At 35.4% G+C, this 72089-nt stretch overlaps 1 protein-coding gene across 2 annotated transcripts; it reads right to left on the bottom strand.

The window, feature by feature from the left end:
- Positions 1-18162: 18162 nt before the first annotated feature.
- On the bottom strand, positions 18163-67288 carry LOC150102374 (zinc carboxypeptidase-like). Of its 2 annotated transcripts, none has more exons than XM_090398977.1 (7): positions 67047-67288; positions 46662-47365; positions 28807-28908; positions 20505-20677; positions 20318-20413; positions 20046-20141; positions 18163-19013 (listed from the first exon to the last, which is right to left on the bottom strand). In XM_090398977.1, the coding sequence occupies exons 2-7, from the start codon at positions 47287-47289 to the stop codon at positions 18849-18851; spliced, it is 1260 nt and encodes a 419-aa protein (XP_090255103.1). In that variant the 5' UTR covers positions 47290-47365; positions 67047-67288; the 3' UTR covers positions 18163-18848. The 2 variants fall into 2 exon arrangements, with proteins under 2 accessions (XP_090255103.1, XP_090255102.1); XM_090398976.1 differs by having other exon boundaries at positions 67116-67288.
- Positions 67289-72089: the final 4801 nt, after the last annotated feature.

Raw genomic sequence — 72089 nt, 5'->3', positions numbered from 1 at the left:
TTCTATACTGAAATTCTGTATATGTTCTTTGTAATGGTATCCCCCCCCAAGTAATCATGTGTTCATATTACATGTCCCATGGACATATGCAACTCCAAAGCAGTAATAATATATGGCTGAACGGAATTGCTATCCTACTTTTTTTCTTCAAATATTCCTTTCTAATGCCTTTTCACAGAAGCCATTATCATTCAAGTGAGAGTGATATTGACCATCTGCAAAAGAAAAAAATTATGCACTATAAGTCATGCATTTTTGTAACTTTTTTGTTTTTTACTGGAGTAAAGGATTAGTAAAGGTTAGCAAGATCACTAACCCCATTATAACATTCTCACAAAAAGTCTTAACCACAGCATTAACACAGTGCTAAAGGAACAAAAGGTTGATCTATAACCGAACTTCTGGCATAGAACTATACTTCTCAAGTGGTACTATTTTGTCTTTCTACCTTAGGAAACGTTTTTCACTGCAAAGCTTTCATTAAAGAACCAAGTCAAGGACATAGCTAACTCCTTTGCACATTCTTTAAAAATAAATGACAATTAAATCATCCATTTCCACAATTTCATTAACATCTAACCTAATCCATGTGATCCACCTCTGATTCTTTCATTTCTAATTCCCTTATTATTTGCCTCACTTCTATTTGTTGCTGCACAACATTTACACCAGTATGATATACACTGATAAAGTGCTAATTGAATAACTTCACTACATCCTTTGTAGTGCAGAAGAATTTCCTTGAATTACCTTTGGCCAATCTCCTCTCATACTGCACTTTTCTTTCTTTACCATGTCTACCACTTTCTAGCCTGCACTTTATATTCCTCATGCATCTGATCACTATCAACTACCTTGTACTTCCTTTATAGCATTGTTTCCTATGCCGCTTGCCTGATTTCACCATTCATCCTTTTCACTCCTAATCTATTCACTTTACTCTTAGTATACACTTGTGCAATGCTTGAATCAGATGCTATCTAATTAATTCCCCTGTTCTGTCAACCCCTTTTCTGCACAGCTCGTCAATCCATTATATTGAATACTAGTTAACTACAGGGCTTTTCATAACCACTCATGTTATAATTCCACATGTATTCTTCCTTGAAAGTAACCATTTCCTATTTTGCTACCTCCCAAACTGGCTGCTGTGTTGATATCTCTTTAACAACCATATACTGTGAGGATATTACCAAATACAATAACCTAAAACCTTATGCTGCTTCCACTAATTCTTATGCCTATTCCTTCCTTTCACATTAAGCATAATTTTTTTGACTCTGTGTTACCTGGAAAACATGTTTTAAGTACTCTGTTAATTATCACACCCCTAATGACTGAATCCCACAATTTGCAGTGAGTTTGAGACTGGTGTAAAGTCAAGGCTAAGAGGATAAGATATATCACAGGGTGTTGCTACAGACATAGTGGTTCAGCTGCTGGGGACAATGAAATGCAACACCAAATTATCCTGATGAGTACTAAGCAAGTAATTATTATGGGAGATTATCCAAACATTGATTGGGTAGAAGAGAAATTTCATGATAAAAATGAATTTATTGAGCTGATGCTAGAAAACTTTCTTAAGTGGCATGCGAAATAAGAAACTCACAAAGAGTGTTAGATTCGACTGTAGTATCAGAAAGGGATCTCAGTTAAGAACCTAAATGTTTTGCAACTAGTGACCATGCTGTGCTGTCCTGGAAAGTAGCTAACTATACGAACAAGTTATATGCTGAAATATAAAGCTGGAAATTGATTACAAACTCAGGAGAATACTATCTTTAGTCAATGTATCAGCAAAGGAGAAGGATATTAGCAATGCATGGGAAGCTTGAAAAGGTGCTTAAATGAGGTAGTCTATGAATGTGTCCCTAGAGCTTGAAGAACCAATAGGATGGGAGTGAAATGGATGTGCAACCTTAATTATTAAGCAAGAGATCCATAAAAAGAAAATGTGAAAGGAATATCATGAGAAAAGTTATGAAATATATAAAGTGCAGGCCAGAAAAGTTTCATGCTCTGAGTATTGTACAGAAAGTTAAATTGGCTATGTAGGCTAAAAGCAACCGAAAAGAATTTTATTGCTATGCTACAAATAAAAGAAAAAAATGAAAATGGAAGAATAACTTTAGCAAATGCAGATGGTACTCTTGTGTCAGAAGCCGATAATGTTCGAATAATGAGTGCTCACCTCATTAAGTTCTAACAATCAGGAGTATGTTACTTGGTGCACAATGCTACCACTATACTGAATGAAGATATAGAGATGCAAAAAGATGAGATTCAATAACTGTTGCTTATCCTATACATCAATTCAGCAATATGGCCATATGAGATATGAGCATGTGGTAAAGGAATGTTCAGCCGAAATGGCTCAGCCCTTGACATGTTTGTATAACTTGAGTCTCAGCTCATGAAAGATCCAACAGGAATGGAAAGAATGTATAAGAGTTCCATTGTACAAGGACGATGCAAAAACAAATGTCTAACTACTGATCTATCAGTATTTCTGGAGTGGTGGTGAAGATTTTAAAGAAGTTGGTAAGAACTCACATACAGAAATCAGTTGATAGACCAGTTATACTTTGCAAAGAACAGTGGGTTTACTAAAGGGAGGTAATCTTTTAGCAATTTACTCATATTTTATAATGTATTGGATTTATCCAACTCAGCAATCTATTCCATTTTGGGACTGGATACACTATGTTACTATTTAACTTTGCTAAGGCTTTTGATAGGATACCACATGAAAGTTTGCTGGATAAACTTGAGTGCATGAGATAGGAATATAAACTATTGACTTGGATAAGTAGGTGGCTGATGGACAGGTATCAGAAAGTAGTATAAGCTGGGTGTGAATCTATCAGATTTAAAGTGACCACTGGTGTTCTCAAGGAATCGGTCTTTGGACCAACATTGTTTAATTGTTTGCTGGTGACACAAAGATAGGCAGGACAATCAGGGATGTATGTCTATACAGCAATTAATCATGCTGCACTACCCTGGATATGAATAATGGGAACAGTGGGCAAATGATAATGGCTTTCAATTCAATTTACTAAGCATAAAGTTATGCACTTTGGCATGATGAGATTTCCAAAGACATAATGGTGGGATTATGCTACAAGAAATTTATGAGACCAGGGATTTTGGACTTAATGGTAGATAGGAAAGTAAAGTTCAAAGTTCACATTGCAAAAATTACAAATACAACTCAGGGGATAATTGCGATGTTGAAATGAACATTGACATCTAAGGATAAGGAAGTCAATACAAGGTCTTGATATGACTGCACCTGGACTACTGTGAGCAGATTTTGTCTTCAAGGTTTGGAAGGGATAAAGAAGCTGTGGAAAGGGTGTAAAGAAGAGTAACAAAGATGATATTGGGAATATGTAATGTAGATTACGAGAACAGATTGAGAGTATGTGGACTGCAAACACTGGTAAACAGAAGAAAGAGGAACAATATGATAGAGGTCTATAAACTTCTTGTTATAGGTTATCAGCTAATGAAAATTTTTATAATGTGGAAAGTGGGATGAGGACAAGGAAGGCACTGTGTAAGTTAAATTGTGTGCAGTTATGAAAGGGGTGAGAGCTAGCTTTTTCACTCAGAGCAGTTGACCTACTTAAGTCAAGAAGGTGCGAGTGATCTAAGGCCTCCCTCAATGAGTCCTTAACTCCCTTGAGATCTCCGATGATGATAGATGTCAAGGGATGATCATGTTTTCTAAACATGATCATCCCTTGACACCTGCTTCATGCTACTAACTTCCTCTTTCTCATTCACATCAGTCAAACTTTAGGAAGAACATCATTTCACTATTCACTTTCATTAACTCTCACTAAACTCCCAGCCTTTTTGTTACTAGCACTATCATCCATATTCTGACTGCTCTTGACAAAAAATATTCTTCATTTTTGAACAATCTAGCCTATCATTACACTTCTCATACACTAATACTTTTCTTCTTTTCATTCAGCTAACAGTCCAATAAATCTTCTACAGCTTTTTAAACATACATATAACATTTTATTGTGGGATTCTGCAAAATATCAAGTAAAACTTGATCTTTGAGCTGAAACTTTCTGCAGCTGACATGCACTCCTTTATGGATATAATTTTACAAATGTCTCACCACCAAAGCAAAATCAAATGGAAACAAAATTAAAATAACAAAGATCACAGAAGAACATGTATACCCAAATTTTAAATGCTATTTTCTCAACACAGTTCAAACACACCACTGCATTTATTCATGACACTAAGCCGGTTACTTAGAGATATGAAAAAAGTAAAGTATTCATAATGATTTCAACATGTGAAATTTCAAGAATGAAACAACTGATAACACATTGGATAGTAAATTTATGGAGCAACTTTATGAGTTTTCTAAAGTAACATACATAAAATCTACTAGAGGATAAGATATTGGATTTCATAATATTAGAGAAATTAGTGATGGACTTGTTATTTATTTCAATCTCCTTTTGTGAATGATCATTTGACCTTAAAGGAAATTAAGACTAAAGGAGTAAGGAAGTGATAATTAAAAAAACATCAAGCATGGAATTTCGAACATGCTAACTTTGAGGGTATAATAAGAGAATGAAGAAGTATTAAACAGAAGATATTTTTTGATGGAAGAGAGATACTAATGTAAGATGGATATTATTGAAGCATAATTTAATGTTTAAGTTTATCCCTAGCATTAAAATTCAAAATAAACCTAGTCAGCTGGATGAAATCAGGTTCTAAATAAATGTGTTATAAGGAAAAAAACTATGGAATTGTTACTCTAGAACAGTTTTGAAAAATCTGTGGTTCAAGAAGAATTAAATAAGTATCTTACAGATGTGAGCAATGGCCAGTTAGAAAATATGCTTAAAATTTACAAAATGTACACAAGATCTAACTAATAATATAATATAATACAGGAGAAGGAAATTTGATATATTAAATCACTTGGCACTGATAATGTTGCAAAGTGATTTAATAACTGATAATGAGATCTTTCTTGGTAGTAAAACAGATGTATGCCCGAGTTAATTTTTTCTTCTCCAAAGTTTTATTTTTAATGTACATTCCACCAATGCAAGTTCATAAATATTTGTGCATTTAGTACCATGGTGGATTGAGGGTTTATATAGTCTGGGAAACCCTGTAGAGCCCACCAAACTTGGAACTTCATGCTGCTTTGGGCTCAAATAAGTAGGCTGCTGGTGGTGGTTGTCTCATGCTAAGTGATGAAAATCTATAACTGAGTTAGCCTGCTTCTGATCATCAATGAAATGTTGAAATTGGGACTAGTACCTTCTGAATGGAAGTTAGAGTTATTTCAATTCATAACGTAGTTTAAAGTTATTTTATTCATAAAATAACTTAGTGTTATGAATAAAATAATAGAAAAATTAATTAGGAATCATACAAAGGATATTCTTGATAGGGATCACCTACTGAGTAAGATATAATAGCATGGATTTGTTAAGATAAGTTAGATTACTGAGTAATTTGCTTACATTTTATAATGAAGTCACAAAGAGAAATATAGCAAGTTAATGGCTGTTGTTCAATATACACTGCTTATGCCCTTATGACAGCATAGTGTAACTAACAGCCATGGTGCTCAACTTAAGATATAGGACCCCCTGCAATGACTGCAACATCCTATGGGGCATACTTTCCACAAGCATACTATAGTGATCAATGGGAATTTTGGACCATTCTTCCTACAGGCATGTAATGAGGTCCTGGACTGTTGTGCAGTGAAAGTCCCTTGACCACACCCAATGCTCCAGTTCATCCCACAGATGTTCAATAGATCAGGGCTCTGTGTAGGACAGTTAAGTGGTGATGTTCATGTCACACAAACCACACAGCTGCAGCAGCCTTATGACACAGTGCATTGTCTTGCTAAAAGAGAATGGTCAGTTCCATAGAAATGCCAAAATAGGAAGCATTGCATTGTTCAGAGTGTTAGGATACTTTTTGGAATTTGATGCTTGTTGCACCACAAACAGAGGTATGAGACCAATCCAGGACCATACCATGAACTACCACCTTGAATTTCATGATTGGGATTACACACACTCTGATAAGAGATGTTCACGAGGCACCCACCACATCAATCTGTTCGGTAGAGGGCACAGCATGATTCATTGTTCCATAACAGTTTTCCAAGCTTCCACATCCCACTGTACATGTTGTTTGCACCACTGAAGATACACTGCATGTTGGTTCAGGCAACGTTGAGCTTGCATATTGAGGTCCTACCATGGAAATTCATGTTATGAGCATTGGTTCCGAATGTTTATGTGCAGATTCCTGTTCCAGTGAATGCCCAGACCACATTCAACATGTTGCCCAACAAATGGTGGTTTTACATATTATCCGTAGCACCCTATGATCACATTTGGCAAGTGTGGAGTCACTATGGTGTGGATGTCCACTATGGGTAGGGCGTGAAATTGACTCCCTGTGCTTCCATCTCATTCCACCTGGGATGGTCCAATTTGTCAACAATTTGCTGACCACATAGGCCTGCAACATGGCAACCTATCACACTGTGCCACTTTCAAACTCCATCAGTTCCCTTCTCACAGTCATTTCATCCGGACACAGTTACACTGACTTGGGAGTATCATATTCCTCCAATTTATACTGGCTACAAACATGTGACTTGTTACAGGATACAATGCACCTTGCCCATGGGGGGGGGGGGGGGTCCACTGACTTCTTTCAAAGCAGTGTACTACTCATGAACGATTTAGGTTCAAATTATTATTATTGTACAGCAACCTCTGTGCAGTCCTAAGACTCATCATGGGAGACCAAAACTATCAGCATAATATCTATCATACTTCTCCTTGAAACTATTAACAGACAAAGAACTCACAACTGACTCAGGCAACCTATTCCATTATTCACCACTCACAAAGCAAAAAAAATCTCATCTCCATGCCCTTACTAACTACACTCTTACCCAACTTCCAGGAATGATCCCTTGTTCTGCACCCTCTAACCAAGTGCTGAAACATTTTTGGCGCATCAATCCTATAAAATCCTTTAAGTAACTTAAATGCTTCTATCATATCCGCACTTTTTCACCTATCAACCAATTTTTGAAATCCACAAATTCTTAATCTATCCTCATAGGAAGCATTCCACAAGACCACTCACCATCTTGGTTACTCACCTGTGGTTCCTCTCCACCACTTCATCCCCAACTGATCAGAACTGAGCACAGCGATTCTGATGTGGTCATGTCAAGGCTTTATAAGGAGTTATAAGTTATAAGGGAGTTTATAAGGGAGAGATAAGGGAGTTATCACTGCTTGTTAGTGTGTGCTCTTCAATAACCAAGTGATACTGTATACTAGCCTGGCTACTTTAGCAATATGCCTTCTAAACTTCATCTCTCTCTCTCTACATATATATTGTTATCCCCAAATCTCTGGCTTCAATTTCCTACACTACAGTGCCCTCAATGTGGTACATAGCTTGTAGTCTTTGTGTCCCAAAATGCATAACTTTACCTTTTTTCCATATTAAATTGACATCCATTATGTTCTACCATATAGCCTATTTAAATCATCCTACAAGCTCTCTCTACATTACTTGATTAATTATTATCTTCTCCAACTTTACATCAAACAACCGAATATCTCCCTTCAAATTATTTCACATATTATTATGTATAAATTACAGTGGTCCAAGCACAGAGCCCTGTGGACACAACTAGTCACTTGCCTTCTGCTGTATTCTATTCCTCCATATATTAATTTTTGATATCGCTCCAGTAGCTGCTCTTTTATCCATATCACCAGTTTCATATTGATCTCCATTTGTTGTAGTTTGCATAACAGTTTTCCATGTGGTATCCTCTCAGATGCCTTTACAAAATCCAGCAGTAATATTGTGTAGCCATTTCTTTTATCCATCTCAGCTATCTCTCTATTATAAAAAGTTAATTACTAAGGCATGACCAACCTTTCATAAAGTCATGCTGCTCCTTAGAGTATCATTCTTATCCACCCATTCAGAAATTCTCTTTTTGACTAACTTTCCCAGTATCTTTACTGCCATTCTTGAGATGCTGATTGGTCTAATTTGCTACAACAGACTTAGATCTTTCTTTATGCAAAGGAATTATTTTGCCCTCCTTTCACTCTTGGGAATTGGCCACAACTGAGACTTAAATTAAACAGGCTAGTCAAGGGCAATGCCAATTCCCCTCCACATTTTCTTAAAATGTGAGCCAATATCTCATCCAATTCCCCAGTTGTATTCGCATTCAGACTCTGCAATATCCTAAGTCCTCCAATTCATTAACCTGTATTTGCACATCTTTGTCACCTCTGCCATAACATCTTTGCTTGGATAATATACCCTTGCAAAATGGTCACTCGGTAGCTCAATTTTATCTGTCTCTATTACCTCTCTCTACCATCTGTACTCATTAAAGTTATTTTTCCATAGTCATTCTTCCTCCTACTTGCCAGATAATGAAAAAACTCTTTTTGCCTTTTCTATCACCCCCTTTTGCCTGCTGGGCTAATTTCTTCTCATAATCTGATTTTGCCTTTCATACTGTTCACCTTTCTCCTTATATATCATCCTCAACATTTTCTTTTTTTGCAGCTCATGCTTAATGACACTACTCATCCATTAACTCCTATCCGATTTACCTTCCTGACCTTAGGTATACAGTGTGATATTGCTTTCTCCAGATACTCCTTGACTATCCCTCATACACTATGAACATCCTTCCTTTACAGATCTTTATTCCATGGCACTGTTTCAAGGTGCCTCTTAAGTGTATCATAATCCTTATAGTTCCACATATACCCTTTCTTAACTAGAGTAAACAAAGGGTATATTTCCAGTTATTCCTGTAGTTAAACCTGTCCATAACTAAGGTGGCTACATTGCCACTCTTCTGATCCATTTATCCCTGGTGCTTCTAGCATTAGTGTATAGAAACTGAAGCATCCCTTTAGGCCCTAACCACCTTTACACCTTGAATTGACTACTCCATTCAATATTGTTGCCTGAGAGACCAAATTCCACATTTTTTGTTAATTCACACACTCATTTGCTTCATGGATGCCTTCACGCACTCACACACCTGTTTCTGCCCTAATTTCTTTAGTTTTCTTGATTCCACCCATCACCTTCCTTTTTCTTGACACTGCACCTGCATACACAACTCGTAAGCTCCTATCACATAGCCATCCCTGTAAGTGAGATACCAGCTGACTATCCATTTCGATCCTACTTAAATTCAATGGTTGTTTATCACATGGCTCTATTAGATGCTTTAGCGAAGTCCAGATAAATCACTATATAAGCATCTCCTCTTCTAATACACTAGTCACTATTATAACATATAACCAAGTAAATAAATGCCGCTCTCTCTCTCTCCAAAAGATTTCTGTTCTTATCACTGTAGGTTTGTATTCTGTCTCTGAATAGCCTCTAACATCTTCACTACTACTACTACTACATCTGATATACACAGTGGCCTATAGTTTGACACTGCTGCCTTGGATTCTCCCTTATGCGCTGACACCATTTTCCCCTCCTTTCCTCTCGTTCTGAGACTGTTCCTGTTGCCAGATAGGAACAGATGTCTTTAAGTGGGAGATGTATTTCATCACCCAGTGTGAAATCATCACTGGAGGTGACCTTACAGTGGGGAATGAAATGGATGCCCAAAATGGTTTGAAAAAATATTCTATATTCTAGAGCAGGGTTTCTCAAATTTTTTCTAAGATGGACCACTTCACAAATCCTGAAATTTTCATGGAATACCTTGGTTATTTTGTAATTTATTAATTAATTGGTAACTTAGCTGATTTATTATTATTAATTAATAATTAATTAAATGTCAATTAAAGTTTGATTTAATTCATGTTTTAATTAAGTTAATTTATTTAATTAAAGCATCAATAAACCATCATTAAATTAATTTGTGCTGATTTTCATTGACATATCCTATTCTGATCACCAAATATATTTATATTATTATTATAAGTACTTATGAGTGAATGCAGTCTTTTTCACGGGTGTGCTGGTAGTTTTCCCCTCCTTTTGCACATCATGGAGATCTTTGTAGGCTTGAAGTGGATGACTCACTATCTGTTCCATCACAAACACCTTCAATAAGATTTTTCTTAATACCAAAATTAAACAAAGTGCCTTGTCTCTTATTCATATTAGAATTTAAATCTGTATTCCTATTACTTTTAAAAAATAGCACAGCACTCCGGTTTCAGAACAAGCACTTACACACTGCAATACGAACTTGCGAAGAAAGTATTCAGTATTATTCAGTATCATGGTTCAGTGCCATGGCATGTAAAACTGCAAGGGCTGGATGCTGATAGTACATGGAAGGCTGTTAAGAAGTGTTTGCAGGAGGCAATGGCTGACTGTATACCTAGAGTCCGAATAATAAATCAAGTAGGGATTAAATGGTAAGAAAAAAGCAAAAGCAGATTATGAAAGAACATTAGCCATGCAGGCTAAAGAGAATCCCAAACAGTTTTTTGATATGTTACAAGTAAAAGAAAAAATGTATACGGCAGATTGATTTTAAAGAATGCCGATGGTAGGGAGGTAACCGAATCAGTTGATATAGTAGAATTACTGAGTGAGCACTTTGCAAGAGCATATCATCCAAGTGGTGACATTGCAGAAATGGAAGAACCAACAGCTTATACGGGAATTGTGGCGAATGAAGTGTAGGTGAATAGTCTATTACAAACCCTCAATGTCAATTCATCTGTGGGATTGGATGGTATACCAGCTTGTGTCGTACAAGAAGTGTCTAAAGAATTGTCAGTGCCCTTGACCATTTTGTTTAATTTGAGTCTCGGGTCTGGGTTAGTCCTGAGGGGGTGGAAAGAGGGGAAAATAGTTCCACTGCATAAAGGAGGTTCCAAGACTGCTGTTGTAAATTACCTACCGATCAGCATATCAGGAATCGTTGTCAAGGTCTTGGAGAATATAGCCAAGAGGAAAATACAGGATTGGATAGATGAAAATGGGATACTGTATGGGGGACTGCATGGTTTTGTGAAGGGTAGATCATGCCTCAGTAACTTGCTCACATTTTATAACACAGTGACAGCTGAACTGGATAAGGATAATGAGTTTACAGCGATTCTACTGGACCTTGCTAAGGCCTTTGACAGGATACCACATGGAATTCAAATCAGTAAATTGCAGCATATGAAAATGGATATGGGGTTGGTGAGATGGATAGGAAGGTGGTTGATGGAGAGATATCAGAGAATGGCTTATTCAGGAGTAGAGTCCAAAAGACGGCCTGTGACTAGTGATGTGCCGCAGGGCTCTGTTCTTGGACCACTAATGTTTAATTTGTTCATTAACGATATAGGAAAGGATCTGAGAGGAACTGTTCATTTGTTTGCTGATGATGCAAAGTTGGGTAGAGCAATAGTGAGTGCACAGGATGTCAAAATTTTGCAGGATGATTTGGATAGTTTGGAGGACTGGGCTAAGGAGAATGGATGTCAATTTAATGTGGAAAAATGTAAGGTTTTGCATTTTGGGGTGAAAAGATTAGCAGCAGTATATCACATTGGTGGAACTGTACTCCAGAGATTGACAAGGCCAGGGATTTGGGAGTGTTGGTGGATAGGGAGTTGAAGTTTAGGGGACACATCACAAAAAGTGGCAAAATCAGCTCATCAAATCACTTGGTTGCTGAAAAATACTTTAAAAAGCAGAGACTAACAGGTTATTGTTCCTCTGTATCGAGCCTTAATAAGACTTCATCTAGACTACTGTGGCCAGATTTTCTTCTCGATGCGGAGGAGGTGGAGAGGATCCAAAGACGAGTGACCAAGATCACAGCAGGACTATGGAATGAACCTTATGAGAACAGGTTGAAGATTTGTGGGCTGCAGAAATTGGTTGATAGGCGGAAAAAGGGTGATATGATTGAGACATTCAAATTAGGGGTTCTATAAGATTAATTCAGAAGATATTTTTGAGAATAGGACTGGTAGTGGGAGGACTACGGGCCATCCATGGAAGCTTGGTAAGAGTGTGGTTAGTGCAAGGGTGTTAGAGCTAGGTTTTTTACTTGGAGAGTGGTAAATGAGTGGAATAAGCTGCCAGAGTCTGTTTTGGGTGCCATGACTGTAAATGAGTTCAAGGTGAAGTATGATAGATACTGTGTGAATGTTGAATAGTTGTTCTTGACATGATGTTGGGCCTCCCTCGATGAGTCGAAGGACTCCTTGGAGCTGCCCGTAATAATAGAGCTAAGAACCAGATACAGACTACCTTGATCTTCAATTTCAGTGGAAAAATTTTCTTTATACTTCCTTGCTGATTGGTCACTGATATTTGCAACACAGATGTTATTTCATTCAGTTTTGAGAACACGCCACCCATTGTTGTAATCGGCTTGCAGGCAATTTTTATGATCAGTCATAAACAGTGGTACTTTCTTTTACGATTGTAGAAAGATTTCGATGTGTGAAAATTAACGATAAGTCATGAATATTTCCATGTTTAAAAATATGCTGCTTGGTCGCTGACATATGCTACACAGATGTCATTTTCTTCAGTTTTGAGAATAGAAGATATGCCACTCATTATTATAATCCGCTTGCAGGCAATTTTTATGACCTGTCATAAACATCGGTATTCCCTTGTCCAAATGTTGAAAGGTTTCGATGTGTGAAAATTAACGATACACAGATGTTATTAGGCGTTCTGGGTCTGAGCTTTGACATATTGACGAATATTATTCACCTCAGAATATTTCTACTATAAAATATTTATTCATGAAAAATGCACAGAAAACTAAAATGACAAATTTCAGAACTTCTCGTGGAACACAGTTTGAGAAACCCTGTTCTAGAGCATGGTTTATGGATTATGTAACACTTAATTGATAGTATTAATGCTAATGTACTACAGGTTAACAGCTAGCCTCTGGTAGGTGGAATGCACATAAACAATAAGCTGTCTAGTTTTTTCCTTCCACTATAAACAGAAAACACACTATGTAGTCTGATTGATCTTTTTCTCATCATCATCAAATTCCTGACATGTACCCTCAAGGGGTGTACAGGATATGATAGTACTACATGAAAAATTTACATCATTACTAACTTCCTATCAGATATTTCTATTGTCTAAGGCACTTTGTACTATATCAATCCACCTATATCTTGGTCTTCCTCTGAGTTGTTTTCCTGCCAATCTGGCAGACAATACTTGTTTTGCTAATCTTTCCTCACCCATTCTATTTAAGTGACCATACCACCTGAGATTATCTCTGCTAATGCATTCCTGGATGATGACAATGTCAAGTTCTTTCCTAATATCCTCGTTTTTAATATGATATTGGCATTGATACCAGCTGGTCACACCTCTAATCTTTCTCAGGACTCTCATATCTGCAGTCTCTAATCTTTGGTCAAGTGTTTTATTTCTGACCCAGCTCTCAGATCCATAAGTTAAAACTAGTTTGAACACTGTCTTGTATAGAGATAATTTAGTGTTCTGACTAATTTCTCCCTTATTCCATATGAATTTATTCAATTGACTTCCTACCATACCAGCTTTGTTGATTCTGTTGTCTATTTCCATATTTAATTTACCATCTTCAGTAAAAATCGTGCCAAAAGTAGTTGAAATGTTTTACTTGTTCCAAAGGTTCCCCGTTAACAACACAGTCAACAATTCTACCTATTTTCATTGTCTTTGTCTTTTAATGCTGACCTTCATACCATATCTATTACAACAGTTATTCAATTTAGTCAAGGAATCTTGCAAACTTGTAGAGGATTTATTTAGAAGTATAACATCATCTGCATAAAGCAAAGAGCTGACATTAACATCTCCAATTCTGATATCATGTTTAATACCACTTTCCTTCATAATGTGATCCATATAGATAACAAATAACAGAGGGGATAATGTACATCCTTGTCTCACACCAGATTTAACATTAAACCATCTTCCTGTACTTCCTGCAATTTTAACTGCTGACTTACAACTCAAATAAAGACTAAGTATTGCTTGATATAATGCCCCATTGACACCATATAACTGTAGCGTATTGAATAGCTTCTCTCTTGGTACCTTGTCATATGCCTTTTCCAGATCGACAAAACTTAAATATATATCTTTGTTATATTCCCATGCTTTTTCAACTATTTGTAGTAAAGTGAAGATCTGATCCTGACAGCCTCTATTTGGCCTGAATCCAGCTTGTTCTTCACCAAGCTTTTCTTCCACAATTCTTCTCAACTGTTTCTCAAGCATACTTGCATAGATCTTGCCAGGAACACTCAGTAGGGAAATACCTCTGGAATTCTCACATTCAGTTTTATTTCCCTTTTTATATGTGCGTACTATTAGAGCTCTACTCCAATCATCGGGAATTCGTCCCTCTGTCCAGGATTTCTGAACTATGTAGTGCAGCCACTGTTATACTTTAATACCACCATACTTCAGCATTTCTGGTCGAATATCATCTACTCCTGCTGCCTTTCCACATTTCAAGTCTTTGATGGATTATTCTACTTCAAGTATGGATATGTATTCCTGACTGTATGCCTAATGAGCGTTTTTTTACCACTGTGTTATCACTGCTTGTTTCATTTAGCAATTTTTCGAAGTAATTACTCCATACTTCAAGGAGATCTTTTTCTCCTGTTTTCATGTCACCTTAACATCTCTAACTCCTTTTACAGCACTCTATCCTCCATTTCTAAGCTTCTTCAACAACCTCCAGAATATCTTACCACCTTCTTGATATTTATTTTCTATGTTCTTGCCAAAGTCCTTCCATGACTTTTGTTTAGCTAGTTTTACAGTGTTTCACTTTCTTACATTTGTCTCTGTATTCTCTAAGAGCAAATACATTTGTCTCTGTATTCTCTAAGAGCAAAAGCTGACTTATTTGCCAGGAACTTTTGATATGCTTCCTTCTTTTCCTTCATTGCTTCTTTAACTTCCTGTGTCCACCATGGAGTTCTGATTTTTCTATCCTTGCAGACTACCTCACCACATGCCTCTCTGGTTGAATCAATCAGGGTTTTCCTCAAGGCTTGCCACCGAATCTCCAAGGTTTGGTTCCTGTTCTCAAACTCTTTCATTTTTTCTTCAATCATGTTTGTGTATTTTAGTCTACAGTTCACATCTGAGAGCTGTTCAACTTTTATCTGCATTAAAACTTTCTTACATGTTGTTCTTTTCAATATGAAATTCAATTTTATCCTGCTCAAGACTAAATAGTGATCACTTCCAATTTCAAATCCTCTATACACTCTGATGTCCTACACTGGGGAGAAAACATCACTATCAACAATAACATAGTCAATGAAACTTTTCTTATTCCTTGCTTTTCTCCATGTGAATTTGTGCACATTTTTATGTTGGAACATGGTGTTAGTAATAACCAGTCCATGTACTGAACAGAAATCCAACAGTTATTTGCCATTATCGTTAGCTTTGCTCTTTTCTCCAAATTTTCCCAAAATATTTTTGTATGTCTGACAATCATTTCCTACTCTGCTATTTAGATCCCCAACAAGGACCGACTTTTCCTTTTTCATTGTGTCAGTTGCTTTTTCTAAAGCATCAAAAAATTCCTCCATTTCTACCTTAGTAGAACCTTCTGTGGGACCATAGGCACAAATAAGTCTCATTGTCCAATTCCCCATTGTGATATTAGCCCACATCTCTCTCTACTTGAGACTGCCTGCCATTCAAGAAGATTAGCCTCGTATTTTGTGTTGAATACTATGGCTACTCCTTTTCCTTGATTGTCATTTCCTGAATATAACATTTTGTATTTATTGCTCAGAAAGATCTCGCCAGTTTTTGTTTTTTTTTTTTTGTTTCAGTCACCCCTATTATTTGATCTGGTACTTATCTAATTCCTCAGCTAGTTCCTGTAGCATGATCCTTTCTTGCTTTGGTTAATACACTTTTCCAAACGTCAGCTTTTTTTTTGGGGGGGGGGGGACAATCTGCTTGGATACACCATTTCTAGATTTTTACATTTTTTTTTACTAATTTGGAAATGTAATTCTGGTTAAATTAATTGGTTGTCTTTTACACTTTTTATATAAATGAGAACATAATTCTATATAGTTTGAACATGTGTGGAAGGGGGGAAAGGAATGTGTAATTATCTAATAATTTTTTTGTTTATAGAATGAGCAATAGTGTATTATCTCAATCACTCTTATGCACCTGTCCCATATTACTGTTAGAATCAAGCATGCAAACTAATTTTACTACAATTTTCTTCCTTTATGTCCATTTATATTTACGGTATGGATAGATTATATCAGGTCATCCCAAAAGTAAATTTTTTTTTAATACTGTACTTGTTCAAATGTGTCTCAGCTTGTCTAAACATGAATTTTTAAGTACTGTTAAAAATTCATGTTTAACATTTATATATTAAACATGAATATAACAGTACTTACAAAGCTGAGGCCACCTCAGCTTTATAAGTACTGTTAAGCTGAGGTGGCCTCATTCTAAGGAATTCCACCTTGCAAGAACATCATATGTAAGTTATTGTTTAAATAATCCTTTTTTACTATAGAGGTCACTGAAGAGCACATTACGCATATCATTCTTTATGATTTCAAAAAAAAAAAGCAACAATGCTGCTAACACTGTTAAAAAATGTGCAAGAAGTGTATGGCAATAATGCTTTGAATGTGTGAAAGTGCCAGTAATTTCAAAAATTCTAACAAAGGGACTTTAGCTTGAAAGACTCCCCTCACTCTGGGTACCCTGTCTCTCTTAATAATTAATTTATTTATTTATTCATATGGAGTTTCCTCCCTTTTTCTCCCCCGTCCCTGTTGGGGCAAGTTGATCCCTCTCTTCAGGGGGTTAAGTATTTATGGCTGTAGATCTGCGTGTTCACGGGGTTGGATTGCCTGCTTGCGGGATGAAAAACGCCAGATAAACTGGCAGAAAAACCCTACTGCCCAAGACTGGCTAACTTGGCTATGGCTGAGGAAGCTCCTCAAATTCCTCACGTCTTCGACGGGAATCGAACCTGGGACACTCCTTCCCCAGTCATATGGTTGCGAAGCGCACAGCCATTAGGCTAACCGTGAGGACTCTCTTAATAATGATATGCTGGAAGTGGTTATTGCAAGAAATGCCAATGAAACTGTTGAAGATTTATCAAAAGATTTTAATTCATCGTCATCAACCATTCCATAGTGTTTAAGCTTGGTAAGTGGTTTCCTCATGAACTGATAACAATCGAAGAGAGCACATCAACATCTTCACTACTCTTCATTCTCGAGAGGTTCAATCTCCATTTTTGAGTGGTGTAGTCACCAGTGATGAAAAGTGGATGCTTTACAAGAATGTTGAGTGCTGAAGGCAGCAGGTTCATTCAGGGAAATAGTAGGCCAAACCTTAAACAAACAAAACCTTCACCCTCAGAAGATTTTGTTAAGTGTTTGTGGAATATAGCTGGTATTATGCACTTTAAACTCTTGCCACAAAACCAAACAATCACAGCTGAAGTATACTGTGAACAACTTGACTGAATGAAAAACTGAAAGAAAAGAGGTTCTCTGTTCAATATAAAGGGTTTGCCCTCACAGTGCAAGAATCACCTGTAACAAGATTAAGGAACTCAGCTGGGAAAGGCTTCCACATCTTCCAAATTTCAGATTACCACTTATTTCAAAATTTCCAGCATTTCATTAATGAAACACAATACGATACATTAGAAGCACTGAAACTGAACCTATGTGACTTATTTGCCTCTAAACCTCCAGATTTCTACAGAAATGGCATTATGAAGCTTTCACAAGATTGGAAGGGCATTGATTCAAACAGAGATATATATATACCTGATTAAATTAGCAAGTGATTTATCTTTTATATCCTTTCAAAACAATGTTAAAAACGACATTACTTTTGGGATGACCTGATATATGGTAAAATGCACATCCACATACTTCACTCATCCTCCCATTTCAGAGCCATAATTTCACTTTGATATGTAATTATAAAACTTGATATGCATATCAACATAATATCTTCAAATAAGGCAGCACATCAAATTAAATGCCTGCATCATTATATTGTGTTTGTTTGTGAAATAAAGCTAAAAACTTAAAAACAATTCTCTCGCTCTCTTTATTGAAATGCATATATGACATCAATTAGACATACATCATCATATTACATAAGATCATCAGGTAGATGTCTGAAAGTTTTTGGTTTTACGATTAACTCTCATTATATCAAATTCACAGGGATCAAAGAAATACTTTGTTATAACAGAAGTTTTTTATTTTTTTTATTTTTTTAAGAACAGCAATGATGCTACAGGGCTTAGGCTGGGAATTTTCATGTTTGTTCTGTTGTATTGAGAGATGTATATTGCATGCACACACTCTCCCCCCCCCCCCTTCCCATACTGCAGATCTCAACTGCAAACATAATAAAAAGTGGAAAAGAATCAAAAAATGAATTCATTCGGTTTCCAACTAATTTTCAGAGCCTAATTCTTGGATTTTAAATATCTTTTCAAAATTATTACAGTAATCTACCATCAATCTACCAAATAAGGTAATTTGCATTCTGATAACTAAAGGCTGCATAACTGAAGTACAATTGCATGTGCTATACCAGAAGATGGTTGACATAAAAGGGTCAGTTAATTGAAAAGTCATTGTTTTGAGGTTAGATAAATGGTATATTACTGTATTTTTACATGTTTTGCACTTTGTTTTTATACATTTACTAAAATAAATGATGCTACCTCAATTACTCCAACACTTTTAATTCAATTAATGTCAACTGACATGAAGTGTAGAACTGAGAGACTTCAAACTGATAACTCTTCTTCGAGGATGTAATCTCATCCATTCTGGAAGTTTATTGCTACAAGCTGCCATTACTGTAACTGTAACAACCATTCCCAACATGATAAAACAAACTGTCAAGGAAGGTCCATCTGTCTATATATAAAAAATATATATAATTAAAAAAAAAAAAAAAAAAATCAGTGTTTCATTTCTGCTTAAGGTAGGAATTAAAATATTAAAAGAAAAACATTACTTCATGTGATGCACTTGACTATACACATTTGTTACATAAGGAGAAGTAGTATTGAATATAATTTTTTTTTACCTTTTTGCTGGATTATTAATATTAATGTTATTAAAATATATTGTACTCGACTATGAGTAATTTACACATTTTGTAATTTTTATCTTAATTGCATTAAAATTAATAATTTATGTGAGCAACATTTTTAACATTATTTCATTTTAACAGACAAAATGAAACTAAAGAAGAGGAAAAAATGGAAAATGTTTTTAGGTATCATTTGATATTTATATATGCTAGTTAAATGTAATGATTTCATTTCATAGTGTTTCAGGCAACAGTACACCAGAAAAGAGGAGAGATATAATATAGAGAAGTGATCTTTATGATGCTTGGCTTTCTTGAAATGGGACAATACTTTTAAGAGTTGCTCTTTCTTTGTCTGAGTATAGCTGTTTTAAATTATTCTCAGACAAAGAAACAGCAACTCTTTCAACTGTATTTTAATCATAACAAAAAATAGTACACAACAGTCATAAATTAATACTAATTGAAACTATGAATGCTATAATTTCAATTAGTATACATCTTCCACACAGAGCAGAAAATTCTTCAAAAGACTCCTCTTAAGCCAGTAACTAAGAAAGAAATGAACACAAAATTAAAAAATAATAATAATAATGTAATTATAACTTTTCCACAGATGACTTTACAATTATGTAGTTAGCAAGATAAGGAAGAATACACAAGTTGAACTGACTGTGCCATGCAAAGTGTTATCTATCCTACAAATTCTTTGGGATTAAATTTTTTTTCAATCAACAATTCTGTATGTAGTTTCTAGTCAACTAAGTCAAATGAATTCTCCTTTAAACAACATTTTAAAATTAAGATTCAACCCATACCTATTAATCAAGAACATGTTATTTTATGCTTCTTACCTCTATACTAAATGCCAACATAATCTGTTTTTCCTTCCATTCAATGAGAAAAAAGAAAAATTTTTCATAGATAGGATGAACAGATTGGAGCGTCTCCTAAAATAATAGGAATGCAAAATAAGTCTCATCAGTTAAGAATTATAATTTACATGTATAATTTTACAAATAATGCATTCTATACATAAAAATCTAAATTTATTTTTGGCTTGTAAAAGAACCTGACAATGTATATATACTGAACAAATTAAATTAATAAGATACAAATTTCTTACCATTAGCTTTTCACTGGGTGGATTGAAAAGATCAAAACAGTGGAGTCCAGGGAAATCTCCATCACCCCACAATTCTACAGCATAAGAAAAGTGAATCTATACAAAAAATGTAAAACATCTGTCATGAATCAGATTCAAAATAACAATAGAGCTTAACTAATCCATTCAGCGATAATAAAATTTTTACCTTTCTTTCACCTGCCATATAGTCAAATATGGTCCCATCTGCAGGATAGCGAATAACTCTAAAAGCTTGGCCATAGATATAAGGAGGAGTTGCAACTTCTGACATCAACTTTGCTAGTTCCATCATGGTTTGGAAATTTGCAGGTTTCCGGTTAAGTTTTCTTGACTTTGAATCTGTCAAATTAGTTACATAATAAATTACCGATTTAGTTTCCTGGTGCTAGTAGCTGTTAATCCTTTCAACATCAGAATCAAAATAAGTAACTGAAATAATATCCAAATGGCTAAAATCAACATTATGATAAATGCAATCAAATGCATAAAAATGAATAAATAATAAATTCCTTTTTTTTTTAAATAAAGAAATAAATGTACAAAACAAGAGAAACTGAAGCATATTGCAAAAAAAAAAACATTTTGATTATTAATCATCTTTAGGCAAGATGTCTGGCGATAAAATAAATATTTTCAATTACCAAAACCAAATAAGATGCTGTTCAGACAGAGGAACAGTAATTTTAAACCAATACTAAAACTGAAATGTAGGAACTTCATTTCTTAAATTATTTAGTGAAGAAAGATAAAATATACATATATTGTAAACAGGCAAACACACTTATGTTAAGAAAGTGCTGCTTCTTAAAGCGACTGCATTATGATAGATGAAGCTTGCTTTCTTGTGTCATGAGTAGTTACAGTATTGCACTGCTTAAGGACACAATCCAAAGAAAATAATTTTATATTTATTAATTGTATTTTAGTTTCCTAACACACAAGAAACTGAGACTCCTGGAGGTTGTTGTGGAAACACGGAAGACTCAATCCATCCCCACAGGAAGAGGACAGTAAGTTTCCTAACATGTTCCAAAATTTTAACTGCTAAGCAATATGTGGCATAGGCAAAATAAATTCCGTTATTATGCCAATGATTTGGGAAACCGATAGTTGACAATGCAACTTACTTCACTTTTTTTTTTTTTTTTTAACACAACTATCAGTTTATCTTTTTTTGGGGGAGGGGGGGGTTGTGTAATGCTTGTGTAAATTAGTCATTAGGTTTGTGTAATTCTCACAAATTAGGTGATTTATTGTTTTTTTTTGTGTTTTTTTTTTAATTAGAAAAATTCATGTTTTATTGTACATTTTATTGTACTCTGCTGATTTTTGCATTTTTATTGCATTTCATAACAAATATGCTTCGAGATATTTCAATACCTGAGGGTTATCCATATAGATCATGCAGACTATAAATATGAAGTACACAAAAACTGGAGGTAACTTATGTCTATACATGAATGCCAGGAGTATCAAAAACAAAAGGGATAAAGCTTGTCGACTTAGTGAATTACACTGAGCCTCAGAATGTAGAAACTAAGGAGACATAGCTCTCAGAGCGAGATATAAGGGTATCTAGTGCAAAGAATACTATTTTTAGAAATGATAGATGAGATAGGAGAAGAGAATAAGATACTGTTAATGATATTGAATGATTTAAGTCCAGTTATAGTAGAAAAAGTGTTTTAACATGGAAGGGTTGAGTTTGTTAAAACTCAACCAGGAAGTGCCTTTTTTCAATAATTTGCACACTTTATTCTTTTGAGAGTTGATAGGATCCCAATCTATAATTTGATATGTTGACTGATCTTGTAGAAGTGTGTGCATTTTGTTTTCATATTCTGTTGAATTCATCACCACAGTTACATTCCCTTTGTCTGCTTTAGTTATAACAATGCGGTTATTACTGTGAAGCTCTTTTAAAAAAAATGATTTCCTTATTTGGGATATTGTTTTTGGGTTGCTTGGAATAGATTAGGATGCTGACCACATCTAAATGAATCTTATTGGCTGTTGCTGGAGGCAAGTCGTATATTTCCTGTTCAACAGAAGCCATTATCTTGGCATTTGGAACTTGCCTGGGAGTAATGGCAAAATTGTATCCTTGACTTAATGCACTAGTAGCTTCATTGGTTAAGGCTACTGATGATAAATTCACAATTGTTGGAGAATTTCAAATTTTTTCTGGTGGCAGTTTTTAACTTTGACTAATTCTTTATTAGCCATTGTGTTGGAGATGCTGTCAAGGATATTCCACAGTTCCGTGTTTAAAATATCACATGGTTTGTCATGTAGAATGTTGATAGTTGAATTTATTTTTGAAAGCTCCACATAGTAGTGCTAAACTCGCTTGTTTGTAAATGCACTGGGCTTTGGCTGAATGAAACTTATTTTTAATTTTGACACAATCTGGTATTAAATTGGTATCTGAGCACCTCTTTAAGAAGGCTAACCTGTTCAGTTGCTGTGCCAATTTTAGCTTCCACTTACCGAATTGTCGTGTCTTGTGTACGATGTCGTCTGCATGAAGAATTCTCAAATGCACGAAAAGGCTTATGTGTTCGCTGTACGTGTTAATTTATTTTTAACGGTATTGATGAGAACAGACTTATACGAAAATAATTACTATTTATTAGCTTATTTGCTGATATTTCGCTGGCATTATTATTATTATTAGATGCCTCCTGGGAGTCCAAAGACTCATCGAGGGAGGATACTTGCTCTACAAGTCTGTCTTCGCCACTCAATCTACCAACTGATCGCAACCACACCAACGCCATCTACCACTGACCACCACCACTAGTATTTCCAAAGACAATCACAAATATCCATGCCCATGGCAGGATTCGAACCTGCAGCCTTTTGACTGGAGAGCAGATACGTTAACCACTCGGCTAGCCAGTATCTTCAGAGCACAAAAACAGTTTGTTGTTTTGCATACTGCAACAATATGATATAATAATGGGACCAGTTTAAAAATTAATCAGTTAAATTAAAATGGTTTCATTTGTTTTATGGTCCTACTTGGTATAACTAGCTGTTTTACTGAAACATCTCATTTCTGCTGTTTGAAGTCATTTTTCATCTTTTTTTCTTTCTTATGGCCCATGTTTTGCTTCCATAGGATATTATAAAGTGTGATTCTAATATATCTTTATATTAAAGACATCTTAAATATATCGTTTATTATTCTATTTACTTTAACAAAGTAAATATTGAATAACTAAAGAATTTTACTTCATTGAGAGTGATATCCCAGAAGAGGAAAGCCTTGTTAAAGCCTTGAACAATGGAATCAAAACATCCTTACTTCTACATGCCATAGAGGACATCACATCATTTCTATAATCTGCTGTCATGTCTTCACAATTTTAGCAAAATTGTCCACAAAATTCCAAGCCCCTATCCACTAACACCCAGAGATCTTTCATATTCTCTTCCTCTAAAATATCTCCACCAATCAAACTCTGCATTCCATCTTTGCTTCCCAAATTTTAAAACCTTACGCTTTGTTACATTAAACTAGCATCCCCCACACACACTCATCCATTTAGACAGTAATTAGGTCCTCTCACAAGGCTTCAACATCTGCTTTACTCATAACTCCCTCCAACTCTGGATTATCCGCACTGTATATATATATATATCACAATTTAAGCCCTTCCCAATGTCATTTACATACAAATTAAACAACAATGGCCCCAAAACAGACCCTCCCACTTCCAGGTGCATGCCATTAATAACTTTCCTCTTCTGGGATATCACTCTCTCTCATACACAATCTGCTGATACCTATTCCCACAGCCAATCTTCAATCCAATGCCATCTGTTCCAATTTAACTACTTGTTTGTCGCATGGCAATCTATTAAAAGCTTTTTCAAAATCTTAATATACTACTGCATATGCATCCCCCTTGTCCAATGTATTTGTCACATTGTTATAATAAGTAAGCAGATTGCTAAAATACAATCTTCCTTTAGCAGATCCATGCTGTCCATTGAAGGGAATTCTGCTGCCATCAACCCAGTTGTGAATCCTGGTCCTCACCAGCTTCTCCACAACTTCAGACAAGATTGGCCTATAATTCAAAGCCTTAGTCTTATCATCCCCTTTATGAAGCAGAACAATTTTGCCATCTTTTCACTACTTTGGAACTTGATCTAATCTAAGACTCATGTAAAAATGTAAGTTAAAGCTGTAAACGCTATGAAACAATCCTTCAAGACACATGACCTTGTTGGCATCTAGTTTATTCAATTCCTCATATACCTCCTGCTCACTCACCATCATTGGTTCCTCCCCCATTTCCACTGCTCAAGTTCTACATTATGTTATAATCACAAGGATGGAATACTTTAATGAACTGCTCATTTAACTTCTCTACTATATTCTCCTCTGTGTTTAGCATTCATTCTCCCATTATCGCTGACCAACATCATCCTCCCATAATCATTGTTCCTTCTATTGGCCACATATCGAAAAAACTCCCTAGGATTTCTTTTAGTAATTTGCTAACTGCTGCTCATACTGCATTTTTGTTATCCTTACTAAGTCACCTTCCTTGCTTGCACTTTGTACACCTCATATAACTGATTATCTCCACTCATCTTATGCTACCTCCAACAATGACTTTCTTTCAAATTGCATTCCCCACCTCTTCATTCAGTCATTTTACACCTACCTTATTTAATCTCCTGACCTTTGGAATACACTCAAGTCATTGCCTCTGCCAGATAATTCCTGAGTAAAGACCAAGCAACATTAACTTGCTTCCCATCCAATTGCTCATTCCATGATATCACTGAAAGTCACCTCTTGAGTTTGTCATAATCACCTGCCTGATAGATCCACATATACCCTTTCTCACAAGAGTCCTGATATAGCTGCTCACCACCCAAGTGATCACTTTCACCAACTGGAGGAAGATGCTACTCTTCATTTACAACATCTTCTGATGAGATAATCAAATTCAAGACCCTCGGGGATCCATGTGGACTATTATGTACTTGTTGTTTATTATTTTAACGGTATAATAGAACACAGAAACTAAGTAAATAATTAATTTATTAACTTGATGCTGATATTTCGCTGGTATTATAACCAGCATCTTCAGAGCACAAAAACCACTGTTTGTCACAATACGCTAGACTAAAACAATATGGTGTACTTAAAATTGTAGCAGCAACACAAAGACTAGAGTCCTGATTTTGGCACCCTCTATTTAAAAAAAAAAAAAAAAAAAAAAAAAAAAAAAAAAAAAAAAAAAAAAAAAAAAAACAGCTATCATATATTACTAGAGTCCTAGAAAAGTGCTAGTTTTTTCTTAATATGACTGTCTCCCAGATCTTCGGCAAGTTAATACAGCCATATTAGTTGAGATTTGGAGTATGTTTTAGCGCTTCTGTCGCCTCTAAGAACAATCTCTCTGATTTATATGGGTTTCTGTGTAGTACTTTTGTGTTTTTCCAGTTGATCCTGTGTGCAGGGGTATCCAGAGCATGGTCTGCTAGGCCCGACTTCCCATAATGATATTTCCGGACGTATCGTTTATGTTCGCTGATGCGGATATTCACAGTTCTTCCTGTTTGATCGTAGTAGGCTTGATTGCATGAGCAGGGTACTTGGTAGACTCCTGGATGTGATAAAGGAGGAATGCTGTCCTTGGGTGAGCGGATGAGGGTGGCTAATTTGCTATATGGTCTGAATGTAGTGCGTAGTTTATGTTTATTGAGAATTCTTGAGATCTTTTCGGAAGTGCCTTTAATGTAGGGGATGGTGACTGTTTTGTTGTAGTTCTCTGTGGTGGATGGTGGGAGGGGTTTCTTGGGAGTGTTTAGTATTTTGTTTATTTCTTGTGGATTGTAGCCGTTGGCCAAGAAGGTGTGGCGTAAGTGAGTGAGTTCAGCAGTAAGAGCCTTGTCATTTGAACAGATTGCTCTCGCTCTATGGGTTAGCGTTTTTAATATGCCATATTGTTGAGAAGGATGATGGTGTGATTGTTTGTGTAAGTATCTGCCTGTATGTGTGGGTTTTCTGAAAACTGAAAATGATAAGGAACCATCTGGGAGACGTGTGATGAGTGTATCCAGGAAGGGCAGACAGTTGTTGGCTTCCAGTTCCATAGTAAAGTGGATTTTTGGATGTTGGCTATTTAAATGTGCTAAGAATGTTTTCAATGTCTCAGGGCCATGTGGCCAAATAGCAAGCACATCATCAACATAGCGTAGCCAAAGTGTTGGTTTGCGAGTGGCTGTATTGATTGCTTGTTTTTCCAGGTGTTCTATGTAAAAGTTGGCTGGGGGGGGGGGGGAGAAAGGGGGGAGCCCATGGCTGTCCCATCAATTTGTTTGTATATTTTCCCTTTATCAGCATCAAGTTAATAAATTAACGATTTACTTAGTTTCTGTGTTCTATTATACCGTTAAAATAATAAACAACTTGTTCGACGAACACATAAGTCTGTCCACACGTATTATGTACTTGTCCCTTAAAAACTCAAGAAATTCGTTCTCTTTGGTTTCTGATGCTCTCTTCATTCCAGTCTATATTAATATTACCATAATTGAGATCACCCATAATGATCACACTTTTCTTATTAGCCAGACCAATTTGCTTAACATTTCTTTCTCACTGCTTTCCACATCACCAGCTCTATAACAACATCCTACTAAACATTTCATCCTGTCCACCTCCAACACCATGCTGCTTCAAAACCACTGTCAGTATTTGCTTCGTGCATCTCCACCAAAGATGGGCACTCTCCATCATCAATAGGACCCCTCTTCCTATCTTCACAAAAGACTACATAATCCCTCCATTTCTATTCCTGTCAGAATGTCATCCTTGTTCAATCATGTCTCACTTATACCAACAATATTTGGGCAAATGAACTATCGATGCTACAATTTCATTCCCCTTGTTTCAAACACTTCTAAGCATTTGTAAACATATACACCAACTCATAAGACCCACTGATCCCACTTCTCAGATATGACTTCTCCATATCCCCCCCCCGCCATCCATTTCTGTCTATCATCACTGATATTATACCCCTCCCTAGACTTAAATGTTATCCCCGCTCACACACCTACTCCTGAAACTATCATCTATATCTTTCACACAGTGTCTCCCTGTTTTCCTGTATGCTCTGTGTTCCTTCTATCATTCTCTTCACTCATGCCACTCACCTCTCCATTCACAAACATGCTTACCTTACACTCTTGCTCTTCCACAACACCTCTTGCTTCCTGAGGTCTTACATTCACTTCAGTCATTTTCCCTTGCAGTAGCAGTTTCTCCAACTAACTCATGCCAAATCCATTCAAATGTTATCCGCACAAACTCATCCCACACACATTCACAAAATGAACTCCTTTTTCTTCACATAACTCTGCTAACATGCCATTCATAATTTTTGCTCACCTTCTCAATTTATCATTATCATACTTGGGCAACATACTGCCTACCTTACCTACTACACTCATCTTTCACTTTCCTTAACAGCTTTCACATCCCTCCTTACATTCTTCTTGTTACCAGTCAAATCATTTGACAACTATCACTACCAACTCTTTTGCTCACATACTCCTCTTATCTAATGCTTCTATTATCCTACTCATTCTACCTCCCAGAAAACAGATTTTGTGCATCTTTTCACTCACCTTACCATCGAATCCCCAGACACTGCCACTCACAAATCATTTTATATTTCTTTTAAATCTTATCTCATTCTTCCTCACATTCTTATGCAAATCTGCAATTCTCCTCAGTTCATTCCTCATACATTTAATCTTTTGTCTCATCTTTATTAGCTCAGCTTTCATCTTTTCAATGACTTTCTTAGTGCCATTTATGCAAATCACATTTTCAATACCTTGCACGTTCACTGTCTTACCACTCACTGCTTAACTCGCCATCTACGCATGCTATCATACTGTTACTGTTCAAGCACCCGTTCATACTATCAACTCCACTTATTTCCATAGCCACATCAATAATCTTTTGCTTGCTACTGCACACATTCAATAATATCTCATAATCCATAACATCCAAACTATCTCATCTCTCCTATTAATCCACTCTACATAAATACCTTCAATCTCTCCCCAAGCATACATACTGCATTCATGGCATCTCACCATTTTCAAAAAATCCATGCCACTTGCATTTGTCTTATATGTTATCTTATGTTTTATTCTCATTTTACTCATGCTCAAAGCTGCATACAAGAAACAAAGAAATTTAATAAACACAGAACTTTAACTAAACCAAACACTGCCCACCGATCACAGCTATCATACAACGATAACTAATTTAAATAATTATCGCTATTGCCATACACAATTTAAACTTATCTTTTCAAAGCTCTCTCTTCCCCACTATGTGAGTTTATAATATATAAACTCACCCTATATATAAAACATAGATAATAAGCAATGAATAATTAATTAACTAAAAAATAACTTACCAGCGAAAGGTAAGTAAATTTCTCTGATACCAGAATGGAATGAAACAAATGCATCGAATTTGAATTTTTTTGTAAGATCAATTAAAACCCAACACTCTGGTTCTAAGGGAAGAAAAATGGTTATAAAAACATCAGAACCAGATTTAGAATACATAAAAAAATTTAATGTTAACCTATCTGTGCATCAGTAAAAACATGCTAATAAACATACATAACTCTACCCATTCTACTTTAAAAAGTCATAATGTATGATTTTGTTTAGTTTATTAAAAGATGAAATCACAGCATTATTAAAAAAAATTCATAAAAAAAAAGCGTTTACTTCAGAAGTTTTACATATCCATGACAAAACTGTTACTAGACATTTTTAGTAATCAGCAGATATGTGGCATAGTAAACCATCCCTTGGCAAGTTCATATTAACCTTCTAGATCAGCTATCTGCACTTCAGATAATGGACTTAGTTCTGCAATTAGTAACTAGAGATGCGATAAGCACTGCTATTCTCTTATGTTTGTGGCAGTGCTGTTTAAAAAATAACTGATATATGTACTTTTAAACATGTCTTAATTTGGCTGTTGTTAATCATCGAACAACAAAGGGCTATCCATGCTTTGGATAGTCCTTCACTCATAATTAAAAATAGAAAAAACTTACAGGAAAACTTACCAAAGTTAATACAAAGATTGTTTTTGGAGTCAAAAGCAGCAATGAAACACTTTCCTAGTCTGAACAAATAATGGATGAATTAATTTACCAAAAATTTGGTGAGTTGTTTTTAAATGGGGTTAAGAAGAGGGGGTATATGTGGAACTACAAGGCAGATGATAAGATACACTCAGGAGGCAGTGCTGTGGTATAAAGTTCTGCAAGGGAAGGATGTTTGCAGTGCATGGGGATAGTCAAGAGGTATCTGAAAGAAGCAATATCACACTGTATACTCAAGGTCAGGAGGATAAATTGGGTAGGAGTTAGATGTACAAGTAATATCATTAAGTATGAGCTGCAAAAAAAGAAAATGTTATGGAGGATATGTAAGGAGAAAGGTGACCAGCTAACTCATGAACAGTACAAGGATCAGGCAAGAAAGATGACCAGCATGGTAAGGAAGGAAAAATCAGATTACAAGAAGAAATTAGTTGAGCAAGCAAAAGGAAATCCCAAAGAGTTTCTTTGTCATGTGGCAAGTAAGAAGAATGACTATGGATGGATAACTTTAATGAGTGCAGATAGTAGAGAAGTGACAGAGGCAATGAAATTGTTGAGCTATTGAGTGACTGCTTTGGAAGGGTATATTATCCAAATGAAGATATTGTTATGGCAGAGGTGACAAGGACTGCTGTGACAGAGGTTCATGAATTGGATACTTAGGCTAATGCAGAATCTGAATGCAAATACAGCTGTGGGATTGGTTGAGATAGATATTGGCTCAAGTTTTAAGATGAGGCCTAAATTTTAGGCTATTTTTAGGTTTTAAGCAATTTCTTCTTTCTCGCATTAATGTAATGCAAGAAAGTATTGTATTATATTGTATAAAATATTAAGTATTGTTATTATATCCGTTAATTTTATATCCATGAATATCCGTTATTTTTTTTGAGCAACGAAAATTGCTTAAAAACTACCAGTAGATCTTGACCACAAACTTAACAGTTTCCATAAATGTATTATTCAGTTGAGACAAGAACATAAATTTCTATTGTCAAATATTGGAAATACGGATGAAACTCCTATGAGCTTTGATATGATAAGCAATAAAACAGTGGAGTCTAAAGGTAGTAAGAGTGTGCTAGTTCAAAGTACAGGTTATGAAAAAACAATTTACGGCTGTGTTGTCATGTTTGGCTGATGGAACCAAGTTAAAACCAATGATCATCTTCAAACTTAAAACTAAACCTAAGATAAAATTTCCTTCAGGTGTTTTTGTACATTTTCACGAAAAAGGATGGATGGACGAAAATGGTGTGAAATTATGGATAAATAATGTGTGGAACACGCGACCAGGCAGTATAATGAAGAAACACAGTTTATTAGTATGGGATGTGTTTTGTAGTCATTTAACCAAGAATACTAAAAGTCTTATAGAAAAAAAATAACACAAAAAATTGCTGCTATACCAGGTGGTTTAACTTCTATATTGCAACCACTAGACATTTGCTTGAACAAACCATTTAAAGATCACATGCGAGAAGAGTGGAATAATTGGATGTTGACTGGTGAATAATCATTTACTAACAGTGGATCTATGTGCACTGCATCACTTGATATGTTGTGCAATTTTGTGATCAAAGCATGGAATCAAGTAAAAGGAGAGACTAATAAAATCATTTAAAAAAAGTGTGGTATCTCTAATCTTATGGATGGTATAGAAGATGATCTGTTGTGAGACACTGATGATGATGAAAATGAAATCAATTCACTGGATTCAAACTGGGATCCATATGATGATCATTTAAACAATGAATCTGAAGAATTATTTTCAACAGATGAAGAAAATTAACATGAAAATTGAGGTTAATAATTATTTCTTTTTTAAGACTTGCATCTATTGTAATATTTTAAATAAATTTATGTAGTAAAAAAATTAATGTGATTTGTTTAACCACTGCCTATTTTCTTAAATAACGATGTATTGTAACTACCTAAATGTTCATCCAAGAAATTAAGCTTCCCTTTTTATACTCTCCGTATAAGATAACCTGTGATTTCGAGGGGTTTTCTGTAGTATTTGAGAGTCATCTTATAAGCCAACATATACAGTATTTAAGTCTCAGCTCTGGCAAAGTCCCAAGAGAGTGGAAGGAGGAATAAATTTTATTTTAAAGGAAAGGTTCTTAGACTGTAGTGGCAAATTATAGACTAATCAGTACCTCAGGAATGGTGGAAAAATTATTCAAAAAGAGAATTCAATAATGAGTGGATAAGAATATGATACTCTGTGAGGGGCAATGTGCCATTATGAAGAGTCAGTCATGCCTTAGTAATTTATAACTTTTTATAATAGAGATAACTGAGTTGGATAAAAGGAATGGCTAAGAATGTCACTGCTGGATTTTGCAAAGGCATTTGACCAAATATCACATGGAACTCTGTTACACAAATTAGAACAAATGTGGATGAGAGGGTGGCTGCTGGACACACATCAAAAAAGTGCTATATAGAGGAGTACAATCCAGGAGAAAGCAGGTGACTAGAAGTGTGCACAGGGCTCTGTGCTTCGAACACTGCTGTTTAATTTGTAGATAAATAATATAGGAAATAATTTAAAAGGAGATATTCAGTTGTTTGTTGATGTAAAATTGGGTAAGGGTAATAGTTAATCAATGTGATGTAGAGAGCTTGCAGGATGATTTAAATTGGCCAACAGTATGGGCAAAACATAACTGATGTCAATTTAATGTGGAAAAGGATAAAGTTATGCATTTTGGGATAGAAAGATTACATGCTATGTACAACCTTCAGAAAGCTGCGCTCTAGAAAATTAATGAAGCTAGGGATTTGGGGGGGGTAGTAATAGATAGAAAGTTCATGTTTAGAACTAATTAAGTAGCCAGGGTAGCTCATAGGATTACTTGGTTATTGAACAAGCAGAGAAAAGAGTTATCATTCCCTCTTTATAAAAACCTTGATATGACCACATCTGGATTACTGCGCTCAGATCTAGCCACTAGAGTTTCTTGGGGATGAGGAAGTGGTGGAGAGGATCCACAGGCAAGTAACCAAGATGGTGAGTGGTCTGTGGAATGCTTCCCATGAGAATAGATAGAGGGTTTGTGGGTTGCAAATGTTCGCTGATAGGAAAAAAAAAAAAAGAAGGGAGCAATATGATAGAAACATTTGGTGCAGAACAAGAGGTCATCCCTGGAAGTTGGGTAAGAATGTGGTTAGCAAATCTATCAGCACTAGGTTTTTTGGTTGGAGAGTGGTGAATGAATGGAATTTGGTTGCCTGAGTCAGCTATGAGTAATTTTGTCTGTTAATGGTTTCAAGGCAAGGTATGATAGATACTGTGTTGATAATTTGAGTCCCCTATGTGTCTTAGGACTCCACGGAGGTGTTCGTGCAATAATAATAAACCTACTCTAACCCAATGACTGTAACCTTTTTTTTTTTTTTTAATCTAAATAGACTATTCCAAGTTCTTTTGTTTATTACAATTTAAATGGTTTCCAACAGTAATTGTTACTTCCTATGTATTATGACAAGTTGTTTACATTCTGAATATACTGTTGAAATCCAGCAAAAATATCAGCTACTTAATATTATCTAATTTATTTTGTTTCTGGATGGTGTTTAATACCATTAAACAACAGATACATACACGAACATGTCACTTTGCAGAAGAAGAAACAGTCTTCTTGTACTGCTAATTTCCTTTCATACTCCACTTTTATCTTACCATACTCATTACCCTTCTGGCCTGTGCTTTTGTTTTGACCAGCAGGCACGAGTACTTTGTACATGTGCCTGCTGGTCACCTTTCTCCTTAAAATCCATCCACAATTAATTTTTTTTTTCTCTTGTAGCTCATGCTTGATGATATTGATCCATTTAACTCCTACTTGACTTATTCAGGAGTGACAAGGAGAATAAAATGGGGGGGGGGAATGTTATTGATGATAGCTGATGATCTGCAGCCAAGGAGAATAGAAGTGGAACTGCAGGATAGAGAAAAGAGCACATTTGAGGCTATTTAGTGTGATTGAAACTAGCAGAACAAAATATACAGTTGGATGCTGCTAAAGACCAGGTGATGGAATACATGGTGGACATAGTATGCATAAGCAAATGGAAGAAATGATTGGAAGGAGGGTAATTATTATGGGAGATTTCAACTATGGTAGCATTGATTGGAGGGAGGAGAGGACACATGGGAGGAACGAATTGGATTTTATGTGGTTATTAAGGGATAACTGTCTGCGACAGCATGTAATGGAAAATACTACGGGGGTCAGAGAGTGCTTGACCAAGTAATTGCATCTGAGTATCTGACTGTAACGAATATGACCACACTGCCACCAATTGGTGAGAGAGAGATCATAGGGTCTTGACTTGGGAGGTGGCTAAAGGTGTGGAATTTACAATTAAGACATGGTACATGTGGAATTATCGGGCGGGAAAGTTTGACAAGCTTAGGAGTTTGATTGGTTCAGTGCCATGGCATGTACAACTGCAAGGACTAGAAGTTGATAGTGCATGGGAGGTAGTTAAGAAGTGCTTGCATGAAGCAATGGCTGACTGTATACCTAGAGTCCGAATAATAAATCAAGTAGGGGTTAAATGGATGAATAACACCATTAAGCTTGAGTTGCAAAAAAAGAAACAACTATGGAGGGAATTTAAGGAGAAGGGTGACCGGCAGGCACATGAACGTTATAAAGCGCAGGCCAGAAGGGTGACGAGTGTCGTAAGAAAAGCAAAAAAGGATTACGAAAGAACATTGGCCATGCAGGCTAAAGAGAATCCTAAACAGTTTTTTAGATATGTAGCAAGTAAAAGGAAAAATGTACATGGCAGATTGATTTTAAAGAATGCCGATGGTAGGGAGGTAACCGAATCAGTTGATATAGTGGAATTACTGAGCGAGTACTTTGCAAGAGTATATCATCCAGGTGGTGACATTGCAGGAATGAATGAACCAATAGCTTATATGGGAATTGTGGTGAATGAAGTGAAGGTGAATAGTCTATTACAAAACAATGTCAATACATCAGTGGGATTGAATGGTAAACCAGCTCGTGTCGTACGTGAAGCACCACCTAAAGAATTGTCAGTGCCCTTGACCATTTTGTTTAATTTGAGTCTCAGATCTGGGTTAGTCCCGACGGGGTGGAAAGAGGGGAAAACAGTTCCACTGAATAAAGGTGGTTCCAAGACTACTGTTGTAAATTACCGACCGATCAGCATATAAGGAATCGTTGTCAAGGTCTTGGAGAAAATAGTCAAGAGGAAAATACAGGATGGGATAGATGAAAATGGGATACTGTATGGGGGACTGCATGGTTTTGTGAAGGGTAGATCATGCCTCAGTAACTTGCTCATGTATTTTAAAACAGTGACGGTTGAACTGGATAAGGGTAACGGGTTTACGGTGATTCTACTGGATCTTGCTAAGGCCTTTGACAGGATACCACATGGAATTCTAATCAGTAAACTGCAGCATATGGGGATGAATATAAGATTGGTGAGATGGATAGGAGGGTGGTTGATGGAGAGATATCAGAGAGTGGTTTATTCAGGAGTAGAGTCCAAAAGACAGCCTGTGACTTAGTGGTGTGCCGCAGGATTCTGTTCTTAGACCACTACTGTTCAATTTGTTCATTAATGATATAGGAAAGAATCTGAGAGGAACTGTTCATTTGTTTGCTGATGATGCAAAGTTGGGTACAGCATTAGTGAGTGCACAGGATGTCAAAATTTTGCAGGATGATTTGGATATTTTGGAGGATTGGGCTAAGGAGAATGGATGTCAATTAATGTGGCAAAGTGTAAGGTTATGAATGAACCAATTTAGGGGAAAAGATTAGCAGCAGTATTTCACATTAGTGAAACCATACTCCATGAGATGGATGAGGCTAGGGATTTGGGAGTGTTGGTGGATAGGGAGTCTAAGTTTAGGAGACATATCGCAAAACTGGCTAAATCAGCTCATCAAATCACTTGGTTTTTATGTTCCAACATAAAAACATGCACAAATTCACATGGAGAGAAGTGGCAAGGAATAAGAAAACTCTCATTGACTATGTTATTGTCGATAGTGATGTTTTCTCCCTGGTGCAGGATACCAGAGTGTACATTGAATTTGAATTAGGAGCGATCACTATTTAGTCTTGAGCAGGATAAAATTGAATTTCATATTGAAAAGAATAACATGTAAGAAAGTTTTAAAGCGAATAAAAGTTGAGCAGCTCTCAGATGTGAACTGTGGACTAAAATACACAAACATGATTGAAGAAAAAATGAAAGAGTTTGAGAACAGGAACCAAACCTTGGAGATTCAGTGGCAAGCCTTGAAAACCCTGATTGATTCAGCCAGAATGAGGTTGTCTGCAAGGATAGAAAAATCAGAACTCCATGATGGACACAGGAAGTTAAAGAGGCAGTGAAGGAAAAGAAGAAAGCATATCAAAAGTTCCTGACAAATAAGTCAGCTTTGCTCTTAGAGAATACAGAGACAAATGTAAAAAAGCTAAACAGTGTGTAAAACTAGCTAAACAAAAGTCATGGGAGGACTTTGGCAAGAATATAGAAAATAAATATCAAGAAGGTGGCAAAATATTCTGGAGGTTGTTGAAGAAGCTTAGGAATGGAGGAAAGAGTGCTGTAAAAGGAGTTAGAGATGATAAAGTTGACATGAAAACAGGAGAAAAAGATATCCTTGAAGTGTGGAGTAATTACGTCGAAAAATTGGTAAACGAAACGAGCTGTGATAGCACAGTGGTAAAAAACACTCAACAGCCATACAGTCAGGAATACATATCCATACTTGAAGTAGAAAAAGCCATCAAAGGCTTCAAATGTGGAAAGGCAGCAGAAGTAGATGATATTCGACCAGAAATGCTGAAGTATGGTGGTATAAAAGTCTTACAGTGGCTGCACTGCATAGTTCAGAAAGCCTGGACAGAGGGATGAATTCCCGATGATTGGAGTAGAGCTCTAATAGTACCCATATATAAAAGGGGAAATAAAACTGAATGTGAGAATTCCAGAGGTATTTCCCTACTGAGTGTTCCTGGCAAGATCTATGCAAGTATACTTGAGAAACGGTTGAGAAGAATTGTGGAAGAAAAGCTTGGTGAAGAACAAGCTGGATTCAGGCCAAATAGAGGCTGTCAGGATCAGATATTCACTTTACGACAAATAGTTGAGAAAGCATGGAAATATAACAAAGATCTGTATTTAAGTTTTGTCGATCTGGAAAAGGCATATGACAAGGTGCCAAGAGCGAGAAGCTATTCAATACGCTAGAGTTATATGGTGTCAATGGGGCATTATATCAAGCAATACTTAGTCTTTATTTGAGCTGTAGGTCAGCAGTTAGAATTGAAGGAAGTACAGGAAGATGGTTTAATGTTAAATCTGGTGTCAGACAAGGATGTACATTATCCCCTCTATTATTCATTATCTATAATTGGAAATGTTAATGTCAGCTCTTTGCTTTATGCAGACGATGTTATACTTCTAAATAAATCTGCTAGAAGTTTGCAAGATTCCCTGACTAAATTGAATAACTGTTGTAATAGATATGATATGAAGGTCAGCATTAAAAGACAAAGACAAGGAAAATAGGTAGAATTGTTGAAAATGTTGACTGTGTTGTGAACGGGGAATCTGTGGAACAAGTAAAACATTTCAGCTACTTAGGCACGATTTTTACTGAAGATGGCAAATTAAATATGGAAATAGACAATAGAATCAACAAAGCTGGTATGGTAGGCAGTCAATTAAATTCATATGGAATAAGAGAGAAATTAGTTGGAACACTAAATTATCTGTATACAAGACAGTGTTCAAACCAGTTTTAACTTATGGATCTGAGAGGTGGGTCAGAAGTAAAACACTTGACCAAAGACTAGAAACTGCAGATATGAGTCCTGCAGTTGGCATCAATGGCAATATCATGTTAAAAACGAGGATATTAGGAAAGAACTTGACATTGTCAGCATCCTGGAATGCGTTAGCAGAGATAACCTCAGGTGGTATGGTCACTTAAACAGAATGGGCGAGGAAAGATTAGCAAAACAAGTGTTCTCTGCCAGGTTGGCAGGAAAACGACGCAGAGGAAGACCAAGATATAGGTGGATTGATACGGCACAAAGTGCCTTAGATGATAGAAATATAAGACCTGATAATGTTTGAGTCTTGACAAGTAACAGACTGATTTGGAGGAAAATTGTAGATAGGAAGTTAGTTAGTAATGATGTAAATTTTTCATGTAGTACTATCATATCCCGTACACCCCTTGAGGGTACATGTCAGGAATTTGATGATGATGATGATGATGATGATTCTCCCCAAGAGTTGAAGTTCTCCATATAATAATTACTTGTTCTCCACTCACTGAGGTTATTTGCTGATGCATGTTATTCCCCATCATCCTTTACATCCCTGGTTTACAGAAGCAACCAACTGTATATTTTGTTCTACTGGCCACTATCTCACACCAGATGGCCTCAAATGTGCTATTTTCAGTGTTCTACAGTTGAATTCCTACTCTCTGTGGTTGTAATTCATCGGCTATGATCAAGACATTGCACAATACAATACACTTCCCCACATTCTTTTCTCTCTATCCTTCCTGAAAACACCGTACCCTTCATATTGAATCCAATTTCACTATATCATTTTTTGTCAGGCATGTCTCACTAATGCCAATAATCTTTGGCTAGGATGAAGTAACGATGTCAAAATTCTTCCTCCTTGTTCCAAATGCTCCTAGCATTGGTGTACATAAAGTGCAATAGCCCATTAGGCCCACCAATGTCCTTGTGCTTTATCGTAACTCTCCCATTCTGGTTTGTTACCATTTTCTGCACATGCTTACACTCAACCACTTCATTGGTATCTGTGTACTTGTTCAATGGCTTCCCCCTAAAAGCTCTAGTTTCTCTGATTTTGCACATCCACTTTCACTTCATTCAACAACACATTTTCCAGACTCAACACCAATCTGTCAAACTCTACATCATTCCTCCTACATAACCTACACATTAAGTTGTTCACTATTATGGCTCTCATTCTTAGCTCTATCTTTTGCTTCTTTCAGTACCTCTTTCATGTCTTCCCTCATACCATACTTTTCTGCTTTCAAATCATTAGTTCCAGCCAAAGCAATCAACTCTTTTACTTTACCTTTTTATGTTCTAATAGCCTTTATATTGGCTTCAACTACATACTCATGATGATAAACCAAATATCATTCCAGCTGGGACAATGCCTGTATAATACATGATCCCAGCTTTTTTTTTTTTTTTTCATGGAACTATGTTGACCAATGAAAAAAAATAAATAAATAAAAATCAGATCATGGAACAACTTCCTCCTCCTTAGCAAAATTGAGGACAGGTACTATTAATGAAAAAAAAAAAAATCAGTGGAACTAGCAACACAGTTATAAAAAGTACAATAACATAACTGGTGTACTGAGACTAAAAAAACCAAAACAGGTAAGTTCCTTCAACATAACAAATAAATGATAACTTACTCATACACTAGGGATTGGGAATATTTTAATGTGGAGGGAACACATACAAAACAAATAAAAGTTAATTACATTTCTGTTTCCTTTAGTTTAATGTTACATGGTGATCAGCATTCATTTCACTCAATTATGAAGACTACAACCATGATAGGAATAATTATTTTAATTTTCTGGCTTTTTGACCTTCATATTAAGGTCATCATCTGGAGTACACACACAAAGACAAGCTATATTATATTTTAAACAGTATGCCAAAGTGACAATGATTTGATCAACCATTATTCTACTGGCCTGACGTCTAGTGGGAAAAAAAAAACTACATCGAAGTTATATCTTACTTATATCATCAGAGAACAAATTCATATTAATACTCTTAATATAGCAATATTGATAGTCTGATCAATAATTTAACATAAGTGTGTTACATTAAGGCTAACATCCTAGATAACTACAGCCCTAATTATAATTTATAATGAACTCTTAGAACAAAAGGTTAAGTGGATAGAATACATGCCATCCATATTCTTGGGATTTTTAGACCACCATTATTGTTAAGATTAGGGTGGTTGATAAGAATTTCACAGGTCCTCTTAAATTTGTACTCATACCACATTTTGGTGTGATGTAATGTCACACTAGTCAATTCTACATACAGTAGTCAGGGCATGATCAGAAAGGTCAGATTTACCATAGTTATTAAATTTAATGTTGTTTATGTTTGGATAAGAATTGTGCATCCTGTTTCACCTATATAAGGCAAATTACAGGGACATAGAATATGTTGGCCCAGTGGATCCTTGGAGGAAGTGAATAAGTTATTTAATTTTGCAAGAGTTTTAAAGGTGGGATTAAAGTTGTGCTTCTGTAGTATTCTGTTTATTTTATCTGATATCCCTTTAATGTATGGAATGGCTACAGTTTTATTGTAATTAGTTTATTTTTATTATTAAGTGGAGTTTTGTGAAGAATTTTGTTGATAGTATTTTTGCTGTAGCCATTTTTTAAAGAAAGTATTGCAGATAAACATGAATTAAAAGTGCTTGCTCATTGGAGCAAATTTTAAAACCCTATTTTTTTAGTGTTAATGACACCTAATTTTTGTATTAGGTGGTGGTAAGAGTTTATGTATACATATTGGCCAGTATGTGTTGGCTTATGGTAAACAGTGAAGGAAAGACAGCTAGAAGGAAGCTATGTGTGTGGGACAAGCATATCTAGAAATGAAAGTGTTCTGACACCTAAACAAACAACACAATTGCATAAAATTCAAATGTGAAGTGTATGGATTTGTGTTGCTTGTTTAGGTGGCTAAGGAAAGAGAGGAAAATCAGGTTCTAAATAATTTAAAATCTGAACAGTTATTTAAATCCAGATATTTGGGATGTCCTTGAGAGGATTACTGACACTCAGTTCAACATACCTGGAAAGTAAAACTTTATCAAATTTCTTAGATTTGAAATAGGAGCAACATTTAAACAGCCAACGAATAAATTTAAATTAATTTTGCATCATTGAATTACTTTGAAAACAGCCAACCACAAGCCAGTGATAACAGAAACCGACCAGAAATAAGTGATAACAGGAGCAACCAACTGCCTTCAATGAACAGTCGTGATTAACCTTTCTAGCCATGCCACACTCTGAACAGTGATGAATTCTTGCTACTTAGTAAAGGCCTAAACTATACTCTGGAAACCAGGACAGTTAACAAATTGGATTTTATATACCATACTGAAAGAAGCAGAAGATTTTTCCTGACTACCAATAGCTGATAAAATATTATTGCAAATCTCTGACATTTTAAACAAAATTAAAGCAACAACTAGCAACCTAGCCAAAACTCAATTGGCAACTGTAAAATCTTTAAAAGCAAGTCAGGATATCATAATTACTGGAGCTGATAAAGGCAGTGCAAATAATTCCTATCAGTTATTTTAAAACTGAACAACTTACCTAGAAAAATTAATCAATTAGTCTCAGACAAACAGCACCTATCAATTTGTGAAATATAACCGAACTAATTGGATTAAAAAAAAAACAGAAGAATTATTTAAATCAGTCACATCCTGGGCAGTAGATACTGTTAAAAAGCTACTTCTGCACTACTCATTCTCCAAGAATTTACAGTTTGCTTAAGATTTATAAAAAGAATGTACCACTTCAGTTGATGGTATCGACAGCCCCCATTATTACCTAGCCAAGAAACTAGTGTCGATACTCAAGGAGTTGATAGGTCATTTCCCCCCCCCCATATAAAAAACACAACGCTTCATAAACAAAATTAAGGACATCACATTATTAGTCAGTTCTGATGTCTCTGCCCTTTTCACAAACATTCCAATCAATGACAATTCTTCTTTTAGGACAAATTCCCACCCAATATCACAGTGCTCTTTGCTCATGTACTACATTCCAGTTATTTTGTATAGCAAAATACTTTTTCCTGCAAAAAGAAGGCACAGCCATGGGCTTGTCATTATCTCCTTTCCCTCATTTACTAACTTTTATATAGAAGCTTTTCAACAACAGTCTCTAGATTCTTTTACTTTAAAACCCAATGTCTGGCTTAGATATGTTGACGATGTTTCTGATCCCATGGCTATCAGACATTACTTTCCTCAGCCACCTAAACAAACAACACAAATACATACAATTCACATTTGAAATTGAAAGTCAGAACACACTTCCATTTCTAAATACACTTGTCACACGTCTTCCTTCTGGCATTCTTTCCTTCGTTGTTTACAATAAGCCAACACATATTGGCCAATATGTATACAAACTCTTACCACCACCCAAACTAGGTGTCATTACCACACTAAAAAACAGGACTTTAAAGATATACTCCAATGAGCAAGCACTTAACTTTTAATTTATGTTTATCAGCAATACTTTCCTAAAAAATGTCTACAGCAAAAATACTATCAACAAAATTCTTCACAAGACTCCAGTTAATAATAAAAATAAACTAATTGCAATAAAACTGTAGCCATTCCATACATTAAAGGGATATCAGATAAAATAAACAGAATACCACAGAAATGCAACCTTAATGCCATCTTTAAACCTCCTGCAAAATTAAAGAACTTATTCACCTCCTCCAAGGATCCACTGGTCCAACCTGGAGTATACTGTATTCTATGCCCCTGTAATTTGCCTTATATAGGTGAAACAGGATGCAGAATTCCTATCCGAAAGAAAACTAAACATAAACAACACATTAAATTTAATAACTATGATAAATCTGGCCTTTCTGATCATGCGCTGACTACTGTATGTAGAATTGACTAGTGTGACATTACATCACACCAAAATGTGGTATTAGCACAAATTTAAAGAGGCCTGTGAAATTTTATCAACCACCTCAACCTTAACAATAATGGTGGTCTAAAAATCCCAAGAATATGGATGGCACATATTCTATACACATAACTTTTCGTTCTAAGAGTTCATTATAAATTACAATTAGGTCTGCAGTTATCTAGGATCTTAGCCTCATATAACACTTATGTTAAATTATTGATTAGGTTACCAATATTGCTATATTAAAAGTATTAATATGAATTTGTTCTATGATGTTTTAAATAGGATATAGTTTTGATATAGTGTTTTTTCCAGTAGGGGTCAGGCCAGTAGAATAATGGCTGATCGAATCATTGTCACTTCGGAATACTATTTGAAATGTAATATAGCTTGTGTATGTGTACGCATACCATAGATAAGTACCTCAATATGATGGTCAAAACGTCAGGAAATTAGAATAATTATTGCTAACATGGTTGTAGCAACTTGTAAAATGTAATGTAATTCATTCCACCAAAATGAATTGCATTTCTATTGATATGATGTCTTTGGACTGATCTAAGTTAAAAAAACGATGCAATGAATTTGTAACATGAAATGGTCACCCTCATAGTGTTAAGTAGGATTTAAAATGTGTTAAAATTATGGAAGAGAGTCAAGTTGAACAATTCTCAAATATGGAGACTGAAATATCCAAATAGCATTGGAAAAAAAGTAAAGGAATTTGAAAAATGAAAAGACCAAACTATAAAGAATGAATGGCAGAAGAAAATGCTGACTTCCTCTAGTAAGCTCCACACCCAAAAGACATGCCAGTGAAATAAAAAACATAAGAGTTTGTCTTCACTTCACAAGTCATGTACTACATTCTGGTTATTTTGTATAGCAAAATACTTTTTCCTGCAAAAAGAAAGCACAGCCATGGGCTTGCCATTATCTCTTCCCTCCCCATTTACTAACTTTTATATAGAAGCTTTTGAGCAACGTGCTCAAAGATTCTTTTACTTTAAAACCCAAAGTCTGGCTTAGGTAAGTTGACGATGTTGATAAATGGTGCATGCACCATTTATCAACATAATCTCTCATTCTTTCACTACATTTTCTCCATCACATAGTTTTTTTTTTCCAAAGTCATTGTAATAAAATCCAGTTTGTTTTTGAAATTTTTTCACCTCTGTTCTGACCTATTCATCAATTTATGGATATTCATGAAATGCATCTTCAATTTATAAAATACATTTTTTTCTCATCTCACTCAAAAAAAATCTGAAGTTATTATACATTAGATTCTTTGGCAGATAATCCAAGATCCTTGCCCTGGATAACAAACATATGATACTCTTTCAAGCCACTTCAACTTCCAGTATGCAGGGTGGTGGTGATCTCATGGTTGGCATGTCTACTACCTAGACTTTCACAATTTAAAGATCTTAATGAGGCTTAAGACACATAGAAAACCTCCTACACGTTTTTTTTTTTTTTTAATGTGAATTTTACACATATAAGGTTATAAACCCATAGAACATTAACATTGTGGATGAGCTAAGGATTAGCTTAATCATTCTGATAATTCATCTCTGTTATACAGACATCTTTAGAGATACAAACATTATCCATAATTCCTTCATTCATTTTTTGAATTAGGGATGGGCTAAGGATAAGGTAATCTAGAATCCTAGCTCTAGCAACCAAACAAAAAATTTCTTAAAGTTGCTTCAGATTTCTAATAAGCAGAAGCAGTGGTCTCACATTAAGTGATGAACATCATCTGCTTTCTAATGACTTTCAACCAAACATCCATGCCACAGTGAGACTTGAACTCATTGGAAGTAGGGTTGGGTGTGGGGAATATCAGTGAATGCGTTTAAACAAAAAAAATTATGACAGGTGTGAGTTATATTATTATTATTATTATTATTATTATTATTATTCAGGCCTCCAAGGAGTCAAAAGACTCATCGAGGGAGGTCCTTTCTAAGACATAAAGTCTGTCAAGACTCATCGAGAGGAAGTCCCCCCCTGAGAAACACAAAGTTTATCATACCACTCCTTAAACCCACTGACCGTTCTCGCTCCCACCACTCCATCAGGCAATGCATTCCACGGCTCAACCACCCTCCACACAAAGAAACCACTCCTTACCCTCTTGCTCACAGTTTCCTTTCGTAACTTCCAGGGATGGCCTCTTGTCATCACTCCTTCCCGCTGATCAACCAAGCGAAAGAACTCCCCAGTGTCAACCCTGTAACCACCTCTCAACAGTTTAAAAGTCTCAATCATATCACCTCTCCTTCTTCTATCCACCAAACTCTGCAGTCCACATTCTCTCAGCCGATCCTCATAACTATCCTTGTACAGTCCTGAAACCATCTTTGTCATCCGTCTTTGTATCCTTTCCACGGTTAATTTATCCCCTTCAAATCCTGGGGACCAAATCTGAGAACAATAGTCCAAGTGTGGTCTGATCAGAGACTTATACAACGGAATGATAACCCTCTTATCTCTGCAGGTCAGTGTCCTTCTCATAATAGCAGCAATCCTCTGTGTTACCTTCACCACCTTTGCAATATGTCCCCTAAACTTCAGGTTTCTATCAATCATCAACCCCAGATCTCTTGTCTCCCCTACTTCCTCCAGTATAATTCCTCCCATAGAGTATGCAGCATCCCATCGATGTTTCCCAAACCTCAAGACCTTACATTTTGCTGCATTAAACTGACACCCCCATTCATTTGCCCATCTATCTAGCTTATTTAAATCCTCTTGCAGGGCTACCACATCTGCACTATTACTAATAATCCTTCCAAGCTTCGCATCATCCGCAAACAACTGAATATCCCCCTGCAATCCACTGGCTATGTCATTGATATAAAGGTTAAACAATATAGGTCCTAGTACTGAGCCCTGTGGGACCCCACTTGTAACCCTCTGCCTCCTGGAAACTGCTCCACCATACACAACTCTCTGATACCTATCAGACAGCCAATCCTGAATCCAGTTGACCAATCTGACATCCAGACCCATGTGCTGCAACTTAAATATCAGCTTATCATGTGGCACCCTGTCAAATGCCTTCGCCAAGTCTAAGAAAATTGCAGTATATGCCTTTCCCTCATCTAATGCTCTTGTAACTTTATTATAAAAGGCTAGCATATTGCTAAAACAAGAGCGTCCTTTCACAAATCCATGTTGATTCTCACAGATAACATTACCCTCATGTGCCCAATGCTGTACACGGTCCCTCACTACTTTCTCCAAGATCTTAACAACTACTGATGACACACAGACTGGCCTATAATTAGACACTTCCAGTCTGTTACCACCCTTATGCAATGGCACTATCTTACCTTCCTTCCATTCCCTGGGCACCTTTGCCAAAGCCAGACTTTCATTGAAAAGCCACGTTAAAGGTATTGTCAATTCCCTAGAACATTCTCTCAAAACTCGTGGCGAAATACCATCCAGTCCCACAGCTTTACTGACATCCAGAGTACTCAGTATCTGAAACACACTCTCCTCCTGTACCTCCAGACCTCGTACCAGTCCTATCCCTCTAGCATTAAAACTGACTCTTCTAGGATGAAATACTCCAATAAAGTGTTCATTGAACAATTCCACTATGTCCTCTGCATCAGTCACTCTATTCCCATTTTTATCCCACAATATCATTCTTCCACAGTCATTTCTCCTCCTACTGGCCACATAGCTAAAAAATTCCCTAGGATTTTCTTTGGATCTTAGGGCCAATCTCCTCTCATATTCCAGTTTCGCTTTCCTTACCACACGAGTCACTCTTCTGGCCTGTGTCTTATATTCCTCATGCATCTCTTCACCTATCTCCTTATATCTCTTCCATAGCCTCTTTTTCGCATGCAATTCCTGTTTAATATTGTTTGTCATCCACTTTACTCCACTTATACGTGAAAGTACTTTACTTATATGTGAAAGGAACTGTTGCAAGTGTTACAATCCCTTAGGCATAGGATAAACTGGACAGTATACTGGAATAGCTGTTAAATTATAAGGATAAAATTTCTAAATACTTATGCTTTACAATGAAAAAATTAATATTAAGATGCTACAATGACTAATAAGATTTTGTTAATCATATTAAAGTGCTATGTCAAAGGATAATTAGAAATACAGATATTCCTCTTAACTTGTTATACTAGATTTCCACACTTTAAAATATATTAATTTTAAATATATTGATTTTTCACATCTATAATGACAGAAAATACAGCTCTGAAAAGATTACAGAATGATGCATTTTAAAATATGCAATACAAAGTCTTAAGTTATAAAACAGCAGGACTAACATATACATTCTGGGAAGAAAAAAAATCCTCACCTGAAAATGCATTAGCACCTCTTAATTCTTCAGTACCTTCTTTAGTTGAACTTCCTGTACCACCATAATTCCAGTCAAAATTTCGATTGAGGTCTACACCTGTACTTGTTCCCCTCCAGCAGTAATTTTGAGTATTTTCAATATGCTGCCGACCATCAGGATTCATCATCACTACAACAAAAATATCCATCTTTGTAAGGATCAAGCGACTAAAACTTTCTTCTGAACTGTCTTTTTGAGATAAAAGTCCTTGAGTTAAATTATGAAGTAAATAAAACAAACTTTCCACAGGAAAAAATTCTCTTGCATGTTCACCATAAGACAGAAGAACACGGACTTTTGGTGAATTCCAATATGGATGATTAGAATCCATAGGATTTCTGCTATCAGAGAAGTTGGCAATACGAAGTACCAACTGAGGGAGACCTTTTTTTGACTTGTAAGAACTGTCTAAGTGCATATATGAAGGATTTTTTTCTACAATATCAGCAATATGTGAATAAATTTTTGAAAGATTATGGTAATGATGGTAATCTGGCAAGTATTTTTCATTGTGCAGAACATCCACATCTGCCTCAGTGAATAAAAGAAGGCATAAGGCAAAAATTACTGACAGCAACACTTCCATCTCTAAAAAACCCAACTCAACAAGATTACATGATTCTGCATTTATTTATCTCCTATAGTTCAAGTCTTTCATGCTCCTGCCAAAATAAAAAAATAGAATAAGTCAAGAGGAGAAAAAAAAAAAAATTCAAATAATGTAGAAATTACAGTTAATTTATAATAAGAACAGGTTTGAAATTCCCTTTCCAAAACTTCTAAAATGTTGCAATATACAGAAAAACCTTGCCATTCACTGCGTTGCAGATTATGTTTTTAAGACTATTTTGCAAACTGCTGATGTGATTGACTGTGATTAATACAAGAATCAGTATGCACTAAAGATCAGTGGAAATATGACCGTCATAATATTCTTTCTCTCAGGCTACTATTTTCAGCAGTCTATTCCACTGTTTCTCAACCAAAAAACAATTGAAGCCTGTTAAACATTTATGTCCAAAATAAATTCAATTCGGCATGATTAGATATCCAATGCCATATTATATTGGTGCGATTAGGCTAGAAGAAACTGATGAGGCTAGGGATCTTGGGGTGTTAATAGATGGGAAGTTGAAGTTCAGGGGGGTCATGTGGCAAAGATTGTAAATACAACTCTAAAGATAATTGCAATGCTGAAATGAATGTTCACATGTCAAGATAAGGATATACAAGGCCTTGATAAGACCTCACTTGAACTATTGTGTGCAGGTCTGGTTTCCGGTCTTGTCTCCTGGTTTCCGTTGCGATTCTGATACATTGGAGAGAGTACAAAGGAGTATGTTAAAAATGATACCAGGATTGTAGAATACTGAGTAGGAAGACAGATTGAGAATTTGTAGGCAGGAGAAAGAGGGGAGATATGATTGAGACTTACAAACTTTTGAAAGAGTCATACAGGATTTCAATTGATGAAATTTTTCAATTTATGGAGGGTGGGGGTACGAGAGGGCATCCTTGGAAGCTGAGAACAAAGGCCACTAAGAAGAGGGCGAGGACTAGATTTTTCTCTCATAGGGTGGTGCATGATTGGAATAGACTGCCATTGGAATGTTGTGAGTGCATGCAGTGTGAATGAATTCAAGAATAAGTATAATAGCTGGTGTGTGTGTGTGTAGTATGTGGCCTCCCTTGATGAGTGACTCCCTGGAGGTCTCTCCTAATAATAATAATAAAAAAATTCTGCTGATCCACTGCAAGAAGGCAAGTCCAGTTTACCCCCCCCCCCATGCATAAAAACTGTTGTCAAAGGCTACAGATAAAATGGGAACTATATTTTATCAAGGGTGATAAATTCATATCACCCTCTATCATGGGTGATATGACAGAGGTCTATAAACTTTTGAATGGGTGTTATAGCATTTCAAATGATGAAATTTTTTGTTATATGGAAGGCGGGGAGAGAATACGGGAGCATTCATAGAAGTTAAAGTTATTCTCAGTCAAGAAAGGGTTAAGAGCTAGGTTTTTCTCCTAGAGAGCAGTGAGTGAGTGGAATAATTTGCCTTTATGGGTAGTGAGTGCATCTAGCGTAAATGAATTTAAGGGAAGGTATGATAGCTGGTTTGGGTAAGTTACAGTCTCCCTCGATGAGTCCTTGACTCCCTGGAAGTCTCAGATAATAATAATATAATATTTTTGATTCCCATACATGGTAATTATTTTAAAGATGAAGCATTTTACTTTTGATTACCAACGAATGGTAGAAATTAATTATAAAATATGAATTATGCAGGTATTTAGAATTTTATGGTTCTAGCTCTCACTAATTATGGTGGATACAACAATAAACAGTTTTTTCTAGATTCAAAACAGGCATGAGAATTTATATATACCTCTCTAAAGCCTGGCAACAGTCTTCAGGCCAGTAGATAAAAAACACTGAGCTTACTAATCTGTAATTCATGGTATTACATTCAACACTTATTTTTACAGGGGAGTTTATAAAACAAACAGCCAAAAAGTGCAGAATTGCTTTATTCTTTAAGAAAATCTTCTAAGCCAACAAACCATGTTCTGTAGAATTACAGGCTTCATTTCTTATATTACTTTACATGCAAATGAATTTAACTGATCAGTGTGAGACCACTATATAGGGCACTAATGTACCACAGGTCTACAACCCATTGTGAGCAGGTAAAATTTACATATAGTAAAGGAAAAGGAAAAAATATATTAAAAAATGCCTAAGTTTATTTTTATTACCCTAAGACCCCCATCTAGGAGGTCTTTTTGTCATATACACAGTTCATCAATACCACACCTTAAACATACTCAAATTCTCTGCAGATATCACACTCTCAGGCAAGGCATTCACAACTTCCAATCATTCACAACTCTGCATGAAACGAACCTGCTTCTCACTCCCCTGCTCACACCCTCCTTTATATAACTTTCAATGATGACCTCTGGTCTCCCCTAATATCTCACTGTTTTCTGTATAACCTCTTCAACATCGATCCTATAACAACCCCTTACTAACTAGTAGGTCTCTACCATATCATCCCCTCTTCTATTCATATTCGGCATTCCAGAGATCAAAAACTACTTTAATCAGTTTCCTAAAACTAAAAGTTTCATTTTTCTATTGGACAACACTCTCAATTAGATTCTGAAGACAATCATGTAAACTATCTTTTCACTGTGTACATGCAATGAAGAAATAGTCTTAATAAATAAAATACTTTAAAAATTATTGTTTAAAAAATTAATTATAAGCATATCATTTTTATGATATGCTGTTATGGAGACTACTACCATGTTAAGAATAATAACTAATTTACTGTTGTTTCAACTGTCATATTAAGGTTATCGTCTAGAGCAGGGGTTGGCAACTGGAGGCCCACAGGCCGCATGCAGCCCAAATATGCATTTTTGGCAGCCCATAAAAAGTTGACCATACTTACATGACATGTGGCCCGTATGTTGAATTATTTAAATAATACATTTTATAATATGAATAATAAATTAAAAATAATTTTATACCCATACTTCGTGATATCACCTGTGCAACTTGGAAATACAAACAAAAGGAAACTTTTGTATTGAAGATTTACAAATGGAAGTTTCAACAAGATTTTTTGATTTTCAAAAAAATAGAATCTAAATGCGATTATTTTTGAACACTTTTAATGTCGACATTGATGACGTACCAAACCAACTACAGATGGAAGTTTTGGAATTACAACACAATGAAACATTAAAGAATGCATTTTCGTTAGAAAATATCCAAAAATTTTATCGATGCTTGCAAAAAAAATTTGAACGATTAATCAGTTTTGCAAAGAAGATGATAGTCGCATTTGGAAGCACATACATTTGTGAATAAGCGTTTTCTGCCATGAGTTCTAGAAAAAATTAATTTTCTTCTCGACCTGACTGATGAACTTTGCATGCTTCGATTTGAATTTGCACTTCAGGTTGTAAAGTGGATAAAGATAATTTGGCTAAGGGAAAACAATCACAAAAGTCACATTAAGCAGGGAGACACACATATCGTGATGAATAAACTATATTACTTTGTTTTTATGTGATAATTTTTCATTGAGTTTCATATCTGGTACTTTAATTTTTTTTTTAATTGATATAATAAAAATTGATAACTTCAGTATTTTTTCACTCACTATTTTCTCTTAATTAAATGCTTGAGGCCCGATTATTAAAAATAAAAGTTGAATGTGGCCCACGAGTCTGAAAAGGTTGCAGATCCCCGATCCAGAGCATACATATATACATACTCCAGATATAATCTTATCTATGTAATAAAGATTTGTTTACAACTGAGGTCTACGAGAATGAATGAATGAATGGCAAGGTTCTGTTGTATCTGTAATAGCACAACCTTCTATTTTACTTGCTTTTATTAGTTATTCCAAGAAGCACAGTGCTAAATATTCCCAGGACATGCTACAAGTTGATAATGAAACTTACTTATATTCTGTAAACTAACATTCCTCAAATCTTTTTGCTCTAAATCATAGCCAACCACCAAACAACCTCACCTCTGGCATCTCTTTCTCTATAATAATAATAATAATAATAATAATAAAAAATTAAATGTTCCATATAAAATATAAAAAAAAGTTAAAACTTGTAGCACTGTCCATTTGGATAGGTAGTGAATTAGTACTTAGTTACATCCACTGATCTACTTGTATACGAAAGATACCAAATCCAAAATTCACTTTGGGAGTTGAATTTTAGAGATGGTATATATTTCAATAGACAAAGAAAAATATTGAAAATTAATAATCCACTATACTTTCATCTTTGGCAAAATGCCAAGGATCTGAGTTATTGACAGGAAAGTAGTACTAACCTTTTATTGCAATAAACTACAACATTCTATCCTCCCTAGGATTGACATAACATGAAATAACAAATCAAGTCTAATGAACTTCCTATGAACAGATCTGTGACCTTTTACAATCAGTGACAATGCAACAGATGCATGGTTTTTTAGTCATTTGGATTTAGGACTTTTTACCTAGCTATGATTACAAAACTGTAAATCCCCATGTATGATTCAGCAATTGGACCTTCACAAACATTCCTACTTAAACAAAAGGTAGACATGGTTTACATATGAAAACAATGACTAGTAGTTGATTAGTATTAACACAGAATTTTAAATGAGGATACAGGAAATCTTTTCTGCTATCATACTTTATATCTCTACAGTGCAGAAAAAATAGTTCACTGATTCTGAAAAAATGAATTATTGTGCTTAAGTTGAAAAGCCAGAATATATAAATACCTATTTCCTTGCAAGTGGCTAGTGCACTATTCAACATATCTAATAGCGAGCTCTAACATTCAAGGCTGCAGTTAACTCAATAAAACATTCACTGTAAGATATGCACTGCTATATTGTTAAGCCCTATTACCCCATTCATATTGAAATTCGTGATATATATACTTTCAAAGGATGTACAAGATATGACAGTACCATTTTCTTGCAAATTAATCAGTTATTTGCCAGGTCTTCAAAGACACTTTTAACTGAAATTCTAGATCTTGGTTGTCCTCTGGACATCTATCCAAACGCCTTTTCTTACTCTGCTTATGCAATCATATTGCCTTAAATTAGCTCTGATCACACATTCTTGAATGCTAACAAGATCAAATTCCTTCCTAACATCCTCATGTTTAACATGATTTAGACATTAATGCCATCTATTCCCTTCCCTAATTTTTCTCAAAACTCATGTCTGTCATCTCTAGTTGACAAGTGATTGCTTTATTTCTAACACAACCATCAAGATTTATAAGTTAAAACTGGTTTGAACAGTGTATGATTTTAATAATAAATTTAGTTTAATCCTTTATCCAAGTGTGAGCAAACAAAGTTTGCGCCTGAAAATATCTTCAGGACTGAGCAAGGTAGTACAACACCGGGAAACTCGTAGCAAAGGTGGACCAAGCCATAAATCTTAATATCTCCTATCTCAGGATCTCCCACAATGCAAAACATCTCCTTGCAGATATGTATAATGTTATGCATTAAGAGAATTATTATAGTCTAACCAAGCGAAAAATAAACTTTCAACATCTTTCTCTAAATCCAGAGTAATTTAATAATAAGGTGGCACACCTTTTGGCAAATCCTATAGGTAAAGATGACCTCTCCATTGCTTCTGCCTTAGTATCTTCACTTCTGGGCCTGGCTCCCACTGACGAGACCTCAATAAAGGTCGAAACCGGTCTGGGTAGTGGCCCTTCCCTTAATGCATAATATTATACATATCCGCAAGCAGATGTGTTTTGCATTGTGGGAGATACTGAGATAGGAGTGATGTTGGCTTGGTCCACCTTTGCTACGAGTTGCCCGGTGTTGAACTACCTTGCCTCAGTCCTGAAGATATTTTCAGGTGCAAACTTTGTTTGCTCACACTTGGATAAAGGATTAAACTAAATTTATTATAGTCTAACCAAGTGAAAAATAAACTTTCAGTATATGATTCTGCTTAGTGGTTGCTAATTTCTCTCTTACTCTACAAAAATTTATTCAACTGGGTCTCCACCATACCAACTTTGTTTATTCTAATACGTATTTCCATATTTATTTTATCATCTTCCATAAAAATTGTGCCTAAATAGTACGGATTTTACTTGATCGATGAGAATGCAGTTGATATCTGCATTCATCACAATTTCATAGCAAATTTGTTATGGTATTATTCAGTTTAATTAAGGAATCCTGTAGCCTGGTACTAGATTTGTTTAAGAGTATGACATCATATGCATAAAGTAAAGAACTGAGATGTAACATCTCCAATTTTCATAAAGTGATATCTGGTCTTTGAATGTGGACTATGAAAATTGAAAGAATGTCATTTGCAGAACCTCATAAATAGGAGTGGGGAAAGATATGATTGAGGTATATACAATATGTTGGTAAGATATTGTCACCAAGTTAATATGTCGAAGCTTTACACAGAATGGGAAGATAGAACAAAATTCCATCCCTGAAAACTGTATACAAAGTGTATGAGCAAGAGAGCAAGAAACAGGTTCTTTACATGAAGAGTGGATATGTTTCATGAGTTCAAATCATGGTTTGAAAAGCTTTGTGAGTGAGCATGTGGATCTTTCGAGATAAGTCTTAACTCCATGGAACTCTGATTAATAATGTAAAACAAGATACTTTCAGAAAGAACAAAAATTTCATTAACAAGTGGAAAGCATGGTCATGGGCTCTCCCATCTCACCTATATTAGTAAATTCTATATGATCAGCTTTAAATAAGAAACAATGATTTTTAGCATATTTTCACATCCTCACTACCAGTTATGTTTTTATAACATGACTACGAAACATTATAAAACTACAGTACAATTACTGCCATGGGCTGGCTTGTGTTAGATACTCAGAGCCCTCTACAGAACCAAACATGCCACTATTATAAACTACTTCAAGTCTTCAATAACTAGGAAGCAAGAGAGAGAAATTATTCAGGATGAAATCTGATCTCACACTAGGTGATGAAAAATTAAAACAAACAATCCACAGGTCGAAAAGCATGATGCTACCTACTCAAAGCAAATATATTGTCTACAAATGATGTAGATAATACATTTGCTATCTAGCACTTTTCCATATCAAAGTTTCTAAACAACATTAACAGCATACAACAGGGAATTAAATTACAGTGGGGGGGGATAGAAGCTAATGGAATAATGTTGTTCCTTGATTGCTTTCTGACAGCTTAAGCATTTCTGTGTACAGGAAACTAGCAATTACTAGTAAGATATATTAATAAATATCATCCAGAATGCTCAAATTAGGCATTAAAACTCCAGCATATAGAGCCATCATCAGGATAGCCGCCTCATGATTTGCAATACCAAATTCCAACAAAAAGATTGTCGTAAATGGATGTGCCGCTCCTTCGATGGCAAACACAGGAATATGATCGACCTGATATTAATAGACCAGAAATGGAGAACCTCAGTTCAACAGTGCAGATCATTCCAAGGAGCTGATATTGATTCGGACCACAGCTTAGCAATTGCGAATATAAAACTGAAACAGAAGTACAAAGGAAAAAGCTAGAGACATCTCAAAACTAAATGAAGACAGGCTAAGAACAGCATATCAGAACATATTGGAAACTAAACTTAAGATCCCAAGTGAAAAACAAAATATAAATACAAGAGCAGAACGACTGACTACAGTGCTAAAAAAAACAGTAGAGGAAGTAATTCCTGAAAGAGAAAAGATCAACAAGAAATGATAACTCAGGAACAACTAAAATTGGTACAAGAGAAAAGAGAACTGAAACTTAAAAGAGATAATTCAGAGGCAGCAGATGAGTTATACCGTCAAAAATGCAATGAAGTACGGAAAGCGGCAAGATATGATAAAGCCAAATGGTTGAAGGACCAGTACAAAGACACTGAACAGTACTATGGAGAACACAAAACTAGAGAGGTCTACAAACTTATAAGAAATGTCAATAGGAAGTGGCAAACAAGATCAGCAGCAGTCAAAGATGAAAGTGGTAAAGTATTGATGGACAAGATAGAAATCATACACAGATGGACAATATATTGCAGTGAACTATATAAAAATCAACTAAATGATACTGCAACAGAAGTAATCAAAGAACTAAAAGCAATCTCTCCACCAGCAGAGATCTTTGAAAATGACATCTTGGAAGAGGTGAATAAGACTATAAAACATCTCAAGAATAACAAGAGTCCTGAAAATGATAACATAATAGGTGAGATGCTAATGGGGGAGAATCAGTTGTAAAAGAAATACATAAGCTATGTAATGAAATATGGAGATCAGGATATGCTCCCGAAGAGTGGAAAAAATCGGTCTTGGTTGTTCTTCATGAGAAAGGCAGTGCTTTAGAATGCACCAATTACAGAACTATTGCATTCATGAATCATCTTGGCAAAGCTGATGAAAATACTAACAGAACGCCTGAAGGGGCATATGGAAGCACATCTTCCTGATGAGCAAGCCGGATTTCGACAAGATCGAAGTACAGTGTAACAAATACTCGCACTAAGACTAATAGCAGAAAAAGCTTGAAGAAAGAACAAAAAAATATATTGCTGTTTCATGGACTTCCAAAAAGCATTTGATAATATTGACCAAAATATAACATGGGATGTCTTGGAATCCTATGGTGTGGACAATAAATTGATCCGCCTGCTGAAAGATATAAACAGCCAAGCACAAGCAAAAATCAGAATAGCAAGTGAGACTGGAGATTGGTTTGCCACTAGTCAAGGCACAAGACAAGGGGGACCCAATATCACCAATCATCTTCATCACACATCTGGGAAGAACACTAGATAAGATTAAAGAAGAAGGTGGAGGCATTTCAATAAATGGCATGAGAATAAACTACCTCTGCTTTGCAGATGACATCATCATGATTGAAGAAGATGCAGCAAGGCTGGAACAGACATTGCAAACACTATACACAGAAGGAAAAAGATATGGACTAAATGTCAACTTTGAAAAAAACTAAAACAACGATATTCGGACAACAGGAGTTACTGAACAGAGTTACGAAAGACAGATTTCAACTGGAAAATGTGGAACGCTTCACATATTCTGGATGCCACATGACGCATGACTTGGACCACAAAAAAGAGATAAAAATTAGAATAGCCAGAGCAACAACTATTTTAAAAGCCATGGACAAAATAGGGAAGAGCCGAGCTATAAAGATGCAAACTAAACTGCACATTGTAGAAACCGTATCTTCAGTAGCATGCTCTATGGATGCGAGGCCTGGGTACTCCTGAGAGAATCTGAAAGGAGGATAATGGCATTTGAGAAGAAGTGCTATAGAAAGATCTTGAGAATAAGCTGGATACAGAAAGTGAACAATGAGGAAATCTACAGACGAATATAACCAAAAGAAAATCTGATCCAGAAAATAATCAAAAGGAAACTACATCTATTTGGCCATATATGTAGAATGAATGATGAGAGAAAATTAAAAACGTTGCTGTTTGGAATGATTAAAGGAAAGAAACAAATGAGGAAGACCAAACAGAGACTGGGGCGATGACATCATCAAATGGTGCGGAAACTCTATACACAAACCGAGTCATCTTGCACAAAATAGAATGCAATGGAAGAATCATATCAAGATGGCAGCAGACACCTATGGGCACTGGACCCATGGTTGATGATGATATAGAAATCTGATCCAGAAAATAATCAAAAGGAAACTACATCTATTTGGCCATATATGTAGAATGAATGATGAGAGAAAATTAAAAACGTTGCTGTTTGGAATGATTGAAAGAAAGAAACAAATGAGGAAGACCAAACAGAGACTGGGGCGATGACATCATCAAATGGTGCGGAAACTCTATACACAAACCGAGTCATCTTGCACAAAATAGAATGCAATGGAAGAATCATATCAAGATGGCAGCAGACACCTATGGGCACTGGACCCATGGTTGATGATGATATAGAGCCAACATTTGCTCTTCTGATGCACAACTTTAATAGGAAGCATTAATGCATTATCTCAAATTTTACCTTAAATGGTTGCTCTCCGATTTCAAAATATTCTACAAATATATATATATAAAAGCTACTACAGAAAACATTCACTGTGTTTGAATCCCCTATATGAAACACATAGTATAGATACTTAGATGCTGATTACCACTCATGTTTTTGTTTAAATAAGGAAAGCTAACTCAGTTAACTTTTTAGTTATTAGCCAACATCTCACTTTCATCGCTAAGGCACTTTTTCCATAGGTACAAGGTTATGAGATATTAATGTGTATGCAGGCACAAAAGCAAGAAGGTAAACACGGGCAGAGTTAAAAGTGGTGCGACTCTACAGTCCTGCACTCTCTATAACATGGTGAGGGGACCTTATTGTTCTGATAGCCTGAGATTTTTACTAGCATGATGCAGCTGTATTTTTTTGAGGTTGTTTTGAAATCTGATTTGTGGTAGATAATCCAAACACAGTTTCTCAGTTTATGATTCCATCTGTATTTTCCCACTAGATCTAATGATCTGTGTCAATGTCGCAGAGTAAATCCAGACAAATAATAGTGTAGTTATTGGATATACTTTTATGTGGTTATCTGTTTTTGTTTTTATCTGTCAAAGCATAAAATACATCCTCATAAAATGTAATTTGAAACTCAATTTTCTCCAATTAAAAAGTTGTTTTTCATTCACAGTAGACAAATAATGGCATGAATCACTATGCGCACTAACAAAATTTCATGCTTTTTCTCCTGTTATCAACAGATTGACAGATATTTCAAAAATGTGATGAAAAGAATCGCTCACACACACATAATTCACCAGGGAAAAATTATTCAGAGACCAAGAGAAATGGAATGGAACAGTATCCTACATGAAATGGCATTTCTTTACTACAGATAAGGCAGAACAACAACAGGACATACCCAGAAAAGACCTGGGTTTGATTCTTGTCATGATGAGAAGAATCTTTATATAGGTGTTTGTTTGGGGGAGAAAAAAAAGTTAGTCTATCTCATGTGGATATAGCATTCTTTCCTCCACCTGGTAATCTGAGAGTTTTTCCTCCCACAAAAGAGGCAAACTAGCCTGATAAGCATGCAATTAACAGGCAAAAGCATACTTGGTTGGTTGGTGGTTCTGGATTTAGTTGAAGCAACTAAGGCTAAGAGGCCTGTGTATTATGTCTATAAATTGTGTCTGTTTTTTTGGCCAGTTTGTCTGTTTTATGGGGTGAAGAACCGGTTTCTGGGAGGAAAAATTCTAACCATCTCCATACTTGCCTTCATTTGAAAGGCACTGATAAAGGTTCTTTATGTTCTAGATGAGATTTGAATCTAGGTCTTTCCAACCAAAGGGCATCCTCAACACTGACCAGTGTAGTTGGTACCAAATAGTGGATTGCAGTAGTGTAGGATAGAGCAGCTTCCTGCAGTGAATATTGGGACTTTATGGAGGTGTCATATAGTAATCTATCATTGCTCCAATGCTGCTCATTCCTAACATAATCTGCAAAGAAACATTTCAAGTTTTTTGAAATTGAGCTAATTAAATATTTTCTGTATAAAAGAAAGAAAAAATACAACTTGTTTCTATATCCATTAGGTAAAGGTTTTTATTATATATGTTAAAATAATTGCAGATAAGGATATCCTAGATGTGTGGAGTAATTACTTTGAAAAACTGTTAAACAAAACAAGCAGCAAGAGAACCATACTAGAACAGATATTTTTCTGAAATTTTCATGTTACTCTTCGAAGTAGACATTAGTACTTATAGCACATTTGCTCATTTTCTAAAAGAGGCATCCCTAGTATTAAACCACTGGCATTTTACTGTGGTTAAATTAAGACATGAAAAGTATATGTTCAAACACATATTGAAAACAAAATGATATGAAAGAAGTAATTTTTGACATACCTTTGGAGGATGCTCATGTTTGCTTTAATTTTTGATGAAACAACATTGGGAAATATAAAATCGGTAAAAATATAAACAGAACTCTTAAAACAATAATGAGCTATAAAATGACTTCAAAAACCACCAATTAGATTACAAATGCATGGAGCTTTTTTTTCAGAAGGGAACAGAGGAAAGAAAAAATATATAAAAATATGGAAATTAAACAGAGGAATACTTACAGTGGTGACTTGGTGGGTTCATATGAAGGATAAACAACTGAAATTAAACTAAAGATAAGCATAAAAATGTGCCTTTAACAGTGTGTGAACCATTTCGACACGAGTTATCTTCAGGGCTCAAGGGAATAAAGGTGAGGGCTATATCATATTGGCTTCTTTATGGATGCATTGAATTTTCAGAGTTATTCCTTATTGGTGGAAATCTGATTAACCTGCATGTGGTGGAGCTTCCAAATTTCTGAAATCATGTAGGGGCAGTGGATATTTATGGAATGCCTATCACACTTTATGGATATGGTTTCTGAAATTCTTAACACTGTCTCGTTATTTTGTATGTCAATTATGATAGCTTTTCCAATGTTCGAGCACATGGATTGCAATTTCAGCTTTTCTGGTATTTGATTTTTATTCTTCTTGTTACTTATATTCGGGAATGGGTATGTTACAGTCGCTACAGTCGTAGTCTCGACCATACCAATCTGATTATCTAGTCTGTGCAGGTGACTATGCAATCATGTTGACAAAGAAATTTGTATACCAGTTTGTGGTATTCCAATATTTTCTTATATGAATGAAGTTTGATGGGTTTTAAGAGAGTGGCCAATTTGTGATTGGTAAATACACTGACTACAAATTTGTGAAAACTAATTTGTAGTCAGTGTGTTTAAATGTGTACTTAAATGCTTTGTAAATATTATGGGCGTATGGCAGTTTTATGATTTTATGTGATAGAAAATTTTCTTTGATTGTAGGACTGGTTAAAGGAATTTTGGCTGTTTGGATAGCATAATTTATTAATTGCATTCGGTAATTTTGGCTTTTTAAAAATGTGTACTAATTTTTTAATCTCCTTATTAAAATAATATGTTTGAATGTATACCATTCATATTATTATTAGTAGTACGGGCTACTCCAAGGGAGGCCCTAACATCATGTCAAGAACAACTATTCAACATTCACACAGTATCTATCATACTTCGCCTTGAACTCATTTACAGTCATGGCACCCGCAACAGACTCTGGCAGCTTATTCCACTCATTCACCACTCTCCAAGTAAAAAACCTAGCTTTTTTTTACTAAACACCATTGTTAACCACACTCTTGCTCAGCTTCCATGGATGGCCCCTAGTCCTCCCACCACCAGTCCTATTCTCAAAAATATCTTCTGAATTAATCTCATAGAAACCCTTCAGTAGTTTGAATGTCTCAATCATATCACCCCTTTTCCACCTATCAACCAATTTCTGCAACCCACAAATCTTCAACCTGTTCTCATAAGGTTCATTCCATAGACCTACTATCATCTTGGTCACTCGTCTCTGGATCCTCTCCACCTCCTCCCCATCAAGAAGAAACCCTGGCGCCCATATCTGGGCACAGTAGTTTAGATGGGGTCTTATGAAGGCTCAATACAGAGGAACAATAACTTGTTTGTCTCTGCTTGTTAAAGTATTTTTCAGCAACCAAGTGATTTCATGAGCTGATTTAGCCACTTTTGTGATGTGCCCCCTAAACTTCAACTCCCTATCCACCAACATTCTCAAATCCCTGGCCTCGTCAATCTCCTGGAGTACAGTTCCACCAATGTGGTATACTGCTGCTAATCTTTTCGTCCCAAAATGCATAACCTTACATTTTGCCGCATTAAAATGACATCCATTCTCCTTAGCCCAGCCCTCCAAACTATCCAAATCATCCTGCAAAATTTCGATATCCTGTGCATTCACTATTGCTCTACCCAACTTTGCATCATCAGCAAACAAATGAACAGCTCTTCTCAAATCCTTTCCTATATCGTTAATGAACAAATTAAACAGTAGTGATCCAAGAACAGAACACTGCAGCACACCACTAATCACAGGCCGTCTTTTATACTCTACTCCTGAATAAACTACTCTCTGATATCTCTCCACCAACCACCCTCCTATCCATCACACCAACCCTATATCCATTCCCATATGCTGCAGTTTACTGATTACAATTCCATGAGGTATCCTGTCAAAGGCATTAGCAAGGTCCAGTAGGATCACTGTAAACCGATTATCCTTATCCAGTTCAGCTGTCACTGTGTTATAAAACATGAGGTAAAGTTACTGAGGCATGATCTACCCTTCACAAAATCATGCTGTCCCCCATATCACATTTTCATCTATCCATTCCTGTATTCTCCTCTTGACTATTTTCACCAAGACCTTGACAATAATTCCTGATATTCTGATCGGTCGGTAATTTTTAACAGCAGTCTTGGAACCTCCTTTATGCAGTGGAACTATTTTCCCCTCTTTCCACCCCCTCAGGACTAACCCAGACCCGAGACTCAAATTAAACAAAATGATCAAGGGCACTGACAATTCTTTAGCTGCTTCATGTACGACACGAGCTAGTATACTATCCAATCTCACAGATGTACTGACATTGAGGTTTTGTAATAGACTATTCACCTCCACTTCATTCACTACCATTTCCGTATAAGCTGTTGGTTCTTCCATTTCTGCAATGTCACCACTTGGATGATATGCTCTTGCAAAGTGCTCACTCAGTAATTCTACTATATCAACTGATTCGGTTACCTCCCTACCATCGGCATTCTTTAAAATCAATCTGCCGTATACATTTTTTCTTTTACTTGTAACATATCAAAAAACTGTTTGGGATTCTCTTTAGCCTGCATGGCTAATGTTCTTTCATAATCTGCTTTTGCTTTTTTCTTACCATTTAATCCCTACTTGATTTATTATTCGGACTCTAGGTATACAGTCAGCCATTGCCTCCTGCAAACACTTCTTAACAGCCTTCCATGTACTATCAGCATCCAGCCCTTGCAGTTTTACTGTTTTTTTTTTTTTTTTTGTTTTTTTTTTTTTAACTTAGATGGCACCTCATTCGGATTAGAGTCTAGTGTTGCATGCTGCAATTACTTATATTATCCCCACTGTTACACTAGATTGTGGTTGTCTCGCATTTGTAACAAACTTTGTTTGTGTGCTCTGAAAATGCTGGATATAATACCAGCAAAATATTAGCCTTTTAAGTTAATAAATAATTATTTTCTAATCAATCTGTGTTTGCATCAATACCGTTTAAATCCAATTCAACATGGATTTGGAATTTGTATAGAGTTAGCAGCTGTGAAGTGGTGTCTTGCGCAAAGAAATACACCATGTTTTTGGTGGCTGCTGAAGATATAGTCGAAATGTAGTTGTGCCAAGAAAGATCGGCAGTGCAGGTCAGTTCAACAGGAGAAATCTGATTGTGTTTGAATATCTCAGTATTACTGAAGACAAAGAGATTCTTTCTTGTGAGAGATCAGACTGAATTGAGTTTTGGTGGCATTGAAGTTTACAATGTTGTTCTTGCCCACTGGGATATAGCTAGGAGATCTGAGTTCAGGTCACTGGTCATAGTAGATCTAAATAGAACTGAGAGAGAGAGAGAGCTGTGCTGATATTCTAATATTTGAGTACTACAAGGTTTATTGAATGAAAATAAACAAGGTGATCAGCATTGATCATGAGCTATAGGACAGAAAAGAAGGCTCACTAGTATGGTAAGGAAAGCTAAATCACATTATGAGAGAAAACTAGTAAGCAGACCAAAGTAAATCCAAAAAGGTTTTTTTTTTTTTTTGTTTTTTTTTTTGCTATGTAGCAAATATAAGAAAGAATGGTTATGAAAGGATATCTTTCCTCAGTGCTGATGGTTAGAAGGGAAAGATTAAGAAAGAAAGAAAAATCCTTAGCTGACCCATGGTACTAATATAATATACTTCACAACTTTTCATAAATGGAAGTCCCATAAAAAATATAATAATAAAGACTACTGTTGATGATGTACCCTATATATAGAAAGACGACACATGATTTGTGAGCATTTAAGCAGAGATCTAATTCAGTGCTCATTAATGTGAGATTCTCTTCTTTGAAATAAATAAACAGAGTGCCATGTACTCCAGTGGAGGAAAGCTATTGAAATAAATTCAGGAAATACAATGAAACAACATAAAATTATTACAAAAAACAAGACTGACAAGTAAAGTAAATCAATAAACCAGTAATAAATTGGATTCCATTTTCTGAAAGGATAATGCTGTTACAACTTAAGGGAAACCCCATTAACATAAATATCATCCAAGCTTATGCACCTACAGCTGACAAAAGTGAAGATGATGTTGAAGAGTTTTATGAACACCTAAAAGAGGTTAAAAACCTAACAAAGAAACATGATATAAACATAGTGATGGGTGACTTCAATGCAAAAGTGGGAAGAGGGGGTGATGGAGAAATTGTTGGCGAACATGGCTTAGGCACCAGAAACGACAGAGGAGATTGCCTAGTCCAGTTCTGTCAGGAAGAAGATCTAACAATAGCAAATACCTGGTTTAAACTTCCAACCAGAAGATTATACACTTGGAAATCGCCTCAAGATAACCAACATAATATTGTCAGAAATCAAATTGATTATATACTGATAAATAAAAGATTCCACAGTAGTATAAAGAGTGCAAAGACTTATCCTGGAGCAGATATCTCATCAGACCACAATCCCATAGTTGCAGATGTACGTCTTAGATTAAAATCAGCTAAAAAATCACAAAAGAAGAAAAAGGAAATTGATGTAGAAAAACTGAAAGACCCGAACATAAATAAAAGTGCCAAGACACAGCTTAACCTGCAATTACAACAGATTAACATAGAAGAAAATAAAAGTGTGGAATCTCTTTGGAATAGCTTAAAGAATGCCATCGTAACAACAAGTATTGAAGAAGTAGGTTATGTGAATAATATAAAACAACAGGAATGGATGACAGATGAGATTCTTTCTCTTATTGATACAAGAAGAATGTACAAAAACAAAGACCTTGCCAGGTATACAGAGACACATAACATCATCAAGAAAAAAATAAAAGAAGCCAAGGAAAATTGGATGAAAAATTTATGTACTGAAATTGAACTCCTTCAGAAGAAACATGATAATTTCAATCTGTATAAGAAAATCAACAAAATTTCTGGAAAACTGAGGAAAAAGCAAATAGTGTCTCTAAGAGACGAAAATGGAAAAATAGTTCTAGAAGAAGAGAATAAATCACAGATTTGGATAAAATATGTAACAGAACTTTTCAATGATACTAGACAGAAGCCTATAAATATAAAAGATAACATTCAAGGACCAGCAAACATGAAATGCGAAATAGAGAATGCTATACGAACAAGTAAAACAGGAAAAGCCAGTGGACCAGATGGTGTGCAAACAGAATTTTTAAAATTAATAGAACCAGATAACATCAAACTTCTTGAAAAACTATTTAATAAAATATATGAAAGTGATGAATTTCCATCAGATTGGCTCAAATCTACATTTATCACTGTCCCAAAGAAACCCAAAGCGAATTCCTGTGGTGACTTCCGAATTATTAGTCTAATGAGCCAAACATTAAAAATATTTTTGAAAGTAATTCAGAATCGTATTTATAGAAAAAGTGAAGAAACTAAGTGAAACACAATTTGGCTTTTGGAATGGTTTTGGTACTAGAGAGGCCCTTTTCTGTACCCAAATATTGATACAAAAATGCATAGAAAAACAGAAATCTGTCTTTATGTGTTTCATAGATTTTGAAAAAGCATTCGACAAAGTCAGACACACTAACTTAATAGAAGTCCTTCAACAAATAAGGCTAGACGAACAAGACATAAGACTAATAACAAATCTGTATTGGAATCAGTCAGCTACCGTTCAATTAGACAACATTACCACCAGTGATATTAACATCAAAAGAGAAGTGACACAAGGGTGTGTGCTTTCACCACTCCTGTTCAACATATATGCAGAGGTAATCTTTAAAAAAGCATTGGAAGAATGTTCAGAGGGAATCACAATAAATGGAAAGATTGTTAACAACCTTTGATATACAGATGACACCGTGCTAATTGCAGATAATATTATGGTTCTCCAAAAACTCATTGACAGAGTATACATAGAAAGCCAAAGAATGGGAATAAATATAAACATCAATAAGACAAAATACATCATCATCAGCAAACATCCAGCCTCATCAATGAAACTGACACTCAGTAGGAAAAATATTGATCAAGTGTCAAGATATAAATATCTTGGTTGCTAGCTTAATGAACGGTGGGATCCAGAAATAGATATAAAGACAAGGATTGAAGTTGCACGGCAGTCCTTCATGAAAACGAGAACACTATTATGCAATAAAGACCTAAACATGGAAGTCAGATGCCGAATGCTGAAATGCTACGTGTGGTCTATTCTGCTCTATGGAGTTGAAACATGGACATTGAAGGCGACAACCATCAAGAAAATCGAAGACTTTGAGATGTGGCTATACAGAAGAATGCTAAAGATATCATGGACAGAAAAAATTACCAATGAAGATGTCTTAAAATCCATTGGCAAAGCTAAACATCTTGTACAAATAATCAAGAAACAAAAAACATCATATCTTGGCCACATCATGAGAAACAGCAAATACCAACTTCTATAAACTATTTTGATAGGAAGAATTGGTGGCAAAGGAACTAGAGGAAGAAAAAGAATATCATGGTTTGACAACATCAAGACGTGGACAGGAAAGAGCAGTGCACAACTGCTTAGATTAGCACAAGAGCGCAGTTTGTTCGCCAAGATGGTCGCTGACCTTCGATAGAAGATAGCACAATAAGAAGAAGAAGACAAGTAAAGAAAAAGACTGCAATTATTTATTACATCAAAATAACTAAAACCACGAGGGAAGTGCATTTGTTAACCATGTCTTTTGGGGCTAGTTTCTCTTTCGCAGGAGGAAAAAAAAGTTACTCCACTCCATTTAAAATCAGCTAATTCAAATTCAGTTTATAGAACAGATAGTGATAGTCCCAAAGAATAAGGAGCTAATCACACTACATACAGACTATGGCAGCAGTGCCACAATACACAATTTTTTTTTTTTTAATTTGTGTCCTAAATTTAGGACATAAATAAAAAAATGCACTAAGATCGCAAAATGCAGATTTCCATATCATAAAAATAAAGTGTATATATATATATATATATATATATATATATATATATATATATATATATATATATATATATATATATATAAAGAGAAAGTGACTATAAGAAATGTTTCAATTATCGTAATGTTATAAAAGTTTTATATCAAAATTAAGCTCCATAGCTCAGTCGGTATGGACTTCGGTTGAGAAAACCTGGATTCAAATCCTGTCTAGGAAACGAAGAAGCTTTATCAGCGTTTTATATATATATCCCTAGCAAAGTAGCGCTAGTATCCACCAGCAATTAGGTTGAGGGCAGAAGATATCAAAAGGAACTTGGAAATGCATATCATAACACAATTTTTTACGATTTAAACTCTTTCTAAGATTTTCTTTACTAACAGCACCAAGTCAACAAACGATTTCAAAAGTTAAATAACTGGCAAACACAAAAATACAATAAATTTGTAGCAATTATAACATGTGTTACTGCAGTGGCTATCTGCAAATTTTTAATTTGCTTATTTATTTTGATTCTAAGTGTAAAGGCGAAACGAGAAGGTCACATTATTCGAGTAGGAAATAAAAATAAGGCTAAATGCCATTTTTTTAAACTGTATCACAGTTAAAATATAAATTAACAGTACAAAAACACTAACGATAAATTCGGGAATATAACTGCATTATAAAGCAGGCAGCACTAAAGATACATTCTGGAAATAAAATACCTAGGAACGTGTACCGACACGATCATCACAACACCTGCAATACAAACACACGGTTCGCTGACAGAAATCAAGCATAATTACAGCTGTTACTCCTTATCTAATTTCCGATTTTACTAGCAATGCCAAAATTCCCATGCTGTTCTCTTTGGAGCCGCTTACAGTGTAAATAATGATTTCCCCCCCCCCTCCTCCTCTCTAGTTTTGAATACCCCTAACTCTTCACGCAGTTTATATATATAATTTTTTACTGACACACTACGGCAACAGAAAATAATAATTTTAAACTTAACAAAATAATTTCTAAAATTAGTCGCAATTACAAAACTACAACTCAACTGCATATCAGTATACCAACAACAACAAAAAAGAACCATAACACCTTTTATTTTTATTATTATTAGTAGTAGTATCTCGGGCAAACTCCAATGAGTCGACATACTCATCGAGGGAGGCCCTAACATTATGTAAAGAACAACTACTCGACATTCACACAGTATCTATCATACCTCGTCTTGAAATCATTCACAGTCATAGCACCCACAACAGATTCTGGCAGCTTATTCCACTCATTCACCACTCTCCAAGTAAAAAACCTAGCTCTAATGCTGACCACATTCTTGCCCAGCTTCCATGTATGGCCCCTGGTCCTCCCACCACCAGTCCTATTCTCAAAAATATCTTCTGGATTAATCTTATAGAAACGCTTCAGTAATTTGAATGTCTCAATCATATCACCTCTTTTTCGCCTATCAACCAATTTTTGCAACCCACAAATCTTCAACCTGTTCTCATAAGGTTCATTCCATAGACCTGCTATCATCTTGGTCACTCGTCTCTGGATCCTCTCCACCTCCTTCCCATCAAGAAGAAACCCTGGTGCCCATATCTAGGCACAGTAGTCTAGATGAGATCTTATCAAGGCTCGATACAAAGGAACAATAACTTGTTTGTCTCTGCTTGTTAAAGTATTTTTCAGCAACCAAGTGATTTGATGAGCTGATTTAGCCCCTTTTGCGATGTGCCCCTAAACTTCAACTCCCTATCCACCAACATTCCCAAATCCCTGGCCTCGTCAATCTCCTGGAGTACAGTTCCACCAATGTGGTATACTGCTGCTAATCTTTTCACCCCAAAATGCATAACCTTACATTTTACCACATTAAATTGACATCCATTTTCCTTAGCCCAATCCTCCAAACTATCCAAATCATCTTGCAAAATTTTGACATCCTGTGCACTCACTATTGCCCTGCCCAACTTTGCATCATCAGCAAACAAGTGAACACCTCCTCTCAGATCCTTTCCTATATCGTTAATGAACAAATTGAAAAGTAGTGGTGCTTTTATTTAACAAATAACAATGCAATTCCTTAGCTAACTTTTTGAAGACTGAGGACAGTCAATTACACTCTTAGCCGTCACTACAGTTTTTTCCTACAGAATTTCTGAAGGAAAAAACTGTAGAAAAGTTCGACTAACTTTCGAACCAGCTGAAGAAAAAGTCCTCAAAGATGTTCCTCTAGTCGGCTACCAGAATCAGATTTATAATGGTCTTTCTTCTGGTAATCAAGTACAATGCAAGCAAATGTCATTTCCACAGGACTACACTCAAACAGAGGTATCTGACATAAATAACCGTCATAAGCAATAAAATTTCCGTCTCTCTCATCAGGATTATTGTTAGAGTATATGCTATCCCTAGGCAAGCACTATTTGCAATCCCCAAATTCATGAAAATATGTAAAATTAACAACAAAAAAAAAAGCCTGTATTTTATAGTTCAGATACAATTTTGCTGGTTTTTGATGCTCTCCAACTTGCCGTTCCTAGGCATTGCCTTGATTATTAGTGAATTATAGCCATCCATGCTCTGGATCACTGTAATCGATTTATCGATTTCGTTTCTCTAAAACATAAAATGTCATTATTTCTTAAAATATTACTTGAATTTAAAATAATATTAGATTGCTTAATGAACCATCTGCCTATTTATTGTTGCCTGTTTCATGCAGATTTAGTTACTTGATATTGATTGCATTTTTAAATATATATATTTTTTGCAGGAACTGTTCATCAGGATTGTCATATAAATCTTCACTCCTCGAAATTTGTCAAAGCACGGCTATTCAATAGTTCCACTTCACTTTTTGCATCTACTACTGTTCTTGGAAGTCTTCCATCCTGTGCGTGTTCTGAAAAGGTCTATAGGTCTTTAAATACAATGTCAACTAGTACCTTCTTTCTTCTCAACCTTCGGTTCAGCTATGGTAAATGTAGTATACGTTGAAAATTTCTTCAAGACAGGATTCATCACCATCATCCGCTCCATCCACCTAAAACTGCTTCAGGCTATGATGAACAATCGCTTTCCACTCAAATTTATATGCAAACAAGTTATTTAAACTCCTGTAAGGGTTCAGACTACTTTTTAAAAAATTTCTTCCTATTTTTAAAATATGATAACAATTCTTCTCTGATCACCTGACTGGTTTACATTTCAGTCCGTGATGTTTTATTTATTGTTCTCAAACACTTGTTTTCAAAGCCTGTCAATTTTTGCTCTTTCCTTCTGTATAATAACCAAAGTTTCTGCATGCCACTTCTCTCATAAAGAACTGCAGAGAACACCATTGACTATATACTTTGATTTTAAGTTATTCGCAGAGATGTGTATTTTTCCATATATTTGATTTGTATAGTTTGGGTATAGTGGACCACCCCAGGTTTATTTTATGTTTAATATTTCTTCATAATTTAGCCTGCCTGTTATCAATGTGCCTAAGTAATTGAGTTTTTTAACCTGTTCCAGTTTATTTCCTTCCACATTTAAGTTAATTTCTTCATTTCTGCCTATTTCCATTGTTTCCGCTTTACTAAATTTTATCTGCATTACATAGTATTTGCTGTTTTTATGTCAGCTTTCAACTACATACTTTCATTTTCCTTTTATTATCTGTAAATAATATATTTTTAATTTTTATCTGTAAATAATGCTATGCCATCTGCATATTTTATACAATGTAATTTTTTCCCATTCATAGTTATTCTCATGCCTACAAGGATACACTCTTTATTAGGTAAAGGTTAAATAGATATGGTTCAATTAGACATCACTGCATGCCACCTCTCTCAACTTATATTAGAGAATTATCATTAAAAATATGTAATCTAAACAACAAATAAACGTATTTGGGGAAATAAAAGGCTTTAGCTGTTTTTTTTTTTTGTTTGTTTGTTCTAGTCCATACGTATATATATGTGTGTGTTTATAATGTAGTTTGGACTACATTATAAACCGCGTTTATAATGTAGTCCAAATTGAAAACAGAAAACCTTAGTGAACCAGCTGTTTGCTGGTGTTAAAGCATATACAGTATTTGATTGCATGTGATTAGTAACTTATTATTTAGCCAGAATAACAATGAAGGCTCATATAAATATGAATGTCTCGCTGTTCTTACTGTACGATTTCATATACGAAGATAACAATCGGATATATTATCATTATTCCATTGTTTAACAAAATGCTATTAATTTAAAAGGGAAAGTATAAAGTATCGTCAATAATCGGGATTAGCAGGAGGTGGCTGCTGATAGCGTTTTAATTAATTTATACATTTCATTAGAAGTGCTAACTAAATAGTTTGCTCCGTTTAGGTAAGCTGAAAAGATAAACAACAATAGCTGTTAAGACTACATTATATGCATTATTTATTATTATTATTAATAAATATATATATATATATATATATATATGTATTTATATAGTAGTAGTCATATATATGTATATATATTTATATATATGCTGTATATATATTTATATATATGCATATATATACAGACAAATTATATTCATTCTAATGATTTCATTGGCGAATATGCTATATGCGTGTTTACCGTGAATATATAAAATGGTCCGATAAGTTGAATAACATTAACGATACATACACACCGGCTACTGAATTAGAAACCTTCATGAAGATGTACATAAACGTCACTTACGCAGCGTAAGTGCAAAATATTTGTTGGATGCCTTTTATGGAATTGAAGAGTTTTGCGCATTCTCTTCACCGTCAGTTAGTGTATCGATGTAAGAATCAAGGTAGTGAAAATCTTTCACTTCTTCAAAAAGTAAAAGATCGTGGTCATTTAGCCTAATATTTTCTTCTGTTTCTGTTCTTTAGGACTTTAGTTTCACCGCTATTAACTAGCAACCCAATGAGTGCTGCATTTTTGCATAAATTATCTAAGAATTAATAGTTTGGGGCTGTCTGAATGTCAGAAAAATCAATTACCACAACCATCTTCAAAGCAGAAACTACTTATGTTGATTTGCCCTGCCGAATCTTCAAGAGTTATTCCGTACCCGTTTCTGTGAGTCTAAATGCACACTCAAAGGTAATCATAAAAAAATATGATGCCATATAGTCTCCCTGAAGAACTCCAGTTTAACATACATAAAATTGTAAGTTTTAACCTGTGGAGTTCAACAATGGTGGGCAGCATTCTTCTATAGAAGATTCTACTGAGCAAAGTGGAGGAGGCAATTGATTTTGCCTCCTCTACTTTGCAGGGAATAAATGAAATTGTGAGACTGACGTTGACCAATAGAAATAAGCATATGGTTGTTCTGTTGTATAAATCTTTGAACAAGATGACTACTGTGCACAGAGCATCACATAAATTTGTAAGAGTGGGATTGGTTGTTTGGAATTACAGCTTACAGAAGAAGCAGCTACAGCCATGAAGCCAATTCATCCTGCCCGGTTTAGTTGGTTGAGAATAATGTTTCTGCTGTGGAAATGAATGGGAGGTGCGGGGGGGGGGGGTTCAAAAAAAAATCCACTACTATAACTTTGATTGTAAATGGAAAAAATAATTCTCTGGTTTCTTAGGATAGAAGCATACAATATTATTACATATTTAGAAACCACAATCACATTAAAACTGTAGCAATGTACAACATATTAGTTA

Source organism: Typopeltis vanoorti, chromosome 10 (assembly GCF_054136105.1).
Source record: "Typopeltis vanoorti isolate ZY-2024b chromosome 10, IOZ_Tvanoo_1.0, whole genome shotgun sequence".
Lineage (NCBI taxonomy): Eukaryota > Metazoa > Arthropoda > Arachnida > Uropygi > Thelyphonidae > Typopeltis > Typopeltis vanoorti.
This window is presented reverse-complemented; position numbering and strand designations above follow the sequence as displayed.

Bases quoted from the DNA above. Each gene is read 5' to 3' on its own strand.
- LOC150102374 (XM_090398977.1), bottom strand. From the start codon at position 47,289: ATGGAAGTGTTGCTGTCAGTAATTTTTGCCTTATGCCTTCTTTTATTC. The intron at 20,142-20,317 runs GTAAGAAATTTG...CTATTATTTTAG, and splicing joins CACCCAGTGAAAAGCTAATG to GAGACGCTCCAATCTGTTCA. The intron at 19,014-20,045 runs GTAAGAAGCATA...TTTTATATATAG, and splicing joins TGTTGGCATTTAGTATAGAG to ACAGATGGACCTTCCTTGAC.